Source organism: Pholis gunnellus (assembly GCF_910591455.1).
Source record: "Pholis gunnellus genome assembly, chromosome: 8".
Taxonomy (NCBI): domain Eukaryota; kingdom Metazoa; phylum Chordata; class Actinopteri; order Perciformes; family Pholidae; genus Pholis; species Pholis gunnellus.
Window position 1 is genome coordinate 4,608,829 of NC_136534.1, and position 60,948 is coordinate 4,669,776.

Genomic DNA, 60,948 nt, shown 5'->3' on the forward strand with positions numbered 1-60,948 from the left:
TGCAAAGACTGTTTTGCTTGTCTCTTTTCAACACACCCTCCTTAGCCATTAGGCAATTCTCTCTGATTTTGACAGTTGTGCCAGGAGGCCAGAGGAAAGATTAATGTCTGATTCTTTCCAGAATGTGGCATCCACATACAGACTCTCCTTTCCAGCTGATTAACTCTCTGTTCCGTCATCCAAAGGAGGCAGGTATGTGTTCCATCTGCACTCTCTAATGACTGACACGTATTGTAAAATCATGGTTACACATGCCAGACCCAGTGGTGACCTTAATTAAATCTTGTGCAACCGGCAGCAGGCTGTTGGAAAATATGGAATAAGTCTGTATCTCAATACTTTAAAAGGTGCAATGCGTAATGTCTGGCGTCATGGGTACATCACGGTAAACCTGCCACATCATCTCATTACTGTGTATTCTAATATAAAAAAACAGACCTTTCCTTGTTGGACTTGCGGTTCACCTGCTGTGGAGTCAGCGGGGAGCCGCGGAAGGCTGGACGCTCTGTTCTGTTGTCAGGAGTTACAGTGGATGTCGTCAGCCCAGACCCCTCTGCTTCCATCAGGCTTATCCTGACATCAAAGATCTCTTTGACCCTTGACTTGAAGCTTTGTACTTCAGTTTCAAGTTGTCTTATTCTTTGCTATATGTGTTTCAACATGTTCTCTATCCCGACCCGTCAGATGACCCGTCAGCTTGGTCAGTGGCCCTACACTTCAAACTATGACGCTCTAGGTGCAAGTGTTGGATGTATAAAAAGTCTCAAAATTAGTATTCACTCACAATGTCAATAGTCAAAGTACTATTCCACATTCAGAGTGAACAGTGAAGGTTTGAATTCGAGCCCAGGCCACGATATCCAGCTATGATCGCAATACACATGCACAAAGTAATCACAGAAAACTGCTCTTTGAAAGGATAAGAGAGTTTATTTACTTCTAAATACTATCTCAATCGAACGACTACAATCCAATTAAGAGCCTACTATTTAAAATCTCCAAACAATCATATGGTTAGGGTGTGTGCGTGTGTGTGTGTAGGGTAGAAGCGAGAGCAAAAGAAAAATGGCGGCCGTGATCTCGTATGTGTTTACGTTACTCAAACTACAAAAATGGCGGCGAGGCCACGAATATTAATGAGGTAATGCGGCACACAACAGAGGCCGCTTTTTCACACCAGGTGCGTCTGAGATGAGCATAACAGCACAGCCTATGTGTGTGTATGAGTATGGGAGAGTGTGTGTGGGTTAGTTTAACAATAAGGAAAACACTCACAACAAGGCAGATCCTCACCGCCGCAGTAAAATACAGAAACTGTCACCCTATCACACAGAAACCCGACTGGCGCACTCAGATTCAGCAGCTGCGGGGCACTGGTCTTTCAACTGATAAAGGATTCTTTGGAAGTTAAGGGAATTTTCTTCCTTACTTATGGCCCTTGTCCAATGAGACCTCAGTGTTGAGTTTGGACCAAAAATCACACCTAGGTGAGATTCAACGTGTGGTGGGGTTTGGTGTGATTTAACCCAAATCAGGCTGTTGAACTGCAAGGTAGTCTCCAACCCCCTCTGTTCCAACCACATGGTGAAGTCCCAACATCAATGAAAATGCTGCGTTCTGCACACAACAACACATTTCCGTTAAAAGCTCATATTAGCCGGATAGCAATATATGAATGCTGTATGTTGTATAGTAACAAAGCCATTCTTGCTTTTTGCATGTCATTTCACACCCTGCATTCTGTACTGACTGCAATGTAAATGCATATGTGTGAATATGCTACGCTCAGAGCTAGTTGTGATGTAGTATAAAAAGACAACTTATGGTGTTCAACCAGGAAACTGGTGTTCGTGGTCTCAGTTATGTTAGTGAGGTTTGTGACGTGTTTTTCGCACTTCTGTTACGTTGTTTAAGTGTTAGTGTAAGTACTTATTTTAAGCCCATCTGTGATGTTTTTTCGAAGCCTTAATAAGTGGTTTTGTTGCCTAAACTTAACTGTGACCGTTTCACGGTGACGTAGAGCATAATATGACACGTAAAAAGCCTCAAATGTGTCATCATGACGTGCAGAGTTTTCTCAAAGTGACATGCTATTTATACGCCTTCCTATGAGATCATGTTGAGTTAGCAGGTTAAGTTTTGACAGGACAGATTAACTTTCTCTACACACTGAAGGGCTGTGTCTGCTGGTCACATTCTGAGCCTCTTTACAGTTTTGATCTGTTTTTCTCTCAATGAGTCAAGTTTTATGTGAGCTTTTTTTTTGTTTTTATGGTCTTGGCTGCTGGAAAACTGGCTCCCATATTGCATCTGATGAGCTCCAACAACATCATTTAAAGCAGATTAAGAAACTCTTCCCCTGCCCACTTAATTAGCTTTGTTGTCGTGGTTGTATTTTTAACTTTGTTTTGTTTGTTTGAATCTATGCATGAACACTTTTACCGGTGGTGGACTATTTTCTTTAAAGCGCAGTGTAGTACCGTTCAGAAAGACATGTACTGTATTGCTTGTTTCTTTTTCTCATGATACAATCTCTGAGTTCATGAGTAAAGTACGTTTTGTACAAATTTAGTTATTTGCCTGCATTTAATCAATATTCTTATCTAACAATGGATCCAATGACTTTCAGCTCACTGTTTTGCTTTGCAGGCAGTCCCAGTTAGACACTATTTGGTGACCATAGTGGAGTATTCAGCAGCTAAAAAGACAGATTTGTTCCTCAGGAGTTGGTAGAGACCAAAAACAGAGTTAAAAGAGAATGAATGGTAAATGGACTTGTACTTGTATTGCGCCTCTCTAGTCTCTCGCCGACGCAAAGTACTTTTTATACTACATATAATTCACCCATTCTCACCCATTCATACACTGATGGCAGGCTACCATGCAAGATGCCACCTGCCCAGCAGAATTATCTAAGCCATTCACACACCAGTATACAAAATAAATAAATAATGGAGTTCCATTTTTCAGGTGGCCAGTAACACAACTTTAAATGAATACTAACGCTGCACTGTTTGCGCTTCATATGTAAATAGTTATTTGCTAAAATGTGTATGTAAATGTTGTGTTTACAGCTTGTTGAGATGCCCCCAGGTGGCCAAATAAAGACAAAATATATACTACGGTAAACAGGTCTCCTATAAACACAAATTGTAATTTCTGCTTGTTTAAAGATAAAACAAACAAGATACAGCAATACAGTTTATGCTAAGCTAAGCTAACCACTCTCTGGTGCAGCTCTACTTATGATGCAGACGTAAGAGTGGTCTTGCTCTTTGGAATAATAAGCATGTTTTTTAAAATGTAAGAACTAGCTATACCATATAGCCATTGACTTATACTGACTGGATCTACATCAGCCCTAAAAAAGTATGTATCGCTTAAAAAGAGTGTTACAATTATGAATTTTGAACATAGTTTAAATTCATAGTTCACAATTATGAATTTTGAACGTAGTTCAGAGTCTAAAAAATAAACTAGTTCACATAGATTTTAGTAAACCTCACCTGAGCAGTTCTAGACAGACTGACAGACGGCAGGTGTGTATCATCATCACCATGATCATTATCTCCAACATCACCATGGAGAGGCGCACAGTGGGTGACTACACACCTCTTCACCTATACAATATGATCGCCATCATGTATTATGGATCTCCACCCCCCCCCGTTTGCTGCCTCCCTGCTGTCGATCGTAGTCGCAGGGTATTTTTAGGGCGAGTATTTCTGTTTTCTCTCCACTTGCACATAAAACCCGACACAGCCAGCTTGGCATTGATTTTGGCGTGAAACATCTCTCCTGCTCTTCTCTGTCTTCTTCAGCCCCCCGCCCCCTCCCACCACTTCTCCTCCTTAGATTTCCCTCCCAACTGTTTTTGTTCAACCGCCCCCCCCCCCCACGTTCTCGCCATACATTCTCTCCGCTTCTGGCACTTTGCAGTCTTTCCAGTGCTTCCTTTTCCCTTTCTATTCATCTCTGCCTTTTCTTGCCGCTTCCTCTGCATTTCATGGCCCTGCCATGAGCAGAGGCAGCGGGTGTCTGGCTATGTGTGTGTGTACAATAGGACCGGCAGTCCTGTTGGGGTAACAAACAACAAACAGTGGTTTTTTTACCCCACCAGTGCTAAAAGACGTCGCCGTTGGATGGAGAAAGGATGGAGGTGGAGGGGTGGGGGTGGATGTCAGAGACGAAAAGGTAAGAAAGTGAAAAGTAGATGGCGAGAGAAAGCGAGTGGGGTAAAAATACATCTGTTTCAGAAGCTTCCAATGCCTCTCTGAATACTTCTGTTGCCTGTTTTTGCTCATTTTTTTCTTTTTAAAGACTTCTGTTGTGCTTTTTAAACTATGAAATCCCACCCAAGATGGCCTCTGGTTGATTCAGTCTTTTTTCACAGCTGTGTTGATATCCGTGCATGTTGGAGAAACAGGAAAAGATCCATCCAGAAACTCTTCAACGCTGAAAGAAAGATATAGTCTTTAGGGATGTACCTTATATTTTTGGGTCATTTTTGTATTTTCACCCGTTATCATTCCCAACTCGCTGTACGGACGATTGGTCAGGACCCCTTGGCTTCAGTTTTTTAACAAACTGGAGCTAGACAACAAAACTACTTAACTAGCTTTAATAAAAGGTAGTGATTTGGGTTAAAATAAATATTTAACGTAGGCTAGCTACGTAACTTGATGTGACGTGAGTCAATGTGAACTGTTGACAGCTGTCTTCTGGGTCAAAATCCTGTTTTGTTTTCCACCCCGACCTCCTCCTTATGTGTCCTTTGTCACTCTTCCTATTATGTCACCTGACTACTGAGTGAGCATCAAATAATAAAGTACATGGGTTTACATTGGAGTTCGTTGAAAGGCCGGTGCATTTCATACAGCCAGAAACCTCTGGGTTGGAAAGCCAATGCAGAATTGGCCTTGAACTTGCATTCTCTCTACTGACCATCAGGGGGCGACTCCTCTGGTTGTATAGAAGTCTATGAGAAAATGACTCTACTTCTCACTTGATTTATTCCCTCAGTAAACATTGTAAACATGAGTTTATGGTCTCAATCTCTAGTTTCAAGACTTCTTCAATACAGCATGATGTTCATTTAGTAAATGATGGTCCATTTAGAGACAAATAAACCATAAAGCAGAGTATGCTACCTTGTGATTGAAAGGTCGCTACTGTGAGGGATTTAAGTTTTAAAGCGCTCCTAGCATTGATATTATATGTTACAGTGTGTTTACATGTAAGAGTTTAGACCAAGAAGTAATCTCATCATCAGAGGTAATTTCATGCTGTAAGAGGAAGGTGTGAGGAGTGTACTGGAAGCGGGGGTTTGGCGAATCAATCAAAGGAACTGGCCCCAAGAATGTAAGGAGGTGTCTGCCAGCGGGGGTTGGAACGAAGCTGGCTGACCTAGGTGAGAAGAACAGAACAATGGGTCATCTGCCCAGGAGGGACTTATTGGATGAGCCAATCGTGGGAGCTGATCGATGGGCTCAGGAATGTAACTTTGGGGGGACAAAGGGCTGTGAATCCCAGGAGAGAGGCAGACTTCCTTGGGGCCATCCAGTGAACACACCAGTTTGCTGGGTGGCCTGAACGGGGTCTCACATTTATGGAATATTATGTTTGTTTTATCATTCATGGTGTACTTCAGTTTGCAGCTGTTTTGGCTTCTGTTGGTTATTAAATATCTTGTGATTTTGATCTGGACCTGCCGATTCCTGTCCTCCATCAGAATGGGAGCAAAGGGGGGGGGGGCTTCTTCTCCTCTGGGCTGCTTTTCAACATGCGGCCTTCCACAGTTCTGAGAGGTTCTGAACCTAACACTACCACAAGCGGTCAGAGTTGTCGTGTTTTTGTCTTACAACTTTAACTCTTTCACAGTGAGTTTTCAGCAGTTTTGTCCCCTAAACATGTCTAAGTCAGAGTTCGGTTGTACTTAGCTCCACCCTCTCGTGTTACTTTTGGTTCCAAAGAAGAAAAACAGTATGGAGATGGCCAATATGCCAAACTCAAAGCTTCAAAACCGTAGTCTAAAAAACCAAAGAGTGATGTCCCAGTGACTACGTACTCTTCTCATGCTCTGGTGCCAGTGAGATAAGCCTCCTGATTTTGCAACCACAGTGCTGTCAAAAAATAAATGTATAATTTCCACCACAGCTTCCATAATTTGTGATAAAGAAAAAGGCACGGAAAAAACAGAAAACCATGCAAAACCCCTAACCCCGAATCACAGAGGTGCCAATTAGAACGGGACTAATATTATCACATGACCTCTGTGTTTATGCAAATTATGGTAGGTAATTTTCAGGAATTGTTACTTGGACAAGTAGCAGATTTGCAGGGGATTAAGACCAAAGATGACAAGATCAGAATGAGAAATCATAATGCATCAATCCAAAACTCATGCAACATTAGCTAATTGCAACTCAAGTTGCAGTGTATTGTTACGTTACTCATAATGATTGCATATCAGTATGAGAAGCGACGCTGTGTGACAATTAGGCAGTGACAGCACACACGATCCACAGACTCTGAGCCCATCTGCATGAAGTGGATGAAACCTGATATGAAGTGACACTGCGGCTCGCCAGCCATCCTGCTGTTTCCCTCTGCAGGTCAATGCAGAGCGGAGACGAGAAACTCCTGGATGTGAATTTAAATGCTTTCAAACTGAAGTGAAAGTAGCTTTTCCACAAAGTCAAAGTTTAAGACAAGAGACAGGTTTGTGTTGTTGTGTGCGTGTGTGTGTGCATGTGTGTGTGTGTGTGCGGCCAGTGAGCTAATTCATTAATCTGGTTGACAGTTCCCTGTGAACTCTGCAGTACTGTCGGTGGTGAGGAATTACAATGAGACAAACTAGGCGTTGTTCGGCGGAGCGGTGATGCTCCCCTGACATCCCCGGCACCGTTAAAGGCTTTTGGAATGGCAAGATTGTGTTTGAGGAAGCAAGGAAAGGCAAACTTAAAACTACGAGAACAGTGAAGAATACGGTAGAGTCAAAACAACTGAGAAGACTGGACAAATCTTAATTCAAACAATGAGAAATAGAAAACATTTTACAAGGAGTTCTACAGATGTCTGTTCTTTCAAATATAACCTAACCTGAATTTTCCCCTTAAAAGGGAAAGTGTGTAGGATTTCAGGGATATTGGCATATATGGAATTAAATAATAATGACTGTTTTCACAAGTGTGTACGTAGCCCATCATAGAGAGCAGGTTGAATGAAGAAGTAGGGTATAAATACAGTGGCGGGCCATCAGGGCCAGCAAGGCCTTCTCTGCTGGCCTAGACAGAATCACAAAGTTATAGCTATTTTATCATTTTATAATTTTTCATACATACACTACATGTATTCTAATTATTTTTTCAATTAGCTTATTTTTTCATTGCACAGCTACTGTCTTCCTCAGTTGCTCTGCTTCCAGTGCAGCTTGTTTTAAGTAGAGCTTTTATCCAATCAGATTTCACCTCTGTGTCTCTAGGTAAGAAGAGAGGCCCCAGGCCTGCAGATTCACAAGTGAATCCCTTTGCAGTTTAAGTGAATGGAGCCGATATTGTTGATTGTCATAGTCTTCAACCAAGCAGATCTTTAGTTTGACATGTTGGGCGTATTCTTTGACGTGCCAGAGCCTGCTAGCTGGCCTAGCCATACGTGATTGTTCAGTGGGCTAGCGTGATATGTTGAGCAGACATTTTCAGGCCTCAAATGCATTAAATCGTATTCAAGAAATACAACTGGGGAGACTCGACTGTCTTCACTGGCGTCCATGAATCGAGGACTTCTTCCTGGAACTAAAACGCACGAATGTACTGAACAACTGTGGGATTAAACTCTTTATTAACAAAGAAAGGAGGAACAGCAGCTAAATAGTGAACAGCAGCTCTGGTAAGTGAACTGCTTTTGTTTTTATATCTGCAGTAGCTTTAATATGCTTGTTTATATATTATTATTTGTACAACTTGTTTTTATGAAGATGGATTTTTTTTTGGTTTTATATGTGATAGGAACCATTGTTATGTCCAATGTTGCGCTGGGGACACATTTAGTCTGTGCCAGTGTTGGCAACTTGACGACTTTCTCGCTAAATCTGGCGACTTTCTGAACCCTCTTTTTTTGTCAAAAGCTACTAGCGACAAATCTAGCAACTTTTTCTGGTGTTGTTGGAGACTTTTCTGGTGTTTTGACACTGTCGTGAACGAGCAGCAGGTGCTGCCGTCAGCCGCCCCAAAGCACTCACAGGCGGTTACTATCACAGCAGCCTCACACAGCAGTCCCAGCTGCAGTCAGAGAGAGGAGAGGAGACGCACTCTCAGCGTATTCATGTATCTGCACTCTGCAGTTAGTGTATTTATAGGTGTTGAGCTTCATTTTTACACGAAACAAATAATAACCGTAGCTGTGGCGTCATAATGAGAACAGCAGTGAAGGCCCAGGTATAAAATGCACGGCCCGCCACTGGTATAAATACAGTAGCAGGCTTCGGGACGGACTTCCCTCACTCTAGCGGAAACAATAACTACTGTAACTTTTCATAACTGTCAAACTAAGCCTATGGAGGAAAATTAAATCCCCCCAGCTTCTTTTGAGGCAACACATTTTTTTTTTTTGCAAACATCTTCTCATTTAAACATTTTTTTTTTGGCAATTAAAAATTCCAACAACGTTTTGGGTGCAATTTCAGGAGGCTCCTCTCACTACACAGCAAGGAGAGCCATTTGCATTAGAACAAGAGGTGGATATTACATGAATAGGCCTTAATTATATCATATTTTTAAGCTCCCAAAACTTTCATTTGTAATTGCCAACGCATCCTCTGTAATTCTCGCCCAGAGAAAAACAAATGTAAAATGTATATAAATATAAAACTTCCCCAACTAACTGGGATGCCCATTCACACGGGACTAATATTATCACATGACCTCTGTGTTTTGTACAATATGCTAGGTAATTTGCTGTGGAATTCTTGACAAATTACGGGTTAAGATAACAGATGACCTCTGCAATTGTTACAAATTATTAGAGGTCCCCAGGTAATCCTTGTCCCACGCAAATGGGGCTTTAGACAGTATTTGAGAATTACCAGAGTTCTTACAATTCATCTTGTGTATAAACACATTCAATAGATGACAAGACATATCACAACAAACCAATACCTGCTGGTGACACCACAGGAAAACTCAAGGGATCACTCAGCAGGATTCATCCTCTTGGGACCATGAATGTCTGTATACAGGCAAGGCAATCCATCATCAGTTGCCAGGATATTTTGGTCTAGACCAAATTGGTGGACTGACCTACTGACTGATCACGAGAGCTAGTGTGACTGATCCACCTTTCATGTCGGCCTGCCTGTAAAACTACATCTTGAGCACACGTCCCAAAACGCCAGAGGGCATTCCCAGCCAATAACTTCCTCCACTAAATGCAAAAGAAACTTGTTAAAAGCACAAAATGCCATTGACATCAGGTCTGCAAACAACAGCTGGTCCTTCTTGTTTCAGTGCCATTAAGAAAGCTGCCAATCATCAACCCAGATAATTGTTCATCTGTCGGTTTCAGCTCAAAGAGAGAGGAACAAATACTAAAGAAATCTGAAAATTATTTTGTGATTTTGCAGAGTTGTATGTAGAATGTATGTAGAGCTCCATCTTTAGAAATATAGAAGTGTGAGACCCAGGTGGCAACCTCCCACTCTGCCGAGTGAAGCCGATGCGGAAGTGTCTTACAACTGACAAAAGGTTGCAAAAGGAAGTCAGAGTGTATAAAGTCTATTGTATAAAGTCTACTTCTCACTTGATTTATTACCTCTGTAAACATTGTAAACATGTGTTTATGGTCACAATCGCTAGTTTCAAGTCTTCTTCAATACAGCATGATGTTCATTTAGTAAATGATGGTCCATTTAGAGTCAAACAGACCATAAAAAGGAGTGTGCTTTAGGGCGGGCTTACTGTGATTAACAGGTCGCTGCCGCTACCAGAGCTGTATACGATGTCTCTACGTCACTCCTCCACATTTTCAATCTGGTAACTTCCGTACACCAGCTGCAAAAAAAACAACATGGCGACGGCCGTATTCCAAGATGGCGACGGCGAAATCGCCAAACTCGACCTTTTCACAATGGCAGTCCACAACCCGATGACTACGTCTACTTCTTATATACAGTCAATGGTGAAACCCCATGTAGATGCAGCCCATCTAGGGCAAAATGGGCAAAATGGCAAAATGTTTGCATTGTATGTTTCTGCAAATAATGGACACGTTGAATGTCGAAGTTTTTGCATTTGGTTGGAGCAAGTGACATAGTACATTGTGCAATGGTTATTGAAAGTTACTTGGTATGGGCGAAACGTCCACTAAGGGCAGGTGGAAGAGGTTCTCGATGGGTCAAAATACCTCAGGACTTTCACCCGGGAGACCTCTGTGTGTCTCATGTAAAACCAAAAGTTATGTAACTTTACGCATGAAGTCTGCTGAGTTTGAGAAATTGCTGGTGTAGTTACATTACCTTATAATTTGAACACAAACCTTGATGTTTTTTCTAACCTTGACCGAGTCATTTTGTAGCCTAAACCTAACCAATCATTTCATAACGTTAACCACGTGGCATGTTATGTTTCTGCAAGCGTGATGCGAGGCTGATATGAAAAGTATTTACGAACAGTATTTTTGGTTCAGAAACGTTGACATTCAGCGAGATCCTTGGTTTGTAGGACCCTGTAGTGGCCACATTTTATTCTGGTGCCTGGTTTGGTTGATGCCGGGAGAACAAAGACCCTTACACCTTGCATTAAAATGTGTTTCAGGTGATCGGATTGCAATAGATAGAGCTTGACCACATGAAAGTACAGGCGTCAACGCACCCACAAACGCATTGAAGACGGATCGCAGGCTCGATCGACCAAACCACCTGATTAGCATCAACGGATAGTTGCCGGATCCTTGTCGAAGCTGAACCACATTGCGCTATGATTGGCCAGTCTGCGTTCAAGAGGCGCAGGACTAAGCACAGGGTCAATTAAGTTTTCAACCAACGACTTTGTGGGCGGAGATAGTTTCACTCGACCCGTTTGGTTGATTGAGCTGGATCAGGTCTCAATGTGGACACTGGAGACACCGGGTGTGAATGTAATCATGCTGAGATGCAACCTGGATATGAGATGCATTTTAATGCAAGGTGTAAAAGGGTGTCAAAGAGGAGACTGAAGTGGAGACACAGCGTTTTCCCCCTCTATGATCTGCAAGGCTCCACGTCCGTTTAGTCTGTGGCAGCTGAGTTCATGTTACGGCTTTCAGATCTTCCAACACTCGCACGCACACACATTTAAAGGCATAAGCAAATACACACACACACACAGATAGAAGCACACCCACAGAAGCTACTACATCGTCTTATTTAAATGTTGCTCAAGCCTTTGTTTCCCTGGGGGCATTACAGCAGTGGGTGGGTATTATTTCTCTTTTTCATCACCTTCTGATTGTCATACACAGGAGCACCTAAGGGTGGTGATGATTCAGAGACCAGAGTCAGGGTGGGATGAAACGGATAAGGGGATAGCTAAAGATTCTGGTTTAACAAGCGTTTTAATGGCCTTTTATTAGTGAGTGTTTGATGCTTTGAGGCTTCACATCTGGGGGCCGGGATCCGGCAACGGCACCTCCGGGGCACCCTGCCTCCCCCTTCCCAAGTTTGCTGTGTCACAGTGGATGACAAAATGAAGACTAAGGCCCATACGCGTGTGGCAGTGCCACTGATCTCATTCTGCTGAGGTCACGATCGACTACACCCTTGATGATGAGAAGAACCACGTCTCCCAGTGGGCCAGCTGTCTCTTTTCCTGGCAGCGGGATGTGGAGGGTAACTGTGGCTTCTGTCTTCTGTGTGATGCCTGGTACATCTTTTCCATTTTTATGACTGTAGATTCCAATTATAATGTGCACGTCGGGCTCTGTGTGGAGGGGGCACAGACAGGTACCGTATCTGTGTGTGTGTGTGTGTGTGTGTGTGTGTGTGAGAGACAGACAGACAGAGGTACAGACTAAAAAGAAATCAGACCTAACGCCTTTTAGCAACCGTTTTGTAATTGTTTTCGACTGCTTTTGCATTGCTGGATGCCTCACTTTTTTTTTTTTTCACTTCACGATTCTGCAGGAGTGCGCTGAACGCCTCGAGTTGAAAAATCTTCAGCTGACTCAGCAGAAAAGCGCCCAACGCTGTTTACGTTTGGTTCCCGTCTTCCAAACAGATAAATGATGTCACCTTGGTGGTGACAGCCAAACACAGACAGACCCAGATCCGGCTTTGCTTCCGCCTTCGACCTGCAGTCGGAGCGTAGGTAAGAGGTGGAGAGCTGCACGCCCGGCGGCAGTGGCACTATTTGCTTTGCCTCGCTGCTCCGCCGGTCTCTGAGAGGTTGTCTAAAAGGACAATGGTGCTTGTAAAAACACTACCGCTTTTGTCCACAGGGACAGCCAAAATCAACACAACAGGAAAGTTCCTCGCAGTAGCTTTAAACTTTATTTCAGCATTCTCCATGATCCTATCATTGCCAGACAGTGGCTACTGTTAGTAGTTCCTAAAAGCATGAGAAGGGCTTGACAGACAAACCAAGAATCGCATTTACAGCTTATAACTGGTGCATACCAGCCCATCAGAACAATCATATATATATATATATATGTTGTGTGTATGGTGTCAGTCCTCAGCTGTCGCAGCACACTGTCTGCTCTAGTGTTTGAAAAGCGACACCGAAACACTGGCAACTCCTGGAGAACACGTACACACGTCTTTTGTGCTTCAACTCTATTCCTTGGCAGAGGCACTCTGAAGCATTCCCTACATGTACCTACTCCTTTATCGATTATCCTGAACGCACATGATCATTGATCAGGTTGAAGATAACGATGGCGATGTTGAATAATTCAGGCGACGAGCAGAGCAGAGTGCCTCGCAGTGAACGGCTAATACATCAACATTTATGAATCTAGACTCCCAACAGCAAAGCGAGACAAAGTCACAGTCTAAATGGTAATGCAGTTTTGTGTGTGTGTGTGTGTGTGTGTGTGTGTGTGTGTGTGTGTGTGTGTGTGTGTGTGTGTGTGTGTGTGTGTGTGTTTTGTGTGCTTGGTAAGTCACAGAAGGTCTGGCCTGCCTGAGGGCGATACTCACGGCTCGGTGTGAAAGATACGGGGGTGGCACTGCCGCACAGCCCGAGAGGATACGCTGTCTGAGGTCTGGGATGGAGGGAGGATGGTGAAAGAGAGAGAGAGAAAGATATATACACACATGCAGCTGGAAAGAGAGAGGGAGGAGAGAAAGAGTGAGGAGAAGGGGAGGAAGGGAGGGAGATAAGCGCCTTAGAGGGTGGGAAAGATAATGGCAGATAGGGGAAAGCAGCACGGCGGCCGAGAGTGAGCGAGCGAGCGAGACAGACAGACACAGGAAGAGAAAAGGGAGAGCTACAGAGGAGGCGAGAGGCGGAATTTAATAAATTAGATCAGGCGCCTCGCCGGTTTCCTAGCAACCCAGACGAGACGAGCCTGGTCTGGTCGGGTCTGTGCTCCAGAGTAAAGGTCTCTCTCCTCCGACTCCTCCTCCAGTCTCCCTCTGCCTTTCTTCTTCCTCCTCCTCCTCCTCCGCTCACTCATATCAGCACTGGACACAATCAGTGTGCCAGTCGTCGTTATTGACAAGTGTATCATGTTCTGAGGTTAAAGGGAGCCAATACTTCTACCTCAGTGAGGCAGCAGGGCTGTTTATTTACTCCAAAAGTCCCTCTGTGTTCGTTACGTCTTTTAAAATAGAAATACTATTATTATGAGCATTTGATATACTTCCCTTATAATTTGAACATACACCCCAAAATGGATGCTTGTGTGTCACCATGAGAAAATATGCTGCTGTTATGACCAACAACCACTTTGCCTATTTTTCTTTTTGTCGTGCATTCATTTGCGCGGCAATATAATACTTTGAACTATGAACTAAGACTACTTTCACACAGAATGCAAATATTATAGTTTATAGTGTACAAGAACAGGGAGGCTCTGTCGTCCAAACCAAGAGGGACAACTTTATTACTCCTTTCATCCTTGACAAATGCAGCATGGACCAGATCCACTCCTTCTGTTTTTAACTTTCAAAATAAAAGCCCTGGACATATACACTGTGTAACTGTTTATCGGAGGGAAATTCACTGAGAGCATTTGGCTAAAAGAAAACTCAATAAAATATCTTACAGTAGCTTAGGCTATACGACGAAGTTTACTACAGACAGACTGCCAGACGCTGCTCTGGGTCAATAGGATCCGGGTAGTTTCCTCTGCTTGAGTGAATCTAATGAAACCTTTAATTGAGAAAGTGTTGCAACTGCTGCAAACTGCAGCATTGCCAGTATGAATAGTTTTGATGCAAAATATTTGCAGGCAAGTATTTCACATTTTTATTTGTGTGTAAAGGCCTTGAGTCATTTGCAATAGCAACACAGTCTCACGGCAGTTCGTGGACTATTCTCGAAATGCAATCTGATGGATTTGTGTACAGTGATGTGAATTGGCCATTTTGTATTCTTCCTTTTTGGGACAAAATTTCATAAAAATAAAAAAAAGTAAGGGTTAAGCTACAAAAAACACTAAGTTAGATAAAAAAACGTGTGTGGGCTCAAGAGAACTACATAAAGTTAGTTTTAGGCAACATAATTAATTATGTTGAGGCAACACGACCACATACTTAGGTTTAGGAAAACTGTCTCAAATGTTTGGTTTAGGCAACAAAACTACAATCCATTAAACCACAACACGGTGTTGATCAACGGTATCAAAGTCCTGTTTGTTGGACCCATTCACCTCCCCATACTGCCTAAAAGTGGTATTTTTAGATATTAAAAACTACGTTGCTTACTTTTACTGTAGCTTAGCGTCGTGGATGCATTTAATTTGTCTGTCCACCACAAAATAGAATCCTAAATAACTTTCCATCGTCATTATTTCCGTCCTGAGCGACAAAAGAAATGGTGTCCATGTATTTTTTTTGTGAGCCGATAATAATGTAAAGTTTTCCCACCGCTCTTCCCGAGGGCTTGGCCAGCCCCCGTATATATAGAACATGTAGGGAGGAGAAAAGTCTCGACACTATAGAGAACTGCATGATACAGAAGCTGTTTGACTGCTGTCTGCCGGACAAGCTTTTTTAGGAATGACACAACAAAACCAGGTTGGAACTGCAGCACTCCCTCCATTATTCACATATAGTTGCTGCTGTGCCCCGTACACCGAATCCCTTGCAACCTCGGAAGATCAGCGGCCTCCATTTGGACCTTGATTTTCCGATGGTGGCAGCACCTCCCCATCTGATTTGACTGGATGAGTGTTTGAAAACTGTAGCTCCCGTAATCAATCCGGTGATTCATTTCTCCTCGGTCAGCGGAGTGACTCACGGTGGCCCCACCCCCGCCACATCGTGTGTAATGGTCTCTTGTCAAAGACAGAGGTGTCATTGCTGTAGCTTTCCCAGCGCGCACCCGAGTTCATTGCATGATGTACTATTCTTAAGTCCTGAAGAAGTTTCTTAATGAAGGGAACGATATTCCCTTCTGTTTCCGGGGTTAATCACCCAGCTACTGAACCACAGAGAGAAACTTCCCCGAACAGCTGAGTGGGACAATCTGCCTTCCGGCCACGTGACTTTTACATGAGCTTGCATATTTCCCCTGCATCGATCAAAGAGCAGAGAGAATCAAAGCAGATAGGATGTCTTTTTACGGTCGATGTCTGTGTTAATCTTGAGTTTAGATCCAAGGGATGGAAACGGAGAGGGACCCTCAGCCCATTTACTTGTGTCCTCCTCTGTCCTCAAACACCCTTTTCGTAATTATCAATGTGGAAAACATACCTCATGTTAGTTTCAGACAGCGCTCTCGCTCTGCTAATGAGATAAAAAAAAAGGTGGAAATGAGCTGAGATATTAGCTCAAAAGAGAGGAGACAGTGTGACATTTTTACACAAGCGCCACGTCTCCTCATTTACATATGAGCGCTCTCTAGTGGCCGTGAGGGGAACCTACAGAGAACACAAATGCTTAGGGAGCGTCTCTCTTCACTGCTAAGGGGCTGAATGATAGAAAAATAACGGTAACCAGTAACGTGTTTGCATCGTGACTTTCTTCCGATTGCCTCTTTAAACTCTACGAGTTCCTGCCTTTCATATTGTAGATGCAGATTATATGACAGCATTTCGATTACGACACCAACTGTGTTCAGGTGACAGGTATGAGATTAATTTGAACCTCTATAGAGGCTGAGCACACTTTCCACTGGTTTCTTTAATACGTAGATTATTTTAATGCAATGAAGCACTGCAGTTACTGTTATTGCACTTTTATTAAATTAGGTGACTTGGGAGAGATAAAACAAAAAAGTGGTCAAATCCAATGCACCAGAGGTCGAGAATCCTGACTTCTAGAATTTACGCTAAAATCACTGTGTCTTATACTTTCCATAATGCAGCTTGACTAAACTGCTGTCAATTTGTCATGCGCAAACTGAGATTACCCTGATGACATCAACAAGCAATATTTGTCCAGACTTCAGAAAGTTGCTCCACAGCAACAGAGGACATCTCAAACTTTTAGGTTTATTATTATCCAACTTTGAAATATTTGTGGATATATATATATGTTGTTAGACACAGATGTCTATTTGACTCTAATTTACTAAATGAACATCATGCTGTATTGAAGAAAATTTGAAACTAGAGATTGAGACCATAAACTCATGTTTACAATGTTTACTGAGGTAATAAATCAAGAGAGAAGTAGTCATTTTCTCATAGACTTCTATACAATAACACTGCCAGAGGAGACGCCCCCTGCTGGCCATTAGAGAGAATGCAGTTTAAGGCTGCAGTGTAGGTAGATATTAGGCATTGGGGCATCATATATGTAAGGCTCCAGTTGAGTTTAGCATTAAGAAGCAACTTTAACTGGCATTTCTCTAAAATGCATCAAATGATTATTTCCAGGCTTAATCTGTACCTGGGAAAGATCATATATTCAAAATGTTTTTAGATGTTTTTTTGTAGACAACAGTCTAAAAGGCCCTACAGGGCTGTGCACCAGCTTCACAGTGTAAAACAGTCTCGTAGGTTTAAAAACAACCATCCCGGTTCACATTCATAACTAATGCAACTAAAATTACATTTTGTAGTGGAATAAAAAAAAGCCAAAAAACAAGCACAGAGGACAGCCGCTATAAAAGAGAATATTGTTTGGTGCAGATAAATCTATAGCAGCTTCCTAGTGCTGATGCAGTGATGTACTAAAGAGGGCTCTTCCTGTCTACGTCAGACTCGTATGGAGAAACCACAAGCCGCAGGTTGAGCTCTATACAGGAAATACCTAACACCTGACACTAACTGAGCTTTTTTGAATGACATTGATTCAGTTTTAGTTCGATATATTAAGATGTGACTAAATATAATATCATTATATCATATTAGAAAGGCTTGTCCTAAAATATTGAGCCTCATTGTGTTTCCTCACAAAAATATGCAGAAAAAAACGGCGTCTATTCACACTTGTTTTCACATGATATAAAAATATTCCTGCTTTAAGGAAGTGGAATCCTGTGTGTCCTGCTTCCTGCTGAAGTTAAGTCTGTTATTGGTCTCCAGAGTTCAGTATCCAAGGCTCGTCTCCACTTCAGTCCACTCCGTCACACGCTTCCAAGACTCTGTGGTTGAAGTCCTCCGGCTGGTCGGCGTACACGTAGTGTCCGGCTCCACGGATCGTCTGATTCAAGACAGGAGGAAACATACAAAGAGAGGGGTTTTAACTGCTATTACAAAAAAGAAGATGGAGAGACATTTTACAACATTTCTAGTAAAAGCTATCATGAACATCCAGAACAGGACGTCAATAATAGAACGTTCAGTAATAACGCAACAATGTAGTTGCTAAGCAGCATGATTTCAACATGTCTCAACCAATAGAGCAGTGGTTCTCAAATGGGGGTACGCGTACCCCTGGGGGTACGTGAAGGCACTCCAGGGGGTACGTGAGATTTGTTTTAAATAGATTTAAAATTAGCATCCATTCAAAAATCCTTGAAAAATAGTTATTTCATAAATATTCAATAAAATATAAGTGCAAGTTCATAAACTGAATTTGATATTCAGTAGGCTATTCAATTTCATTATCCTAAACCAGGGGTCGGCAACCCGCGGCTCCGGAAGAAAATATATTTATGGAAAGATCGCATCAACCTGGATTCGAACTCTCTCTCAAAATAGTAAAATATTCAAATACGGCCGCGCTACGCGATCCGCCACATGCGTCTTACGTCGTAGAGCACCTTTCCCTGCAGGTGAACTATCAATGGATAAATCCAAAAGAAGAAAAGTCACGGAGGAAAATAGAGAGTTTAATTCTGCGTGGACGTATTCATTTGCTTTCACTGCTAACGATGCTGGCTTACCTGTATGCTTGATATGTGGCGAGAAATTTGCAAACAACAAAAAATTTAACGTTGAAAGACGCTTAACTTCCACTTAAATCTCCTCTTCATAAGAGTTTGATATTGTTATAACAGGTAAAATAGCAATAAAACGTCAACATTTGTTACTATGAGCATGGAGGTTCCTTTTGTATCTGGGTAATAGTCGTGTGGTGACATAATCTAAACTCAAGGTTTCCTCTATAGGAATGACACTTTATTTGTATTTTTTGCTTCTGCAGCCCTTAGATGCTGTTTATCGCTCTGCGTTCAGGTTTATTACTGGTGATAATTAGAATCCTCATCATTAACTGTATGCTATGGTTGGGCGTCTCTCTCTGTTATTTATTCATAAGGCCCTTACTGTTTCACCCTCTTATATTACTTCCTTGCTCGTCTTGAATTGCTCTTTAAATGACTGTTGCTAGCCAGTGGTTATTAAATGGGAAGATATGACTATCTCAATAGTGCTGAGTCAGTGGGTTCAGTAAGGAATAAACACTGCATGCAGCTATTTTAGAGTGTTATTTCTAGGATTTAAAGGGGAACACCACCTAAATTAAACCTAATTTTCCTCTTACCTGTCGTACTATTTAACAATCTAGATTGTGTGTATGCCTTCTCCCCAATATAATGGGACTAGATGGCACTCGGCTTGTGGTGCTCGATGCGCCAAAAAAAACAGTGGTTTCTCTTTCCAGAAATCATGACCCGGTTACCCAAGATAAGACAGACCTTGTTGTGAGCACTTTCATGTAGGAACTATTTCACTGTAGTTGCAGGTAAGACCAAAAATATGTATTTTTAAGAATTCCAATATTTTAAGTCAATGGCCAAGGAAAGTTCAATCGATATATGTGAACACGAGCTACTCTCTGTCATCAAGTATAAAGTGTGGGAGATTGATTTTAACATCTTTCCCAATTGATTATCTATGGAGCAGTTCTAATTTGAATTTTAGTCCCAGTTTGGTTTGATTTGGCAGAGTTGGTTATGTGAAGTATTTTTTTAACTGTCTTACAACTAAAAAAAATGAAATAAAATGGGCCTAGCTCCCCTTAAACTTCCATGAAGATGACATGAAACATGAAAGTAACAGCCTGTACGTACAAAGCTGAAAGCAGCAGAAATAGCGATTTACAGTCTGACAGCAGTACAGTAGATGTGCGGCAGCTACGTGAGAGATTGAGTGAGGTTTTCTGAAGGCGCCTTTGTTTCAGCACATATGATATTCTTAGGATCAAACACTCAGGCATCAGCTATTTCCCCCAGGAAACGTTTTGGTTTCCCTGGAAACACTGGGAAACTCAATTATCTTCTATAAAGTCTGATAAATTCCAGTCGCTTACCCCTCAATAATAACCTGGCAGATAAAGTCCATCAATAGAGTACAAATAAATACGCTGAATTTAAAAAAAAATAGGTAAAAGTGCATAAATTCACTCCCCTCCCTCTCAGAACTTACTATGTTCTCCACACGAGAGTGTGGCCTCATCTCTTTGATGGTTCTGCCCGAGTTGCTGTCTATGCTGGATCGGGATCCGTAGATGATGGTGATGGGGATCTTGGGCTGAAGCTGGTCCATCCGTTGCAGCATTGGCCTCACAGCCCAGCCGTAGTTAACGGTCATATTCTTAAAGGCTGTTTCCCCACTGTAACGACGAAGAAGAAGAAGAAGAAGAAGAGGCATGACGTTAATGGATGACTGCAACGAGGGTAAAGAACAAATTGCTTTCATCGCGGTTATCAAGAACATTTGATCGTGGCGACGACTGACCTGGGGGTTTGCACGTTCAGGTGGTAGATGTACTCTGCCACCGTGTTGTCAGCGAACATGGAGGAGAACTTCCGCTTGAAGTCGGGCCTCAGAGTCTGGACCAGAGAGGGCCCTGCAGGGGCCACAGAGGGCCCGCCCAAGTGTTAAAACCAAGCATGTAGCCATTAAGAAAGTAGGGCTGCTTCATTACATCGGACATGAGGAGGATCAGAGGGCACAAACAGGACAACGCTTTCACTTGACTGCTCCTCAAAGTCTGGACAAAGACATCATGTGACTAGTTTTTAATTAGTAGTTGAAGTAGTTTTCTTTATATTAAGAAAAGAAATGTATAAGAAATACTCAAAGATGCTCACAGCTATAATAACATTAGCAAACCGTATTAACAATGCCCTCTTTTCTCTTTACAGAGCCTCGATTCAACCGTATAATCACATTATTATTCATTCATTTTAATGCATTCGTACTGCATACATTTTCATATTTCCTCTCTGTATGCCACAGATGCTCTGCTACTCTTTAATAAACCCTGCATTCATATTCTTCTAATTTTCATCATTAAGGGTTCCATCTAATCTCATTGATTTACCGAGTGGTCCAACCAGTCTCAGGCCAGCCAGCGGGTTGAAGGGACTGAACATGGCTCCGAGGGCTTTGATCCACACCGGGATGGGACGGTCTGCCTCTACTGTGTCCGGGGTCTCAGGGAAACCCCAGGGCTCCACCAGCACTATGTGCTTTACCCTGTAGGCCGGAGACAAAGACAGTAAACACACCTTCACCTGCTGTTTGGGTCTATTTCATGTTTGGTTTTTACAGACCCTCATATATATCTGAACATGACTGACTGACATACAATTACACTTTAATATTATTTTTTAACCAACATCAGTCCTGATCATGACCACAAAATATTCAGTCATTTGCAGAATGTTAACCCTTAAAATGTAGTTTGTTTACATAATGCCACTGTTGTTATAAACAACAACAACAAAATATTATTATTATTTTACTTTTGAATACTTACTTTTTGTATTTACATGTTGGGATCTGTCAATGATTAGCATTATTATTTTTCCCCTCCACAGTGTTTAATTCATTCATTCGTTTTCTGAATTGTAAAGCTTTAAAATGAGAACTATAGGAATTCAGAGCACATATATGATTGAGGGATATCCTCCACACAGCTCTCAACATGGCAACGGCTGAGCCGGCGGCTAGCAGCTAACAGCGTGAACATTGCAAACAACAGCAACAGAGCAGACAGAAGTAAAAAGTGTTGAGCAAACCAGGAAAAGAGCAAAGTCCTTCTATTTTGACCCACACATCCACCCTGAGAGAACTTCCTCACTCGATAGACTATGTCACCTGACCTCCTCCTTTACCCCCACCATCACTATGGCCATGTCGAGCCTCATAGGTTTAAGTGGGCCACTAACCAAGCTGCCGAATTTGACAAGCTGGGAGTGTGAACAGGCCGGTTTTCTCATGTTGTTTTCGAGCCACTTTGTATCCCCGTTTGCAGTTTTACTTCCAGGTACAGTGGTTTGGATCATTCGGCTACACTCGTGGTTTGTTTACAGACAGGTGGTCTCATCAGCAGACTTCTGTTTCTCGCCCTGTCTGACTTTGCCGTAGCGATGTCGCCATGCTCTTAAATCTAAGCGATTACTTTGGTGAATACAATGCTCTCAAAACCAATAGCTATGAAAACAAGTTGGCATAAACCAGAAATACTGTATATTTTAAGAATGAATGAACAGCAGTTATTCACAGTCACGGCGGAGTTTTGTCTTAGAACTTAAAACCCTTTCACAGTGTGATGAAAGTTAATGAAAGTTAATTGTAAACATTTTTGGTCGCCTAAAATTGTATTTTTCAGCGCCACCATTTTGTGTCACTTCTGGTTACAAAGAAACAAGATGGCGACGGCCAAATGACGAACTTGAGGCTTCAAAACCCCAAACCGATGGGTGACGTCACATTGACTACGTCCGCTTCTCATATACAGGCTATGGGACACACTGCCCATTCATCAGAAACAATCCAAAGTCCATGGCAACTGCATCACATGGTCGAACAATGCACACAGTACAAATGATCTCTGGGCCCTCAATTTGTAAGCTATCATGTTGTCCTTTAAGTAAACAGCCATAGTGTGAACAATGAGCACAGTTCAGCCTTAATAGGGACACACAGTATGTCCCCGGTTGACCGTAAAGGCTATTTGGAACACTGAGATAACAAAAAGGGGACAGGAAGAGGGATTTTTTAAAATTTCTTTAAGCATTACTGATGAAGGAGGGCGATAAGAGATTGAGGACATTTTATCAGTCGTCCCTAGAAGAGAGCCAGGGCACCTGCTGGAAGCTTAGAGCTGGAGAAGCGACGAGGCGAGATGATTCGGGAGAGATACAGTCTAGTGGGAGGAGAGAGGCTCGGAGGACACTGCTGCTATCGCAGGCCGCCAACACTTCCAGGCACACAAGATTCTGATCATAACTTGAAATATTACAAAAACCTGCCGTCCTCCACCACTCAGTGTCGCTCATAAACGTTTCAAATTGAACTACAGCATTGCTTTGCCCACAGTGTAACTCTTATCACACCAAATGCGCCTCATATCAATAAAATCAGCATCGAAGAATAAAAGATCCTTTTCAATGAAAAACAAGCCAACGTTATGATCAGAGGAGTCCCATAATCTGAACCCACCTGCCAGGGTATTTGATAGAGTACGACACAGCCAGGAATCCTCCCAGGTTGTGTCCCAGCAGTATCATGGACTCAAGACCCACTTTGGCCCTCCACTGCTCTATAGACTCCACAAACTGGTCCTCTGCCTCGTGGGCGTCCCCGGAGAACGGGGGCCTGCTGCTCTGTCCGAAGCCCAGCAGGTCCACGCCGAAGACGGGCCGACGCTGGGAGAGCGCGTCCAGGTTCTGAGCCCAAAGGCCCACGCCACCTCCGAACCCATGGAGCAGGACCATGGGGGTTTTGTCTTTGACGCGTTCACCGCTGAAGGTCAGGGTCCACAGCAGGTTGCCGTTGGAGACGGGGACATGCTGTTTGGAGAAAGGGCTTTCTACACCTGAAGAGAAAGCAAATAGCAGGGAAGGAGAGGGATGTAGAGCTAAAACAGAACGGCAAAAGAATGATGGGAATTCGTCTTTTAACTGAAAGGGAAGAAATTAAATAAGTCAAAGATACAGTTTCACTGCCTCACTCTTATGTCATTTGTTTTGTCGATTTGACCATATTCTGGTTAAAGTGGCATCTTGTTTGAGTATGATGGGTTATGCCCAGGACCCATACCAGACCACAGTGCATTGGTGTACTTTTAAGCCCATGAGAGAAAAAAGGCTTCCAAAAGGGTTCGTTCTGAAGGGCTGATGTCCTGCTTCATCCAAATAACTCGTTTTGGTAGAAAGACTCCTTGAAGGATTGTTTAAAACATGGATGTTAATAGATCCTCCAGACCCAAACACTCCCTAAAACTGTGATTGTGAACCATGAATGTTGGAGGTTGCGCTGCACCACATCAGCCCCACCCCTTTAGGAGCCAAATGAGGAACCCTAGGTGGGTTCTTGAGGGAAACCCTTGGCCTATATAAGAGTTGGGTTCTCGGTAGAACCCACTGTGAACCTTTACAAGAGGTTCTTCTAAGAACCGAAAAGGGCTCACCTATGGGGACAAGCCGAAGAACCCTGTATGGTTCTAGTTAGCACCTTTGCATGACGGTAGGACTGGGCAATATGGCTAAAAGAATGCTGTTTGGATTTTTAAGCCTATTTAAGATAAACAATGATTAATCACTATTTGTTTGTATTTTGAAAATGGCTGAAGAAAAGGATTTTTCTTATTCAAGCTAAAATAAATAAAAGAACAATTTACAGAAACCAGGTGATTATAACAAACATTTCGTTCACACGTTATTTTATCGTGGAAAATGTATATTTTGTCTAACACAACAAACTGCTATGCGTGACACGCCCTCGTCTCTGCTGAAATTATGTCCAGTATGTACAAAAAAGGTTTACAGTAAAAATGAAGCTGTACCATGCAATCATTACTCTTTCAATGAATAAAGCTCCCACGTTTTGACGGGCACACGTGGAAACTAAAAGTCAGAGAAGCTGATCCTTACACCGCAGCATCATGTCCTCTGCAGTCTGCAGCTGGATCTGAGAGGTGGGACACCATGACGGCAGCCAGCTGGGGATCCAGCACCACCTACACGGACAGAAAGAAAACAAACTCAACTTCAAATAATCATGGTGACTACGCTTAAAGGATTGAGACCGAAGCCGAGATATATAACATCATCAGGCAATGAGTTCACTAAAAAGAGACTGAATGTGAGCATTTATCTAGAAGCGATCTGCTCTGGTCAGCTGTGTCGGATCATCTCTGCATCAGCTGCTTGGTGAGTAAAGCGGAGGGTACTTCCCTAACTGCATAGGCAGGCTCTGTTGACGCAGTATGGTTTAGGGGACAGGACATTAGAGAGAGCAAAGCTGTGACAAAAACATTGATTATTATCTATTTCATGAAGTAGTTCTTGTTATGCGTTAGGTCATCTAGCTACAGAGTTTGGTATCCAAACTCATAAATGAGCACAGACAATATAAGGCTGATAGTGACGGACAGCGATGTAAGATAAGTCGTGGACAGACGGACATATACGCACGCACGTGAGCGAACACATGATCTCCCTTACGCCCTGGCAGAGATAATAAAAAACTGTGCATTATTTATAGCCTTTATGAAACTTAGGATTTAATGCAGGGAAGTTGTATTAAACTGATCTAATTTGAGCTATTACATTTTATTTAATTATAAAGTTTGCCAACTGCTGGAAAGTGCATCATACAAGTGCTCCAGTAAGACTAATTGTGCGATAAACCAACTAGTTAATTAAAACAACGTTACAGGAGCGAGTGATAGACACTGTAAGTGTGGGAACACACCCCATACAGACATGATTTCAGAAATGTAAGAATGTTTACATGGAATAATGTCTGATATATTTAACAACAACAAGAAAAACACATCTCTAAACGGAAACAATGTTGCATCTTAAACAGTCTAGTGATGATTTAAGAGGGCCACACCACATGCCTGCTTCGTTATGTGGACGGGTGGGTAAAAACAACAACAACAACAACACTTACTTTATTGTGGTGTCCACGTAGCCCCACACGCTGCTGACCAGACTGTGGGCACCAACAACAGACATCATTCTCTGGACAACCCTGAAGCCAGAACGAAATGAAACAAAGTGTTTGGTGAGGTCACGGTACAGCTGATGATGGCTGTCAGTAGGGTGACGCGTGTAACGTTATTCAATGCGCTGTAGGGCTGTGACATTCAAACCGTGCCATCTTTTCTAAACCTTCAGTGGTGACGTTACTCTGGTAACTTCGAGGTCTGTTCGACAAAGTACGGCCAACAGCATGGATACACCTCGGGGCACCATGTACATTTATGTTTGTTTACCTGAACTTCAGCCTGACTTTTGACAACGTATTCAACTTTGAAGGTGTATGACAACAACATGCTGGTATTTTCCTGTGTTACACAGACACGTATGCGACGTATTAAATATGACTCGTTGAATATATTTTACAAACACACACTCACCCGCTGTTCGCTGCTGTCGCCGCTTGCTCGGCCATCCTGTCACTCTCGCGGTCACGTGGCGCGAGCGACTCTGACATAGCCTCGATATGATTTAATACGTTTGCTTCGTTGGTCGAGATAACTCCACCGAGCGGTGCCTTCCGCGGCTCAATTCCGCGACGCCCGTGCGTGACGCTTCTGTCCCCGCTCATCGCGGCGCTTCTTTTCTCACACTGTAACACAAAACGAGCGCACCCGGCTTCAGAGCGTGAGACACTCCGGAAGTGGCTTTTCTAAACATTTCCTAAACACTGCTGCTGCTCAGCAGAGGAGAGGACCTGGTAAGTTGCGAGCTAAATGCAAAAAAAAAATTCTTCAACGTAACATAGATTATTTAGTATGTTCTGACAGCTTTTGGTTCACTAACATGTTATGTGTGAAACCGTTACCGTACGTATGTCTTCTTCAATAAAGCACTTCAATTAAGTACTAGGCTAACGTCAAGTCATTGATAGCTTTAGATAACACAAATAAGTTCACTCCCGTTTTTAATATGTTCTAATGTACCATAACAAGGTAGAAGTAATGACAGTCTAACGAGAAACGAAGGCTTTGTATTTATTTCATGATAAACCATAGGCTACAGTGGGATTCAAGGAGCTAATATAATTAGCATATGTGAACATAAATATCGTACTTGTCAAGGTAAATCATGTTGATTGACCTATCATAGCATGACGAAGCACAGGTGTAATTGATTAAATTCCATAAATTACCCATAGTTCCTTTGCATATACAGTATAGTTGTCCATCTCACTGAAGAGTGGCACAATGGATGTGATTATTACTCCCAAAAAATCATCTTTACAACCACACTTAAACAATTGCTCCTCTTTGGTTTGGTAGTTACAGTTGTAGCCTATGGGATTATGGGAAAGCTAAATATGTATCTCTCTGTAAAATCAGTTTGTAAAGTCTTAGGTAAAATGTGAGCGCGCGTCGTGATTGATTTCGACATCACGTCCACATCGATACCAGAGCTGCTGTCACGTCGGTTGGCGAGACAGCTGAAGCCTAATGCGCCGCTTGTGACGTGGAACTTCTTAACTCACTCCAGTCCACCGGGCGCAGCAGCCTACAGACTCCCAAAAAACTAACTACACACAGTCATATGTTGTTTCTAAATCTAAGCCCCGAGACTGGAACAGAGCCCATTTCCTTCGCAGACACAAAGATCCGGGTGAGTACCGAGATGTTTTAGCTGTGGAGCAGTCTGCGTCACTAACGCAGACTTGTACTGGAGCAGTCTGCGCCTTCAACGCTGCTTTTCCACACTAATGTCGTGTCGCTCCCACACCAGCCCCCTCCCTTTTTCTGCCTCAGCTGTTTCTGTCAGTGAGCTGCAGGCTCTCTGTCTTCCGTTCTCCCTTCACTGTGTCTGGGTGTGGAATAGATCCAGTCACCCCGTGCAGTAGATCATAGTAGTCTTGGTGCAGCTCTTGGCACACCTTGTGTAAACTAGAGTTGACATTTTCCGAATATTTACTTTGACTTTGCTCTGTTCTTTTCTTTTTTTTTCTTCTCTGTGGGCTATTAACATGAGAGAATAGCAACAACAGCGCCCCCTTGTCCCAAAGACCGTTGAAACAAGAGTTTCAAAGCTGGGAATGAGGGAGGACATTTAGTGATCTAGTTTATCAGGGTAATGAGTCATACATTTTTTACTTGAATAAATATAAATGATTTATACGATTTTGTCCAGCTCGCGTATCAGGTGTCCTGGGAGAAGGGAAGATGCTGCGGGGGCTGTCAGCAGACGGCGGGGGCTCCAGGTTCAACCCTCTAGTGGTGGTGGAGCTCGCCTCGAACACCAAGGAGGAGGCCATCGTGTGGTTGCTGAGCCGGATACGGGACACACAGCAGAATGGAGGTAGGCTTGTCGCAATATATGTGTATATATATATATATATATATATATATATTACTTACTTTTTCCCAAAATAGATTTGAAGTTACAGGTGACATCTCCAGGACTTGATCTGCCGGATCGCAGTATATAAATCGCTTGTGACTTATCGTACGATATACGGACATGCCCTCCACCATTTTTTGCTGACCTTGATGTGTTTACATGCGTGACTACCGATCAGCTTGATATTTAGAGAAAATAACAAAGTGCACTTACACACAACTTATAGCTTTTTAATCTGCACATGTTGTTAACAAAGGTCATAACCATTGAGAAACTGGATTTGCAGCACATTGCCTGTAAAGAAACGAATGACTCGCAATGTACTTCAACTTTTTTTGTTGAAGTACATTTTATTTATTGTTTTGGTTGTGTTGTTTTATTGTATTTATGTTACATTCATTTAAGGATATTTTAATAATTGTTTTCAGATTCCAGTTCCAATGTTTAATATTATAATATCATATCAGTGGCATTAAAGGGTCTATTGGTATATTGCAATTATCTCTGGGGCAATATATGATCTGACAAAAAGAAGTGATCGTGACAGGCCCTAAATGGAGGTGTTGAAGTTCACGTTCATTTGTTTTTCACCGGTTGTCCATCACAGTCAGTGCTGATAACTCTGCCATTTGTCCCAGGCACTGAGCTGCTGGTGGAGCAGCTGGGCCCTGGGGTCAATGCTCAGGAGAAGGAAAACCCCAACATCTTCCTGGTGGGGGCCACATGGCAGAGGCTGCTCTCCGGCGCTGAGGATGTGGGCCTCTTCAAGGAGTTCCACGATGGATCCATGAGAGGCTTCACCTGCGCCAACAAACACAACTTCAAAGACTTTAAAGGTAAAGTCCAGGAGGAGGCTGTTGTTGTTTGTCTTGTGAGTGTTTCTGCTCTGGAATAAAGTCCTTCTTAAAGCAGCTGTAATTTCTATTTTTATAAAACAATCAAATGACGATGCCACAAGACTAGTTTGTGGCATCTAGTCTTGTGGCATCATCAATGGCTTAAGCCATCTTGATTTGGCAGTCAAGATGGCTTGACTGCCAAATCGTAGCCAAATAGTTTCAGGGATAGTCAGCTGTAGTGTCTATCTAACTATAAAGCAAGGAATCTCTGTCTGTACATATATGTATATGTGTTTGTGTGTGTGTGTCCTTCGTATATCTCGAGAACAGCTCATCCGATCTACTTCACACCTGGCGGGTGCATTGCTGGGGACCCAAGGTCGTGCCATGTCGACGTTGAGGCAATGTGGATGTCCGACACATTCAATTTTAATAAACTTTGAATAAACAAGGACCAGTGCTCTGTGCAGCAGCGGGGCTTCAGGGCTCTGCGTACTGAGTGTAACATGTAGTTGGACATCCACGCCACAAACGGACACTGCATTAGTAATGCGAAATTTCTGGATATACAATATCCATCTGTACGGATTGTACACAGAGCAAATTACTTTTTCAACAGGCAGGAAATAAGAACAGTAATGTTTTAAACCTCTCTACAGGCTATTGTATTTGTCCACAAGGGGGTGCTCAAGGATTATTTATGCCCTAATACTGACCTTTTGAACATTCGCTACTGTGTTAAACACACCAGAGCTAGGTTGAGTCCCATGACAATTGTGAACGTGCCCACATTCTCAAATGTTGGTCTTACCGAAAACGTAGCAACTTTCCTGCTTCAGCTCCCAGACCGCGGTCAGGAGTTTATTCCTTAAAGCAGCTGTGGAGACTGTGGCTGTGTGGTGGAGCAGGGTCGTCTTTCAATCGAAGGATCAGCGGTTCGATCCCTGGCTCCGCTAGGCCATGTCAATGTGTCCTTGGGCAAGACACTTAACCCCAAATTGACTACGGTGGGCTACCATGCAAGTGGCACCTTGCATGGTAGCCCCTGACATCAGTGGATGAATTTATCATTTACCATAGTGAAAAACTAGGATTGAGACATCAAGTTTGAAACATATTTACAGGAAAATACAAATTTATAAAAAAAAAGAAGTGGCACCAAACATTGCGACATTTCAGAGCTCCCCCTAAATTTCTCAAAAGATGCTTTCTGGGTCGTTGGAGTAATGAACGTGTCGTGCAGCAGCAACAACCGCACACGTAATGAGGAAGTGGATCGGATGAGTGAATCACGGCGGCAAAGATGTTACCACAGTTTCTATTTATTTTGAAAGGGCAACGATCAATTGGGAAACTCCAACTTGACAGACCAATAGTGTAACTTTATCACTAACTCACTCAGTGACAGACCTTTGAGACGTTTTTAGGGCTGGGGACCAGACAACAATAATGTGACAATGCAGATTGGGTCGCAGCTACAGAGAATTATCACCTGCAGCTCCCTTCAGCTTTACGGAGATTTATAGAGTTTCAACACATTGTTGAGCTGTCCTACAGCTTTTTCACTGTTTTCACAGTTACCACTCTTAGCATCGTTTGTAGCTGCAGCAGTGCAGTTTCAGCATCTCCTACGTGACCATTTACTGGTTTTCTCTGTTTTAAAACATTATGAACTGACTCCGATGAAGTGATAAACCGTAAATAACCTGCAGAGAAATCAATAATGCAGTTAATTCTTAGTGTCAGCTCCATAATCAAAAGAGCTGGAAAGTGAAATGTAGTGTGATTGACACACTCTGGTCGCAGTTTGAAATCAATGGCCTCACCATGAAAGCCTCTGAGCTGTTTAAACATGCCTTCCGCTGTGAATGTCGCGGTGTCTGTCTCCGTGTTTGCTCTTTGTGTCTGATATGATCTGCCGTGTCTCCCCAGGGGACGGAGACTCCTTCCTCAGCATGGCCGAGTGTCAGTACATCATCAAACACGAGCTGGACACATTACGGGCCAAAGACGAGACTCATGTACCGGGACACAGCCAGGTCAAGCTCTACCCCGGGAAATCCATCAGTGAGTGTCTATCCACCTCTCTCTCAAAATAGGCTGATTGGATGAGACAAAGGCAGACATGCAGTTTAAATGAGCTCCACATACCATGATATGAGATTTCATCCTTATTGCCCACCTCTAGTCGGTTAGTCGACTGACAGAAAGTAAATTGTCCATTTTAATATCCATTTTAACAATCTGTTAACTTCTTGATATTTCCCCCAACATGAATTAATCAAAATAAATTGTGAAAGTGTAAAAAGTATTTTTTTTACCAATAATAGAATTGATAAAGATGATCAAATATCCCTCCAAAATACCACATTAAGACACCAAGACCCTGAGGAACACCATGAAAAAAGCCATGCTGTGATTTGTTATCTAGAAGTTAAACTTTTGACATTTGGAGATTTCTGCAAGAATTGCATAATTCTTTCAGGGATTGGATGGCGAGCACTTCTGTTCTGGAAGATGCTGCTAAACCCCGTTATTGTCATTATACCTAGGAAAGCCATACATCTTCTGAATGCCCTGTGCCTTTAGTTTGTGGTTTTACAATTTCATGAGGCAATTTCACAGGTCATTTTAAACAGTGATGTCAAGTTTCCAAAACAATAGTCTCACGAAGTGAAATAGCTACTATGAGGACTAACATCACACATGGATACAAATATGAACACCAATTTATGCAATACAAGAAAGTTTAGGGTCACCAGCATGCAGAAACCACTTTTGGAATAGGCAAAAATAACCTGTTTGTACTGCATGAAAAAATTGCACAGATTTGCCCCAAACTGCATGATGTTATCATAAAGTCTATAAAGGGGAGACTCAAGGGTATCAACAGAATCCAAAGGGACCCCTTTGAAAAGTGGCAATGCCAGTTTTCCCTCGCCAAAAATGTGCCTAATTTCTGAGCGTTATTTATTCCTCCTGACAATCTATCATGACGTGGGAGCAATGGATGCCTTTGGTCCTCTAGTTTCATATGATACCAGTACCTTCACTCTAAATGTATAGCGTTTGTGTAGGCCAACCCTGCAATTTAGCATCTCATTGGTTCCCTAGACAAAATATATAATAATATAAAATATAATCTTTGTGACCAGCAAACATTTATGATACGTCCACCCTTTGCACCTTTTGTCTTAACAAATGAACACCCCTTTTATGATTTATTTTTTTTAAGCGTGAATGCTATCGGCAGAAGTAAAAAGCTAACAACCTACACCACGGTCACATGACTTCAAGTCACCACTACCAAGCTAAAGGCGGATTAGTCGGTGTGGTGGCGTGCAGTCGTCTCATTTAGCCACTTGTTAGCATGTTAGCATGGTATTTACTGACGCATTTTCTATCGTAGAACAAAACGTTCAAATCTCCTCAGCTTGTGTTAACCACAGAACCGTATTTCAAACATCCAACCAAAAACAAATAATACATATTGGACACAGCCCTAATGGTAACCATTAACAAACAATAACCACTGAATAGTGAATTATACTTATTATTTATTATTATTATTATTATATTTTCCTTCTTCCTTTGGCAGGTGATGTTTTTTTCTTTTGTTTTGCTTCAGATTTTATTATCTCAGCAGCTATCGTGGCCCATCTCCATCTTTCCTCCATTATAACGTAGAGTTTCTTAGTAGTACTGAAATGTTGAAATTGCAAGAAAAGAAGGCAGCACTACTTTGCCTCCTCCTCTCCTTTTAGAGCAGACTGAACACTGCCTGTCTCTCCACTGCTGCCTCCCTACCTCACACTCTCTCTCTCTCTCTCTCTCTCTCTCTCTCTCTGTCTTTGTCTCTTTCGCTCTCCCTGCGACTGCAGTATGGAAACAATAAATATGCAAATGCAGTGAAATATCCCAAAGCGAGATAAGGAAGCAATGAACTTTCAGTGGAGATAGGGTGCCTCTATTCAGCGCCTTTTATTTGACAAATGGTGTTAAAGCAGAATGTAATCATTCTCGACAAATGATGCACTCAAGAAATGGCAGATGGCTCGATAGAGCTTTCATGTACTCGTATTTAGTCGCTCTGTATTAGACAATGGAAATGATTGGTATAGACAGTGCATTGTGCACAATCGGCTGGTTCACAGCTATTGTTTGCCTGTCCTTGTTTTAGAAAATGAAGCTGCATGTTTATGTGGCTGGAAAAGTGAGTTCTGACAAACAAAAGTCAGGGATAAAAATGCAGCGAGGCTGTTTTCATGTCACTCAAAAGTCAGTGAAACATCCTCCAAAGAATTCAAACTTTGAGCAAATAAAAATTAACCCAACAACCTAAACACATAATATTTTCATTCATCATGACTTGCATTGCTAAAGCTGATATTATGATGCTGGCTAAACCCGTTACGATAAATTCTTGTAATTTTAAATAGCAATAAACAATATTATTGTCATAATACAATTTTATGCCACTGATGTGATAGCATAATAATGCAAGTTCACCCTTTAACTTTTACTTCTTAAGAATATTCAAACTTGCGTATTGGAATATAACTTTTTTTGTTATATCCTAAGTAATAAAAAGATGAATGAAATAAAGGCACACAACGAAAAACAATAAATAAGGACTTCAATAAATATTAAGCATTTGACACAAGAATATAGAGAGTCAACAGGCAACATTCTGCCAATCCAGTTTCTCGATGGTTAAGACCTTTGTTAACACAAAGGAGAAGGTTGAATTGAAGCCGCGGCCACATGGATCATTGGTTAATGAACACAAATGCACATTAACTACTGACTTTTTTTCTGGACTGTTTGCTTTATTGTCCTATTTATGTCAGTCAAATCATTTTACCACTATTTGTGAATATAATGAAACCTGTGGGGCTCATTTCTTTGTTTTACTTTAACGTAAGCAATTCGTGCCAACTCGAGCAAGCGTCTAGCAAGCAATTCAACATTCATTGAGACAGATATTGTAGTAATGTCCTTACAACCTTTGACCACTGACATAACATGTGTCTTCTGCTGTCATTTCTAGTGCATCTTTACGATGAAGTGCGCTCTGTACATGGCTGTGCTGATTACCAATTTAAAGTAAGACTTAGCATTAGCTAGCTAGCGCACCCCACGTTGCTCCACCTCCCTCCCCCCTGCTGGCAGACTACTCCGCTGAACAGCGGTGAACGGTACTTTAATATTTATCAACCAGAACCAGCTGCACACTGAGAAAGTAGAACAAAAAGTTAAAGTTGGTATCTTGTACCAAACGAGCCAATCAAAGCCAATTAACAACATTCTACCTATAAGTCCAACTCTTATTTAGCTAACATAAAAACTATGGAGGTCGTAACCATATAGGTATTGTACGATAAGTCGATAACGTAAAAATGATCGAGGTTGTGACCTGATAGCGTACGATAAGTCTATAACATAATTATTGAGACAGGCCTAATGACGGCACTGAAGTCAGTCGGTTGCAGCAAAATTGAACGAAAAAAATGACAACACAGAAAGTAGCCGACTGTTTTCTCATTTGCATCCTAGTTCGCAGACTGCTGTCCAAGGGGATCCTGATCCAAGTCTTTCCTCTCCACGAAAAGGAGGAACTGAAGAGGCTGTCGTTTTCTTGGTACCAAAAGGTGAAGCTGTCCTTTCAGCCTCTCGGTAAGTAGACGAGAGACTGTTACTCTACACGACTACTACATGAAGCCCCTTTTGCCTTCGAGCTCAGAGTTGTTCTCAACCTTTACGGATGTTTTTCCCTCTTTTTATTTCTCTTCAGTTTATTTTTCCTGTCATATTTTTAAATGACTTGCCCGCTACTTTCTTCTCCATTCTCTAACCCCAGATGACATCCGACACTACTACGGCGAGGGTCAGGCCCTCTACTTCGGCTTTCTGGAGTACTTCACCTTCGCCCTGGTGCCCATGGCTCTCATCGGGGTGCCTTACTACCTGTTTGACTGGGAGGACTACGACAAATATGTCATCTTTGCTGCGTTCAACTTGGTCTGGTGCACCGTTATCCTGGAGGTACGGACAGTGATTGCGTCTGCTTACAAGTCACTTGAAGGGGGAATTAACAATCTCAGGGACTTTTAAAGAAATCCTCAAAAAAAATGAATGAAAGGAGCATGATACATTGTAGTTTGATTGAATAACATTCCAGTGAAAGCTGAGTAACCGAAGAGCCCAAACTTCCCCCCCCCCAACCAGTTCTGGAAGCGTGGAAGCGCCTCGCTAGCCTACCGCTGGGGCACGCTGAGCAGGAAGAAAGCCTTCGAGGAACCTCGGCCCGGCTTCCATGGCGTCCTCGGGTTCAACCCTGTGACGGGCCGCGAGGAGCCGCTCTACCCCAACACCAAGAGGCAGCTGCGCATCTACCTCGTGTCCCTGCCCTTCGTCCTGCTCTGCCTCTACTTGTCCCTCTACATCATGATGATCTACTTCCTGATGGAGGGCTGGGTGCTGTCGGTCCACGCCGCGGAGCCCACGTTCTGGACAGGAATACTGTGTTTCATCCCCAGTATTATCTATGCTGTGGTCATAGAGATTATGAACCTCATCTACAGATATGCTGCTGAGTTCCTCACTGAGTGGGGTGAGTAGTCCTGATTGTTTTGAATGCACAAAATCCACACGCAGAAAGAGTTTATTTAACGTGCTATTTATTAAATAGGGATAACTTCACAAAATTAGGTAAATACAACTTAATGCAAGTAAAGTTAACAAATAGATATAAGATATACATTTTCGCGTCCGAAACCGTACACGCTTGGCTCACGGGAGAAGTTTCCGATGGTTGCAAACTACAACCTCACCGCTAGAAGCTACTTAATCCTTCACATTGCCCCTTTAAGTCAAACTTTACAAAAGTATTTATTTCTATCACACGACCTCTACATCTACTCGCCCCTACACATCTGTGACACTAAAGGGACAGTTTAAAGTGTTTAGAAAATCTAATTTAAGGATGGTACAATTCAGGTAGGGGTGAGGATGCACAGAATGGGCTGGATTGACATATACCTGTCTGGTTGTCTCTCGGGGTAGTTTAGTGAGTTTGGTTGTAAATGTTAGGACGGTAACAGACACAGGGAGAACTGAGAAAAAGAGTTTTCTGCGCTTGGGCTTGGAGACGGCAGAAAAAGTTCTCCTATATTTCAGTTATTGGACACAAACAATATTATCGGAACACATTAAGAAGGAAACATTTTGATAATTTCCGGTTTCCTTTTGGTTGGCGGGCAACCGTAGGACGAGCAAGGAAATGTGCTGTGGATGAAATAGAAAGAGCTGATGATTTCTGCACTTTATTGGTGTCACTGGCATGCTAACATTTGTGTTTCCCCCCTCTGTGTCTTTAGAAAACCACAGGCTGGAGTCTTCATATCAGAATCACTTGGTCCTTAAAGTATTAGTAGTGAGTATTAATAATCACATTTTTAACACATGACATCGCCAATTTCATCCGTCAGCTAACACCGTCTCGCCTCTTTTCCCCGCAGTTCAACTTCTTCAACTGTTTCGCCTCGCTGTTCTACATCGCCTTTGTCATGCACGACATGTTGCTGCTCAGACAGGTAGGCGTACCTTCCTCCAGTCCTTCCTTTATTCCTTTAAGGTTTCTTCCTCTTTTTGTATTATTATCTTCCTTCTTTGTGCCCGTGTTTTGTTTTTGTCTAAATGTACTTCTGTTTCCTCTCTTCCTTCCTTGGTTCCTTTAATATTTCCCTTCTTACATCTTTCCTACCTGTGTTCTTTCTTCCCTCTTGCCTTTTTTTCTTTTCTTTCCTCCAACATTTTTTGGCTTCTCACCTTCAATTTATCTTCCCTTTCTCCACTCCTTCCCTCTTTCATTCCTAACTTCACTTTCTTTGCAGCTTTTTTTTCTCCCCGTTTCCCCACTTTTATTTACTTTCCTATTCCATCCACCTTCCCTTACATATCCCTGCCTCTCCTCACCCCACCTGGTTTTCATGTTTCCATCTGTATCCAGAGTCTTGCCACGTTGTTGATCACCAGTCAGATCTTGAATCAGTTCATGGAGGCCTTCCTGCCCTACTGGCTCCAGAGGAGACGCAACAAGAAGATGATCCGCAAAGTCCAGAAGAGAAAAACCCTGGAGGACAAAGAGCTTCCTCTGGCCGATCAAGTCCGGCTGGAGGCCGACATGAGCACCTACTTGGTAGGTGCAAGTGGACTACGAAAGCCTTTTTTTCTCACGCGTCCCTCCGAGTCCATTAATGTGTGTACGTGTTGGTCAATATGTCCGTCTGTGCCTCCCTCCCTTCTAGGGAACCTTCGACGACTACCTGGAGCTCTTCCTGCTGTTTGGCTACGTCAGTCTGTTCTCCTGCGTCTACCCTCTGGCTGCCGTCCTGGTGGTGTTGAACAACATAACGGAGGTTTACTCCGACGCCTTCAAGATGTGTCGTGTGTTCAAACGACCCTTCTCGGACCCGGCAGCGAACATAGGAGTCTGGCAGGTGAGACGCACGGACCGCCGGCTCGTTCATGAACGTCAGATCACTTGCGCAGCTTTTAAGCATTTATCCGATTTTTCTCGACACAAAAGGAGGCAGTTGATATTATTTTTAGGAACTGAAAACACATAACCTGATGTTCTTTATTTGAAACACTGTCCGTGAGACAGTCCGTGCCCCCCCCCCACCCCCCTCCAACCCCCCGGGATAAAATATTGTTTCTATTCCAAACAGTGCCAAGTTGATTAAGAACAAGATATCATGTACTCGGCACTGTGGCCCAGCTGGCAAAAAAAATAAAATGGGTTTTGCATTTGCGGAACTAAGCCGCTGACTGCTGCCGTCTCTCTGTCTGTGTCCAGCTCGCCTTCGAGGCCATGAGCGTGATCGCTGTCATGACCAACTGCTCGCTGATAGGCATGTCTCCACAAGTCAAGGCTTACTTCCACGACTCGGACACGCAGCTCATACTGTGGACGGTGGCTGTAGAGGTAAATTCACACACACACACACACACACACACAGACACACACACACACACACACACACTCTCACTCTCACACAGAGACACCCCTTAAGTGCGTGACCCCAGACAGGACCTGATTGTTTTGGTGTGACTCGTTATAAAGCGAGGCTCGGCTTGTCTCGTATCAGAACACCAAAAGCACAGCCAAAGAAGCAGGGACTAGTCTATTTGTCAAAATAATGTTCAAGGATTTTTTTTATATTTGATCACTGTTGGTTATATAAGTAATGACCTACTTCTCATTTCTTGTTAATTGTAACTCACTGTGCTCTAGTTACTTCGTACTAAATCCTGTAGTGTGCTGCATTACAACTACTGGAGCATACAAGTTGTAATGGACGGATGGAATTTATTGATCCCTAATGGGGAAATTATTTTGTTACAGCAGCAGCTTATCTAGGCATTACACAACAGTAAATACTTAAACATATCTACACTGGAAGAATGCCTAGTGCATAATATACAGAATATACTAGAATACACTATAGATATACCAAACTATTACAACTAAAATATAAACATAACATACTAGTTATAGTGTGCAAATTTGTTGCGGTTTAGTTTTTTTTAATGCAATGAGGCCGACTGAGTATAAATATGTGCTAATTTTGCAATACATGCTCATGTAATCATGTGTAAGGTTATCGAAGGGGCAATAAGAGTAGAGTATGGTTGAGACAGAAACTGGAGTGTTGTAGAGGGTTATTGCTTTGGGCAGGAAAAAATGTCCTGTGTCGGTCCTTGTGACAGCGAAGCTGAATCAGTCCGTTAGAGAGAGAAATGGTAACAGCTCAAAAGGGCAAACATATTGTCCACAGTCAAAGACAGGGGACAAAATGTCCGGGGACTCAATTTATGTCCAAGGCTCCACGACTACTGTTCCACACTGAATCTGTCCTCTCTACAGATATTATAAACCAGGGGTTCTCCACCCTCCAAATAAATGAAGAAGAAAAAAAAAAAACACATGACAAAAAAGGGGGAAATGATTGGCGTGGTGATATTGAAACGCACTGTCCATTAAAATAACGCATTTTAAGTTGATGTTTTCTCATTTATGGGAATTCTTGAGCACATTTGTGTATAAAGATAACTCGTTTGTAAATTACCCAGTTATTCTTTTTAATTTAATCTAACAATTTGGCAGTATGTCTGTTGGACCTCTAGATGGCGCTCTGAGGCCCACCAGTGGTTGAGAATAACAGTAACAGTAAAACAAAAGGACACTATGTAAGATAATTGTATTCAGGGTGTGTGTAGAGTGCAGCCATATAATGTTGTAAAATAGGAACATTAAATTATAAAAAATTTAAAAAAACTTGATTGTGACATGCTCAAACTGTAGACAATTTTGACTTCATTGAATTTGAAAGTGAATTAACTTCAACATGTGAAACACAATGAGTTAAAAGGCTCTGTTCCATGAAGTGACACAAGTAGGCCTGATCTAGCATCTTTTACACCTGACATATGAACATGTCTTCTGTCAAAACAAAGAAGAGCTAGTCTCATTCTGTCCTAATAGTTTCATTACCACAACATTCTTACATCTACTGTTCAGTGTTGGAACCACATTAAGAATATAGTTAGGAGGTCCTGAATATCCATACAGGCGTTGTTAGTTATTCTGATTAGACCTCTGCTCAGGTTGAAATTAATTGGAGCTGTGATAGAATTATCTAGAATCAGGAGCAGGGAGCAGAGTCTGTGTCAGTGGAGGTCTCCGAGCCTTGTTGATGAAGCCAGCTGCAGATGGGATGAGACTGTTTTAGTCGTGTGAGGTTTATATTTAAGGCCACATGCATGTAACACCGTATATATTTAAGGCCACACACGTGTAACACCGTATATATTTAAGGCCACACACGTGTAACACCGTATATATTTAAGGCCACACACGTGTAACACCGTATATATTTAAGGCCACACACGTGTAACACCGTATATATTTAAGGCCACACACGTGTAACACCGTATATATTTAAGGCCACACACGTGTAACAACGTATATATTTAAGGCCACACACGTGTAACACCGTATATATTTAAGGCCACACACGTGTAACACCGTATATATTTAAGTCCAAACACATGTAACACTGTATATATTGAAGGGTAACATGGAGGTGCACTCTTGCTCTGTGCCTGTAGATATCTTCAACAAGGTTGAGTTGATGGAAATGTTTGCTCACTAGATGGAGTCAGAGTCCAGACTAGATCCATACAGGTTGAGAGAGAAGGAGTAAGAGAGACACGGAGGGAGGGGGAGAGAGATTTCATGTGCATTATGTGTGTGTATTCTACTCATCATCATTATTGTTCCCTCCCCCTTTTTCTCGTGACTTCTATTCAGACAGTAAACACACACATATGCACCTCATGCCTCCGGAGAGAAAGCTCAAAACAACAGTACAAACGGAGAAATAGCGAGGACATAGTGAATATGTGGGATTACACTCAGGATCAGGTCATTCATAGAGAAAACATTAGTATGTTCTTGCACTGCTTAAAAAAAGCTCCAGAGGGGGACGATTGTTCTAACCGTCCAGCAGACTGTAAAACGCTCCATAAAGTCACACTGTAGCTCACTGTGCTGAGGCAGAAACTGGGTCATATTGATTGTCTGCACGTTTGATTGAATGTGCGGTCCGCGCAGCCGGATGATAAACTCCACTGTCGGTGGAAAAGTTGTTCGCTGTGAGTTATTTTTATTTTTTATTTTTTCTCCATTGGCAGCTGTCTGGATAACCTTGTTGTGTTTAATTAAGCCTTCCCTTTGGTCAGAGATAGATTGAGTGGTTTCAGCCTCACTCTGCCTCAATGCAGGTTTAGAACACTGACTTCATCTGAGAGAACTGCATCTGGACAGACTTTTCTCACTCTTATGCTTGTTGTAGTAGTGACTGTTGAAGTGTAAGTCAGAGAGATGAGTGATTCCTATTTCTTATGTATTAATTAGAAACAACCAACATTAAGCAGATCCTCATTTTGCTGCAGATTCCCCAAAGGCCTTATGAAGTGAAGTCTACAGGCTCCACTGTGAGAACCTCAGGTCTGATGAGTACGTGTGCACCATTGCAGGGTTTTTAAGGCCCACCTCTGATTGTTCTGATAACTTATAAAAAGGAGGAACAAATAAAGTGGGCTGTAGCCTAAATATGTTATGCCACTGTCAGCTAATGACAAAAATATAAATTCTGCTCCCCCTCACTCATCTTGTGATGCCATAATGAATCAAAATGTAATGTATTTAGGGTCATATTTCCTCACCACACGTTTTGGAGCTTTTGATGACACTGGGTGGTCTCCCACATCACTTTTTTGTTAAAAAAATAAAATAAAAATTGTGTCACTGTACAAAACATACAAATACAGATAGTGGCTAAATATTCCAGGTGACATAGTGAAGAGTTTGTCAAACACTTTGCAAATCTGTTCATGCCCGACTAGCAGCAGAGCTCAGAATGTCTCATCCATCCAAAACTTTCCAAAGCTTTTCACTGAATTTCCTGGTGGCATTAACTGTCCATTAAAAGAGGATGAACTCTGATGTTTTCAGTGACCCGCTGACCTTTACCCCCAGAGCCACTGTTAAGCCAAAGTATCAACTTGTACACGAGACATGGTATAGATGTTGAAATACATCTATTAACCTGTTATAGATGTAAAAGGCAGGTCATTTATTAAGCACATTTCTTCCAGCCCCACCTTCAGGACACGACATGTCAACTTTAACAGACCAGTTGTGTTACTTGTGGTTGTGTTTTTTTAATCTTAACCTTTAATGTCTACCTCAGGACAAACTTAAAGGGTAACGTTGTTATTTTCAACCTTTTCAACCCCCTATGTTCCTGTGTTTTTGTGTCAGACTGACTAATGGGGGACAACATGTTTTGTAATTGGTCCACTATTGAAGGAGAACACTGCAGACAGCAGCCGCTAAACAGGCTGTAATGTAATCGCTCGAGGCGACTCTGTCAATGTACGTCTACTAAAAGTGCCTGTTTTTGCCACTAACGGATTATTATACATGTCTGATAATATTATGGAAAGAACCCCATGGATCCAGTTCGTTTGTTATTGTGTGTCTCGTTAGGAGAAATCTCATTCTGAAATCTGAATGACATCACAGCCCGTTTCGTTCTCCCTCTAGACTGCACCAATTTTAGAAAATGTTGTTCCCATTAGCCACTTGGACACAAAAACATGGGACCATAGGGTTCAGGTTTAAAAATACCCTACAACCCTTTAACCTCACAGCTGCTTGGTTTGGGTTTTAATGTCCAGACTCCAGGAGCTGCTTGCAGCAGTGTTTTAGGATTTTAGTCTCGTCGATTTAAAAGCTCGGCCGAGGAGATTGACAGGAAAGTGAGGCCTTCTCGCGCTGACAGGGAGCGTGGCACCTCTTGTCCATCCCCGCCTCCATCACGCCATCTCCCTCACATGACCTTTTATGGCAATAAGTTTGCACGCCGACCCCCAGGGCGATGTTCCCTGTTTGACTTATACTCTGTCCCCCACACCTGAATAAGGAGACGAGATGAGGAGCTGCTCTGGTGAGCACAGAAGTGTGTGTGTGTGTGTGTGTGTGTGTGTGTGTGTGTGTGTGTGTGTGTGTGTGTGTGTGTGTGTGTGTGTGTGTGTGTGTGTGTGTGTGTGTGTGTGTGTGTGTGTGTGTGTGTGTGTGTGTGTGTGTGTGTGTGCGCCTCTCTAATAATAATATAATGCCTCGGACCTGTGATAGAAAGGCTCAGAGGTGGGAGGAGTGAAGTAGAGTGAGCAAATGAAGCAGTCAGAGAGGAGAAATTATCCGGGGAGAGAGAGAGAGAGGTGTTTTCTGATCAACCCGACTCACCGGCTGATTGTACATCCGAGCACGTTCCTCCCTGTCACCATCCAGTGCATTTCTCAGAATAGAGCAAGCAGGCTATTTAAGAGATGGGATGACAAGAATAATGATAGCTAGGTTGTAAGGTTGTATAATGTTCAGTGTTCCAAGCAGGAGCTACAGGCAGACACACACAGATTTCGCTTATTGACACAACATCACATACTTTTTTTATCTAAAGCCGTTAACAGGCCAGAGGGTGCATGCATTTTAAGTGTATGTTTTTCCTCTTAACAGTTTCAGATTTTACTTTCACAGGTCAGTCATCATCTTTGAACCTCCTTTTCTTTTTTAAAGAATGGGTTAAAATCAAATCAGTCAGCCCTTCTTATCTTGGTTATAGGGCGAGGGCTGGCGGGAGGGAGAGCAGCGTCTCGTCTCTTTCCAGCAGCGCTGCCATGATACCTGAGTAATTACTATACAGGGCTTACACACATCAGTGAGCAGTAACCAGGCAACCGGCCGGCCGGCCGGCGACAGAAACGGAGACTTTCCCTCAGCGTCTCGGATCTATCTGCTCACAAACAATGACGGTTCACAAGAGATCAGAATTGTATGATGGATTATTAGCCTGTGTGGTGTAATTATTGGCCTCCTGGACCGTCCTGAACCAACAGCGCAGGTTTTCCCTTCAGTCTTTGTCCAATCACTGCCAAAAAAACGGAACACCTTAGGAGGGGGCTAGAGGGGGGCGACAGAGTGTACACATGTAGTACAAATCACTTCTGAGAATGAATGAAATGATATTTTAAAATATTTCAAAAACCTACATGACGAAGAAATTCTGATAAAATGGACCATGTAACCTATTTGAATCACTCAAAAACATATATATATATAGACAAAGTACTTCAAGATACTACAAGTACTACCACAATTTCACCTATTTTTCGCCAGGAGAAGGCGAGCAATGTTCACCGTTGCCGATCCCAGCCGCGATCTACGGCACTTTCACACACACTGCATATCCAAGAGCACTAGCACAACACACTGAATCGAACCATAGCTTCCAAATTCTTCTACTTCGAACCATTACAAAGTTACAATTATTCTCCCGCAGATCATCACACAGCCCATGATCATGAATATTGAAATGCTTCATACCTTTTAGATGTTTTTCTGGAAGAAAATCGCCCCCAAACAAAATTAATCCTTTTCCTCCATTTGCAGCAGCTCTCTGTCCTTCGTCCTTCGAAACAACTGAGTCTCTACGAGCTTCTATGACGAATGAGTAATAATTTCAGTTTTGGCCAATGGGTTTGACCCATGGGGGCGGATCACGGTTTTCGATTATTTTATTGGCTTAAAATTCTGTCAAACAACTCAAAGAACGTATGACTACACTGCCCACACTCTTCCGGATTCAGATCTGTAAGAAATGCGCAAATCGGCCAATCACAGGCTGTGTTAGGTTCAATTGCATCCCGTAAAACTGATATTCTGACGAAAATGAGCCATGTTTTACAGGTTTTCATATGGCCTAGGCTCTCAAAATGATGCCAAACTGCTGTATTAGATAGATTGAACATTGTTAGTGATAAAAGAAGTAAAATATATAGTTATATAGTATATAAAAGTACAATAAGACTGCTATATCTTTTGCTTCCAAAATCAGAATTGACGTTGGCTGACCTCAGCTGACCTGTACACCGGCCTTGATTTCTCAGGCATACTTCACTTTATCAAAGCCAATTTTTTTTTTTTAAAGGACTGCTGACGTGTTGTGATATGATTTGGGAGATTTTAGGCCTTCGTCTGCATCATTTCAAATCAATAAAAGTGCTTTTTAGGCAAAGAAAAAAAAAAGGCGAACCTGAAAACTTTCAATTTGAGGTGTGTAACATTCGTTTCAGCATTTACCAGTAACATATACAAAAACATGTACACATATTAACAACCTCTTCAACTCCGCGAGGACGCCGGCGTCCGCGATCCCCTCCCTTTCCGTTCTTACGGCTTGCTTACGAAAATTACGTCACAAAACATGGCCGTGTCAGATATCCCAGCATGCAAAAAGACCTCGTTTTTGCGAAGAAAGCATCGGTTTTCTTTTATTCCTCACGGATTTTTCACAAAAGGAGCCCAAACACACACTGTCCAAAGTTGCCATGACCGCCAAGTCGGGTCTTGCAGCATTTCGACGGCGAAAGATACAGTATAGACCCGATTTTACGACTAAATGTGCTAGCGGATGCTACCATGGAGCTAGCGGCTGGAGAAGACGCTGGTATACATAGGACAAACTGAGCAAATTATTGATATAAGCAGTCAGCCAACGCGGTCATAATTTTTCACTTTTTATTTTCGGCTCTTTTCTGATGCTTCATTATGGTGTGTCTGTGTCTAAAAATGACTTTGGCGATCATAATGACGCCGGTTTTCAACACTGCACTATGTTAGCATCTGGCTCAGCATTGTTTGTTCACTGACAGTAATGTATTGAAGCCAGGAGACCGAGCTATCTTCACCTGCCCTGAAAACGTGGATTTGCTCCGTTTTTGTTTGACTGCATTTCATGAGTAACAGCTAGCGATACGTTTAGGCGTGTCAAGCCCTTCGTCTAGCGGAGACTTCAGGCTTTCTAACAATGTATTGCATGTGCACATTGAGCTTTCCTGGAGGTGTAAACAGTCTCGCGTAACGGAGCTACCCGCATACTCGGTCGTGCGCTCGGTTGTGGCTATTACGCACAGCAAGTCTGCTAGACCACGTCTTCCACCATATATACTTAGTTTTTGCAATTTGCTATGGCTAAACATAAAAGGGAAATAATATAATAGCAAAATGTAAAAGAAAAAACACCTTTAGTGTGTCAGAATATCATTTGGTTATCATGTGTCCATTTGGATCTCCAAATATCCTTTAGAGCTCCGCCTGGATCTCTTCATGGAAAGGAACACTGTAGAATGGTCATACTTTGTCCAATCTTCTTAAAATTTGAGGCAGGTGTTCACTGATAGTGTAGTTACAGCCCTATGCTGTCCTTTACCGGTACAGATTCAGCCAAAGGCAGTTATTTATACTGAAAGCTACTTTTTTATTTTAGGCTGACACAAATCTTAATTTTTACTAACTTCTAAGGCCCACTGCTCGGTATTACTGTATGACCTACAGGTCTACAGACACTTTCACAAGGAACCTTAGGGGGTTTTCTTTCAAGAAAGACCTCATTTATGCATATAGTCAGAGTGGTTCAGAAGATGCAGCCAATTTAATTTGGTTATGTCATTTTAGGCATTGTTGCTCCAAAATAGGGGGGGGAGTTGAAGAGGTTTTAACAAAGCTCACATTTATTTGTGTTATTATGTCATTTAAATTATTCAAATAGACCTTGTAGTTAGAGATTTACACTCTCTTGACTATGGGTATGACATTTTCGAGCAGAGGTCTCAAAATAGGCTTTGGGTTTAAGAAAATGCTGCACCACTATGTTCACCAGCTAGTTTCTTACTGTGCGTGTCAGCTGGAGGTTGATGAGTGCTGAGACTGAACCTAGCGGTAAATTTGTGAGCCAAAAAAATTTGACAGACATAAAGACATACCAGTTTTAAATAAACAGTATTCTATTTTGGTAAGACTTTATTCATTAAAGGTTCAGCAGGTTGATTTTACTAGCTTTAGTGTAAAAGGTTCAATCATAATTCTGTTTAATGACGTCTAGACTGGTGTCCCACAGTTTCATTTCAACAAAGAGAAACACCTTGTCATTATAGTAGCTGAGCTTGGTTATAAAGGGGCCATTGTGAGCCACTTCCATGTGGGTTTTGCCAGTTTGTCTGTTTCTCCACGGTTATTTTCAGCAGCCCACCACACACTAATCTCCTTGCACTGTGTTTTTAGATAATCAGATTAGCTTTTGCCCACTGGCAACTGCAAAAGCATTAGACCAGGACTCACCAACTCACCAGTAATCTAGCCTAGCATAGCATCTTACTGTGAGCCTGGGCTTTGCATGTACTGAGTGGACTTGGAACACAGTGATCCAGGCAACTTAATCTTCCAACCTTACTTTATATAATGGGATGCCCTCAGGTATTCATCTGTAGAGAAAACATGCATGTGGACAGTTTTTTTTTTTTTATATATATCTGAGACTAGATTAACAACGTTTGGTAGAACTCAGAGGAACCTCTTGTTATGACGTGATTACTCATTTTGAATGATATTTCCCTTTGGACTCTAAAATAATGTCTTCTGTTTTACAGTCATAATTTAGAACTGCCATTAAAGCTGCACCAACCAATGTTTTTGTAATTACAATGGGTCAAATAGCTACGTGTCATGTCAAAGTTGTCACTCATAGTGACGAACCCACAGTATCAAATTATGGCTTGACTACCCTCAGGTGTATTGAGTGTTTGAGCACCTTTAGGCTTATTGCTTTGTTCCATACATTTAATGCAGCCTCTGAGAATTTCATAGTATTCTAGGTTTAAAATGGTTCTTGCAACCCTCTGTCAAAATGTTGTATCCAAAGTTATAAACTATACAATAAATCTTTATTGTCCACCAGGGTGGGATTTTGTCTTCGACTCAACAAACACAAGAAATGACAACATAAAAAGCAGACAATCTGCTAGTAATAATAAATACATAGACAAGTCCTGTTACATATCACAACAGTTCATGTCAACATCTGTCCTGATCGTTGTTTTGCTCGGTCCTCCTGGATGCCTTTTTCAAACACATGCGGCCATGTTTGTAGGTACTCTGATCTGTTCCATAAGCAGCAGTGTATCCAGGCAACCCAGGAGCCAGAAGAAATGTTGGCAATGTACGTTTCTGCAAACCTCAAAGTACTTTGAATATCGACCTTTCTGAACCAACAATATGTTTCATATCAGCCTCGCATCAGCATCAGGCTGCATTAATGCACAATGCAACCTGGTTAACGTTGTGAAACGATTGGTTGGGTTTAGGCTACAAAACTACTTGGTTAAGGTTAAAAAAATTTAATTAAAATCATAACGTGACAATGCAACGTGGTAACGTAACATAACAATGTAGCGTAACAACGTAACGTTAAAAACAATGTCAACGTAACTAGCGCGAATAAATAACTGCCCTCACGTAACGTTACGTAACAAGCGTAAAGTCAGCGTTTAGTTTTGGTTTCACACAGGATATGAATAGGGATGCCGCCTGAAACGCGATTATAAATAGGAATTGTTCCAAATGAGTAAAAACCCTGAATATTGATAAGGTCCGCAGTTAACAGTTCTGCTATCAGTTCTTTAGAAGTTAGAGTGAGATCTCGTCTCAAACCTCGTCTCTATGCCTGTCTCTTCATGAGGGGCGGAGTCGTGCTTTACTCTGACACACACACCGACTCCAGCTCAGTACAACGTGAGACACACATTATGGTAAAGAGAACAAAAATACTCGAGTAGATGCTGAGAACTCTAGTTGTACCAAATGCAATAATACCCTCACATAGTGCTGGGCGGTATGACCAAAAATGTGTATCAGGGTATTTTTTTAAGATTCTGGAGGTTTCACGGTATAACACGGTATTTTTTTTTTTTCCTTGACTGTGTTTTTTATATAGGTTTATAGTGGCTTACTCTACTGTCAGAAGTACATAGAATCAATGAAAGCGAATCACTTAGCTAATTGTTTAGCTGCAAATGTATTTAAAAGTTTTTGTAACTTCTTTTATTGGTGCTCAAGAAAGACTGTTTGTATACCTACAAGAATAATAAAGCAATGTTGATTCTTTTCTTAATTAAATGTCTTTTTTTTCTCAAAATAATCCAAACGAACCGATAAGCATAATCGATTAGAGTACTAGTATTGATAAAATCCTAACGACACCCATCCCTAGACATGAATTGCTGTCTCCGACGTATCCTCCTCCCCTGGCGACTGGGCTGATCCAGGAAAAGGAAATCCAGTGAAGACTATAGTGATAACTCCATATCACGTGCCAGAGAGTCTGAGTTTGAATATTATATTCTGTTCATGTCAGATTACACATGAAACTGCAGAATTATTAGTTCCTCATCAATTGGATTGAAATGTTAGTATCCCAATTAACAGTAAAGGGGTGCCATGGTAAAAAGCAGTCTAGTCAGCCATGCAGCCGCATGCTCTCAAAGACGTGTGCTCTCATGGTTAAAGATTATAGTCTTTGGATTAGGATCCCCACTGGGTTTTAACTAGAAAAGGAGTCGCCCACTGAGAATGCGCAGGACGAGCCATGGGGGGGATCATGTAGGTGAAGGAGAAGAACAGTCGAGTCAAGTTCCATGCAGCGATGACAATGAAATCACCTTTAAAACTGCATTTGAATTTCCATCACATCCTTTAGTGTCAGGCGAAACAGAATTTATTGTCAGACCTTGAAAAGAACAACATTTCAGAAGTCACGTTCTCGTCCCGGTCTCAGGCGCCGTCCTCTCAGTCTCAGCTTAACCTTGCGCCGCTGAATCACTCAGAAATATAAATTAGCCTCGAATAGCATTAGCAATCAACTAAGAGCCGGCGTGTTTATTGTGCACTTTCAATCAATGTGACAAGTCACCCGGGTCAGGGGTTTCTTCTCTTGTTCCGTTGTTAATTAGCGGAGCTACTGTGCTGACTGGAATGACAAAAAATCGGAGCTTCTTAAGCCAGAAATGTAAAAAAACCTTTGAAACGGCAAAAGCTCAGGACAGACTTTACTTTACTCACTACCAGGGCTCATAATTACCATGTCTGTCTAACAGCTCCTCGTGGAAGTAAATAAAGGCAACGCAGTTCATCCACACATTTTCCAAAAACCTCACCTTATGTTACCTGTGCACAAATAATCGGTAACATCCTGGCTAAAGACCCCTGAGGACGATCATGGGACTGTTGGTGAGGAGTATTTCATCAAATGAAAAAGTCTACAAGGAATGGTTTCAAAAACGTAGGTTAACCACCTTGGTTAAAGCTCATATCAACATTGTGTGGGTGAGCACTGTAAAGTTAACATTAGAGAGTCACAGAAGCATATTACCACTGGAAGCTCATAATCATCCGTCTCACCCAAATCACTTCGATCTACAAGCCAGAAACCCATTTCTGTGAAGCAGCCTGTCCTCCGATCTGCTCCCTGTCTACTGTAGCACGCATCAGTCCATTACTGTGATGAGGAAAAAGGGTCCTGAATCAATGGAGCTGATGGCAGTTGGCGGTCCTCCAGATGGCACAGTGTGAATGTGTGTGTGTGTGTGTGTGTGTGTGTGTGTGTGTGTGTGGACGGTGGCAGTTGAGAGCTGTTTGCTCAGCATTAATGGACGTGAATGTGTATCTTCATGGGAAAGCACACGTCCTGCTGATTCAGGTGTGTGCAGGTCACCTGTGTCTGATAACTGAGACGTGCTGAGAGAAGACATTTATCATCACACAATTTGCTGGGTAATAGTTCGTACTGTATAAGCAGTTTCCACACGTACCCTCATATAGCACATGTACTTCTCTGTAAATGGATAGACCACAGAGTGTCGAAACACCAGGTTGCAATAGAGTATAGAGGATGGTTTACTGTGATATTTTGGTTCAAAGAAGTCATTTGTACTATCTGCAATAGGATGGTGATATGTTTGTTATTGTTTGGCTCTGTAGTCCATCATATTGAATTGATCGTAGTAAGTTTTAGATTTTGGTGGTCAAGGTCACTGAGACCTCTCGTGCGTCCCGTTCTCGTGAACGTCCCAGGAAACGACGGGAGGGAATTTAATTTCATCTGGCACAAACATCCTCAACAAATTTGGTAATTCAAGGTCAAAGATCAGGTCACTGTCGTCTGACTAACCAGATGTAGACTGTGGGTGACATTGTCAGCAGCATTGTACTCCACAAGCTGCTATCTGCGCTGGGGCAAGATCACCGTCGTGGCGTCCTGTGCTCAGCGCCGCCCAAGATGATTGTGATTGGTTTAAATAAATACAAATAAGGGTTTTCCCCCTCTATACCGGAATGATAACGTGTTGAGTCAGCCCTTTCTTTAGCGCTGACACAGAAGATATTTGTGGCTATGCGAGACTAAGGTCACTGTGACCTCACGAAAACATGCTTTGGGCCGTAACTCAGGAATTCACGTGCCAATTCTGACAATTTCACACAAATGTCTAATAAGATAAAAGGGTGAGGTGCTGACATTTTGGACGGACGTGGATGTAAACTTTGACTTGTCTGGATGGTGGATGCATAGAACCTCAAGGAGGCCTTTTTATTTTTTGTATTCTTTTATTTTATTAGCTTTATTTGTACACAAGTAGATATTGTGGGTCTAGAGTCACAGCCCTTTTATGTATTCCTCGCCAAGTCTAGCACAGTTTGGCAAGATAATGGTCATGTGTCTCACTTGTTGATAACCAGACAGAATACAAAAAGCCTCCCATACAAGCAAGAAGCTCAGATATCCTGTAGTTCAGACACAGAGCCTCACCCGGGATCAATTGATACCAATGTGTCCTATATCCCATAAAAAAATATAATCCAGTTATATCAATCTTTCTTTCAAAGCATGCCCTCCTTACTACGTTTCTTTTTTTTTTTAAAGGATGCACAAAAAAAACAACAGGGTCTGGAGTATTTTTTGCTCCATGTGATGTGTCTGTTGTTGTGTGATTTCAGCACGGGCTGCTGGCCTTCAAGTTCATCCTGACCTTCCTCATCCCAGATGTTCCCAAACACATCCAGATCAATCTGGCCCGCCTGGAGTTTGAATCCCTGGAGGCCCTCAAGAAAAAGGTAAAACCTGACAACACAGTCGCTTCAACGTAAAGCCGCTCACCAACAACAGTTAACAAACAACAGCGACGACTAATGAAAGAAAAGAATGCAGCACAATTAGACGATTGCAGGCTTCTCATGTTTAGAAAATCTGAACCAATTTATATATTTTAATGACAGAGCAAGCCTGTCATATTGTGGTGGACCCTTTATAAAGTATAGCAGAAGCAGTATCCTCAAGCAAAAATACATCAAATTAAAATAAAACCAGTCGTACAATAAAATAAAAATATACATGCTATTAGCATTGAACGGTCAGATTGTCTACTTATGAATGACATCAGCTATCAAGATGCTGGAAAGGATCTATTCTCTGCGTAACCAATGAGGGGAAACCAAATAGCATTATATATTTTAAATCATCCATTTAAAGGTAACCTCGGTTTCCTGATTTGAAGACGCATCATGACCTCCTTGATCCATTGTATAAAAGAGGGAGGGCTTAAAAAGGGTTAATCGTGGCGCTAACAATAACACGAGTCTTAGGCAAACAGTTTGTGAATTGCTGTCTAAAAGAAGCAACTGAGTAAATCTCTGGGCATGTTATCCGACTTCCAATGAAAGCCCCGCATTACTACATAGACACATGCCCCGACTTCTATGAATGAAAGAAGACCATGAACAGATTTCTCAGCACTAGATGTTTCATATTTGTGCGTGCTTCTTAAAAAAGAGCAGCACACACAAAAAGGGGAGGTAGTCTGATCCCAGACTACCTCCCCTTAGTCTGTCCCTTTGAGCTGACAGGGTTTCAGCCTCCGATGGACAGCAATAGGTCATGTCTGACCCCATTAAGGAAGGTCCTACTGGAATGTGTTGCGGTGATGACCTTCAGTATTAACAGTGTGTGAAAGTTTGTCCTCATCAGCACTGTTATCCAGTTAAAACACTTAGTGACCAACAGGCTGGATCTTCATATCACAGTCAAGGACGCTTCCTTGGTGGGACGATGTGGCATCAACAGTGTCTGTGAACTTCAGTATGTTCCCAGAGACTGATCACAGAGGGAAACAGATGGCGTGGTTTCAAATGACTTCCTTTGTTTTCTCAAACCTCAATCAGCAGGAAGCGAGATTCACACAATTCTCCCATTTTGGATACCTGAGCAAAATATTCAGGTTCCACTCTTATGGAATAAACCAAGTAAAGCCGCAATCATCAGCATACGTGAACAGCTTAACGTTACTGACCTGCAGTGGAAGTTCATTGCTTTAAAACTAAAATGATATAGTGATGAAACACATCGGTATTCAGTTCAATTTGAACACCTTTTACTGCAGAGCTAGTCTTTAGTTCAGAAGCTGCTGGAGAAGAACGTGTGTCTGCTTTGTATTAAAAGCACAACTAAAATCAACAAATAATGGGCGTGTGAGCATGAGTCCATTGTGAGTGACTTGCCAATACACAGCTCTACTGTTCACCAAGTTCTTCATGTGTGACCTATGAAGTCAAACTCCGCTGATTGCTGTATAAGTAGTTTTATTTGTGTAGATATAATTTCCGCATCTGCATACATTGCAACGGTATTGCTGATAGAACATGTTGCCCTAGTGTATCTTCTTATGATTATAGTGTCTAATCATATGGTTATTTCCTCACATACATGTGGTGGCCCCGTTGAGGCTGTAATAACTCCCTCGTCATGCTACCAGCCTCCCCACACGACGTACACAGCGATGTTATGCTCATGTCCATTACAACATGCTCGCCCATAGCTTCCCATTTAGCATTAAGTATGAGCTCTTGATGCCTGTCCCAGAGCACTTTGCCGAAGACAAATGGCGTGCCCTATGTTAATAATATTGACACGGCTCCGCGGTAAAGCATTAGCTTGCTCGGCATCGCAGCCATTTGTTTGATGTGGGCTGACGGAGGCTGAGTGCTTTTCTGATGAGCTGTTTGGCTCTTGGTTCATCATTTCTCTCATGCGTATTTTTTGTCATACTTCTGCTACTGCACAGTACGCAGCCATTTATGCATGTTTGCCTCTTTACATACAGTTTCCCCGTCCCCAATTTACATAATCCGGTCATTGTAATACAGGTTGCACACAGGTTTTAGGTGAGTCCTTACCCCTGAAAGGTCCCAATTCACATTGTTACATTAGTCTGTTGGATAAAACTGCAAGTTGCGCACAATGCTAGTTGATTTCCTGTCCTGGTGACATGCTTGCCATGGCCTGCTGTATTCTTTAGTTTCGGCTGGTTTGATCAGTGTTGCTCTGTGGTCTCTTGGTTCTGCAGAGGTCACTCCGTGGAGGGTGAGTAGCTCTGGCTATGCGAGTTTGGGTGATATTGGTTTGGAGACTGGAGTGACATTTTAAAAGGGTTTTGTGTTTTCTATGTTGAGCACTCATCTAATCTCCTAACTCCAATGGTTTGTTTGTGAGTCTGTGATATAACATGGCTGAGTTTGGATATTTAGCAGAATCCCCCTTTCTCCTGGACGTAACCGGGATTTGAACCAGTCGATTTAACAGTCAGCATGGCATAATACTTAACCTCATCACAGGTCATTTACTCAAGTTAAATACCGGTGCATAAATGATTTCCCTTTGTCCCCGTAGCTTGTTGAAGAACCCTGTTTGCAGTGGATGACAGTCTGTTTGACCTCAGAAACACAGGCAGACAGACAGAAAATCATTGTGACTGAGTTAGAGCCAAATAAAGGTAGTTAGACTGCTAGACGATGCAAAGCATTACAATGTATTGACTGAAGCAGACAGAAACACAGTCGATATGGTTGGGGAACAAAATTAGACTGCATAGTTAGAAGAAACCAAATTAAAACAAATGTTGCAGAAACATTTATATTTGGGTTTTGATTATGTAATTTTCTTTTTGTGGCGTTCAAACTAGTGATGCCAGAGTTACAGTAGGAGGGAAGAACTCCACTCACAGATTCTTAACTTTCATCAGCATACATTGACCTTCATGCAAGAAGCCCTGCTAAGAAGAGATTCATTCTAAAGTGGACAAAGAGAGGGTGGAGCTAAGTGAAACTTAATGCTAAATATATTTTTAAGCACTTATCCTCCATGAACTGAAAACACACTGTGAAAGAATTACAGTTCTTAGATACACGGACAAATTCCAGACCTGTCAATCACAGTAGCCCCGCCCTAAAGCATACTCTGCTTTATGGTCTATTTGACTCTAAATGGACCATCATTTACTAAATGAACATCATGCTGTATTGAAGAAGACTTGAAACTAGAGATTGAGACCATAAACTCATGTTTACAATGTTTACTGAGGTAATAAATCAAGAGAGAAGTAGAGTCATTTTCTCATAGACTTCTATTCAACCAGAGGAGTCGCCCCCTGGTGGACATTAGAGAGAATGCAGGTTTAAAGCACTTCTGCATTGGTTTCACTTTTCAGAACCGGAGGTTGCTGCCTGGTTCAAACGCATGTTTGACTTCTCATCATAATACCTTAATCTGAATGAATTTTAAATGTGATGACAGTAATGAACTAAAATAATATTCTGTTCACCGTATCATCATCATACCAGCTTAGAGAAGCTTTTTAGACTTCATAATTTTTCTCAGCAGATGTCAGCACATCAACTTCTACAGATCAGTAGTTGCTGACAGCTCCGACTGCAGGCTAGGATATTAATGTAGCTGCTCATTGGCTCTGTGTGCCAACACGCACACTGACAGTCACAGGAGGGCATGTAGGATGAAGTGGTGAGGGAGATCTCACGTTCCCACAGGAGACACTTGATCAGATGGACAAGTGACTTTCTTGGCTGCACTTCTCCAGCTACAAGTCACCTTCCTTCGCGCCGCCATCTGAGCAGATCAGTCACAGCAGAAGGAACACTTCATACCTCAACCCTGACTTCATTAGACAGAGTAGATACAGCTGAGAACTTTCCATGTGATGTCATCCCAGTGAATACATATGAAGACACTTCCTGAAAACATCCCTGTATTGTACACATGCCTCCATGGACTGTATATAAAGATGGACGATGCGTCTCCCCTTCCTCACACTGTACAAAAATGAAGCCAAAATAACCTGGATACGAGCGCCGCCATCTTGTGCAATTGGAGCCAGTGTCTGCGCAGTAGTGATCGGGAAGTGGAGCCGTAGTATCGAGGTCCCGCCCACACCCCAGCCCCGACCCAATCACGAGCCGAGCACGGCCGCATCTTGTTGGCGCGAGAGCCAGCTAGCTCTTCTGTTAGCACCACAGTAGCCGTTTGGCTAGAAAGACACAACAACTCACCATAGATCTTCATAAATACATTTATAATCAAACTCGTGATTCGTGTTTAAGAATCTGTGTGTCTGATATTAACAAACATGGCAGTACGACAGCGCCGGCTAACCTATGGAATTGTTGCTATGCTAGCAAGCAACACGGTCAGTGACTATGAACTATGTACTATATATTAGGATATTTATATACAGTCTATGTTTGAACCAGACAATCACGATTATGGAAAGCTAAAGTCACATCCCGCCACGTTCCCTGAGCCTCTGGCTTACACGCATGTTATAGCATCAGATAACTAATTAAAACCAAATGTATCTGAAAAAGGAACTCGTGAATACCGTCAGCGGGATATAAACTACCAAAATTGACAGTAACCATTGTTGGGCAATGTTTGACTTTTTATTTTGACCCATGTGTTATCCGCTAACATGTAGAAGGCGGGTTTTGTGACCTATACTGCAGCCAGCCACCAGGGGGCGATCGAGATATTTTGGCCTCACTTACCACCTTTATATACGGTATTTATGGCTGAGGGAATAAAGTTGTTGCTGAAGTGAGCAGGGAGAGGTGTGGGTTTATCTCTCAGGATTGGTTGAGTGATGCCACAGTGTCAAAGGTGAAGAGTTCGTTGTAGTTGCAGGACATTGTGTCACGGATCACTACAAGTGGTTGTGTTCACAAGTGGTGAGTGAAGCAGAGGTTACTGTCCCCAGGGATGTCTAAATAACGCAGCAGTCTTTGGGGCTGGTAAAGAATGTTATTCAATATTGGGCTTTGACAAATAAACTTCAGTATGTAGAGCTGAAACAATTAGCAATCTAATCGACGAGTCGATCCTGATGGTGGATTAGTGGTTTAATAATGTGAACATTTGCTGCTAGAATTCAAAGCTAGGCTTTTGGTGCAGCAGTGTTTAAGGAGCAATCCATTTAGGCCAGAGGCCTCTATCAGACAGTCACGCAGGGATAATGCTGTAGCATGAAGGGTGAGAGGGATTACAGCACTCTGCATGTATGCAGAGTGCTGTAATCCCAGCGAGTGCCCCCCCCCCCCCACACACCCCAGAGGACCACGTCCAACCAGACCTGCGGTAGCTGCTTCCTCTCCTCTCTGATCTACACGGACATATCTAGACAATTAGCAGGCCGTGTCCAAACACAGCGGGGTGAATGAGGTCGAGCTGTGAGGTTATTAAAACAACTACCACTCAAAGAGAAGGTAACGGCACGGAGATGATCCCGCCTTTATCTTTGTTTTAGTTACCGATAAAATGTGCCGCAAGTTAGAGCGGATCATAGACTTCGCTGATTTGATCTAAAAGAGTTACAAATTCTTTTGTTTTATTCAACAAACAGTCCAAAACACTTAATTGCTCAAAAACAGATGACTGTATATTTTCTGTGAATGGCTCGATCAATTAATCAATCAATCGTTTCAGCATTATTTGTTAGAAATCAAAACACCAGTAATGTGTATTCTTTTTATTAATCAATCCAATCTTATACAAATGTCAACTTCAGTTTGAAATGAACTCTACTCTCCTGCTTGGCCAATAAGCAGAAGCTACAGCTCACCAGTAAACCTGGAGCTCTAAGAACTAGTTTAGAACTCATCCCCCCCCCACACCAGCAGGAAGCTCCCTCTGTGGCACGCTGTAATAAACAAAGCCCCCACTCTGCCAACATGTGTCCTGCTGCTATAGTGACCTTTCAGTTCAGTGTTGAAACAAACCCTCAAGTACCTTTTGATATCACTAGTAAGAGTTTAGAGGTATTCAGTTACAGCAGTTATTATCTTTTTACTTTGCAAACCCATCCCCCCAAAAATCCCTCAGAAGCCGCGGGCATCCTGTTCATTATAACGGATTCGTTCTCTGGATTCTCCGGTCTTTCAGTTCGTTATTAAAAAGGCTTTAATTGCCCCTTTTGGTGTTTAACCCCCTTGAAGAATCCGCTCAGAGGGCTAAATGGCTGCCTCAGCACAAACCCCTCCGTGGAAACAGTCTGTGGGACAGAAGAAGCGGCCGCTTCGCGTCTCGCCAGAAGCATGAAAGAATAAATTGATTAAAAAGTAACTCTGCCAAGATCAGGCTCCGGGGAAGTGGAGCGTCTTCAAAGCCGCGGGGCGTTATTAGAGAGCAACCGGGACGTGTTGGAGAGCATCAGGGCCAACAGTCTGTACAGTGCGGTTCTTATTTTACACACACACACACGCACTGTCTTGCTCTTTTCCGCTCCCGTGTAACCTCGTGGAAAACCCCCCAGTGGTGTTTGGACAGCTGCGAGAAGATCTGACCTGTGCTTCAGGATCAGGTTTTGGCTCACGGTGCAGCTCCGGCTCCCCTTTCCCTCTGAAGCTGTGCGCTGTCAGCAGAGCGCCACTAACAAAACCCGCCGGCCGCTCCTGCAGGTCTCAGTGCGATCCAGAGAGCTCGTCCTCAGTCCCCAGGAAAGACTCCGTCTGCCAGAGGCGCTCCAGACCCCCACGTCCCCCACGTCCCCCACGCTCACGTGGAACGCTGTTTTTAAAACACTGCTCAGAACTTCATGACATTGTGAGAACAGAAAGAGACATTGTGCCTCTGGGTGACTGAGGACAGAGGTGTTCACTCAGTATTTACACAGCATATCATGCATTGTTGTACATGTATGTTGTATGTATATATATATATATATATATATATATATATATATATATATATATATATATATATATATATATATATATATATATATATATATATATATATATATATATATATATAACTCCATTCACCTCTCTTTATAAAAAGGAATCTCAGTAAATAAAACCAAATGGCTTGAAGCTTCTAATTGTGGTCCTCACATTCATGGAGCCTGTTCTGCTTCAGGTGTTCCAGACGCTCTCCAATCACCTACTGTAGGTCCGCCATAGAAACGTACATGAGTAAGAGACTACACTGCTGCCTGCGTTCCTGTCTTAGCAGTTAGTTGGACGGGTCGTTGCTGCCTCTGACAGGCAGATGCTCTCTACTCCCGGCAGTGGTCTCCTGGCCGTCTATGCCACTTCGGATTTAATCCAGGAACCGAACCGGGTCCGAGCCGCTTTTTATATATATATATATATGCAGCTGATGACAGTACATTTAGATTGTATGGACCCATTACTCCAGGTCTACTATTTGTTTTGAGCATGTGACTAAACCTCTCCCATGACATGAGGAGTGTCCTGATTGAGGCCTATTTGTAATAGTTTGGCATTGTGTTAGTTGTGGTAAAGGCCTCCATACACACTGTGACCACCAGCTGCTGGCAGTGGACCGTTCATGCAGCACCCTTGTACTGAACCGCACCTGTATTTCTCACAATGATGAGACTCTACAGTCAGCTTGACGCAGTGTTCTTATTAATGGTACAAACCTATAGAAGTAAAGTCAACTCAGATCGTAATAAACGAGACCAATGAGACAAATGGGTGGAGACGTCCTGTAAACACCCCCGGGGCCCACAGAGCTCCTCCTCGGCTACGTGCACATCATCACAGTCATCCAGAGGGCTGGTGGGAAGCTGCTTTCTGCTTATCATTCCAATAAACTGCACGGCTACTGTAACAAAGCAGGATGGATGACAATTCCTTTTTAAATGAATTGCACGCTGACCCGCACACGCAGCACGTTACTGCAGCGAAACAAATCCACATGAACCTGTCGCTGTGTTTCAGAAAATGCTCGAGGCCTCGGAGCTCAGCAAGAGCGTCCAGTGAGGAGGAGAGGAGGACCTGCAGACGATGACGGACCGCCGGCTCCCGCTTCACACAGCTTTACACTGTTTATACAGTGCACATGTACGTATCAAGACCACGCCCCTTTGGGGCTCGTGGGGCAGATTTTTTTTTTACGCGGTGTCGTGCTGCTTATCTTCAATATCTTCACAGCCGGAAGACCGGACGGGGCGGCAGACCGTTGTAGACACATAGCTAGTGTGTCATGTTGTCTCTGAAGGAGATGTGGTGGTGGTGGGGGGGAGGGGGGGGGGGGTACACATGAGGTAAACGGTGGGATAAACAGGTGGTGAAATCACAGATGAATGCTGTATTATGACATTGTTTCTGTTATGTGTGTTCTTTGGGTTGAGTTGAATCAGTACTGATTACAGCCGGATTATCCAAATGTTAAAGTTTGTTCACCCACAGTTATGAGTAACGGTGTAAACACAGTAAACCAAAGCCTCCAGTTATTAGCCTACTGGCTAAACTATCAAAGCTGCTCCTTATTGACGACATGTGATCATCTTGAATTGTGCACTCCAAGTAAAGAAGCAAATAAAGCCGTAAAGTTCCAGTCTCATACTCAAGCGAACACCTTATTGTGAAATCACGACTCAGTACATCGGTGGTGTTGAAATGTTAAACACTATTTTACTTTGAAAAGCTTCGTCATTCATGTGGTCTGAATTCTGCTCTTTGAACTTTTCACGAGGTCATTTCAAAAAACGTAATTCATTAAAAGAAATGTTTAAATGCTAACAAATTCAGAAATAAAATAAAATGGTCTAATAGAGATAAAAAGCTATAAACATGTTGCTAAAACGTTTTCATTTTTGGATATGTGATTGTAATAAAAATCTTGAAAAAGATGACCGTTACCAAAATAAGATTTAGAAATTCAAACTTCAATGTGTGGATCCCAAGAAGAAGCAATCACATGTTTAATGCATACATGTAGTGGATTTATATTTCAACATGAAGTCTACGGTAGAGCTTAAATCACACAATGAGGTATTGTGTTGCGTATCACATTGAGATGATGTCGCTTCCTTTTTCTGCTTCCACAGACTTGTTGTAATGTTGTCTTCCGTTAGCATGCGTCGTGACCAGGGTATCATCACTCAGTACTATTGAACTCTTGTAACACCCGCGGTGCCTTGAATTTCAATCTGAATATTAGTTTTTTTCTATGCTGTGGTATTTACATGACCTAATGTATTGAAAGTGATGAGAATAAAGTATATTGAAAGCTTATAAAGGAGGAAATGAAATGAGTCTGTTTCCTTGTTGATGTTCAGTGATTCATCTCCTGTAATGTTACACCTATTCTTTGGAGTTCAAATGACTATCAAAATATGTATTTATGATATATATATGTACATTATGTGTATATTTGTATATATATTTTAAAAAGTCATATTTAAAAAAAAACCTCAGTATGTTGATGTAGTATTTGACATAGTATTGTATGTAAAAAGAAAATGCTAAAAGGTTATAGCACAGTATGTCGAGAAAAAGTGAAAAACAAACAAGTGTAGTATGTCGAAATAAGTCATAAAACAAGTTATAATATAGTACTGTCAAAAAATGAAAAAAG

General features: G+C 42.3%; 2 protein-coding genes across 4 annotated transcripts; one reads left to right on the top strand and one right to left on the bottom strand.

Moving 5' to 3' along the window:
• Positions 1-16,732: 16,732 nt before the first annotated feature.
• On the bottom strand, positions 16,733-25,947 carry abhd5a (abhydrolase domain containing 5, lysophosphatidic acid acyltransferase a; the record flags this gene model as incomplete). The annotated part of the gene is made up of 8 exons (XM_079164593.1): positions 16,733-17,788; positions 19,957-20,143; positions 20,269-20,380; positions 20,858-21,012; positions 22,984-23,359; positions 24,417-24,502; positions 25,444-25,524; positions 25,913-25,947. The coding sequence occupies 8 exons, from the start codon at positions 25,945-25,947 to the stop codon at positions 17,699-17,701; spliced, it is 1,122 nt and encodes a 373-aa protein (XP_079020719.1). The 3' UTR covers positions 16,733-17,698.
• A 251-nt stretch (positions 25,948-26,198) lies between these two features.
• ano10a (anoctamin 10a) lies at positions 26,199-59,602 on the top strand. 3 transcript variants are annotated; one of them, XM_079164589.1, is made up of 15 exons: positions 26,199-26,232; positions 27,654-27,821; positions 28,502-28,699; positions 30,635-30,769; positions 34,259-34,378; positions 34,563-34,747; positions 34,931-35,315; positions 36,082-36,137; positions 36,223-36,297; positions 36,714-36,902; positions 37,012-37,203; positions 37,563-37,691; positions 51,219-51,335; positions 53,621-53,637; positions 59,307-59,602. In XM_079164589.1, exons 2-15 carry the CDS (start codon positions 27,686-27,688, stop codon positions 59,374-59,376), a joined length of 2,004 nt encoding a protein of 667 aa, XP_079020715.1. In that variant the 5' UTR covers positions 26,199-26,232; positions 27,654-27,685; the 3' UTR covers positions 59,377-59,602. The 3 variants fall into 3 exon arrangements, with proteins under 3 accessions (XP_079020715.1, XP_079020714.1, XP_079020716.1); XM_079164588.1 differs by lacking the exon at positions 26,199-26,232 and adding an exon at positions 26,894-27,131; XM_079164590.1 differs by lacking the exons at positions 26,199-26,232; positions 53,621-53,637 and adding an exon at positions 26,896-27,131.
• Positions 59,603-60,948: the final 1,346 nt, after the last annotated feature.

Excerpts from the sequence above, each read along its gene's own strand:
- ano10a (XM_079164589.1), top strand. The coding sequence starts at position 27,686 with ATGCTGCGGGGGCTGTCAGCAGACGGCGGGGGCTCCAGGTTCAACCCT. Across the intron at positions 37,204-37,562 it reads CGAACATAGGAGTCTGGCAG|CTCGCCTTCGAGGCCATGAG; the intron begins GTGAGACGCACG and ends GTCTGTGTCCAG. Across the intron at positions 37,692-51,218 it reads TGTGGACGGTGGCTGTAGAG|CACGGGCTGCTGGCCTTCAA; the intron begins GTAAATTCACAC and ends GTGTGATTTCAG.